A 70243-nucleotide genomic window follows, 5' to 3' on the forward strand; every position below is an offset into this window, starting at 1 on the left:
GCAAAAAAAAAAAACTTCTTCTGCAAAAAAGTTTATTCTGTAGAAGCGCTCCTTTTATAAAAGAGCTCCTTGTGCAGAAGAGCTTCTTCTGTATGAGGTTCTTCTGTATAAGAGCTTCTTCTGTAACAGTTTCTGCTGTATAGAACTTCTTCTGAAAAAGAGCTTCTTCTGTAGAAGAGCTTCATTTGTAGAAGAGCTTCTTCTGTGAAAAAGCTGATTCTTCAGAAGAGCTTCTTCCGTTGAAAAGCTTCTTTATTCGACGAGCTTCTTCTGTGGAAAAGCTTGCTTTTTTAGATCTTATTTTGCAGAGGAGTTATTCTGTATCAGAGCTTCTTCCTCATTAGAAGAACATCTTCTGTAAAAGAGGTTTCTATGTAGAAGAGCTTCTACTTTAGAAAAGCTTATTCTAAATTTGGAGGATCTGTGGAAAATCTGGAGATGTGTGCCATAAAAACTTATTTTACAATCAGAAGACCACTCTCCCCTTTCGAAGTCTTTCTGTGTTCTGAAAAACCCGAAAAGGCTTTTAGAATTTTAAAAGCTAAACGAAAATTATCTTACTCGAGAAGGCATGTGCAGATGACCTCTAGCAGGAAGAAATCTATGAGACTTTTGGAAGGCATTACACTACCAGAGAACCTATATGTCCAGAAAATTCTGGCGGCTCTTCTATATGATAAAGAACCTCTATAAAACTTATCTATAAGATCTCTATTGATGTCCTGCAATATTCAGATGGCGATTAGAAAGTATTTTTTGTCAGAAGACCTCTAACAGTTTTTGTGCGTTAATAGGGCCTTCGTAGGATCTCCTGTTAATGAAAAGAAACCTAAAGACATTTACAGGGTCCGGAATGCCTTTGGTGTGTTATAAAGCTTCAGAATACATACAGCTATATATTCGCGCTCTGGAATAACTTAAGACGACCTCTGGAAGAACTCCTATATCCAAGGGGCCTCTAGCACAATTTCAATAATAAGAAGACCACTAGAACTTATTTTTTTAAGGACCACCTCCTGCAGTGAAAGACCCATAGCACCTCTTGTGTATAGGAAAGAGTCCTCTGACAGGTCTTCATTATCTAAAAGATTTATAGAGGCCTTTTGTCGCTACGTGGTATACCTCGAAAGACTTACTGGCTCAGGAGGACCTCTTCAGAGTATTTTTTTGTTTACAAATCCTCAGGAACAACTTCAAGCTCCTGAATATTTCAGTCAGGTCTCCAATGTCTAAAATAATGTGCGTTCTATGGCTTTTGGAAATCTACTTTTTTTTTGAATACCCATATAGACCTGTTTTCTCCAGCTTTTTGTTTTCTCCAGCCTATGCAAATAAACAAAAGACTAATTACTTCGAAAAGCCTGCTTGATATGTTTGCTCTGACCTTAGGCCTTAATTTGTCGGTGGTTGATTGTTAAAGGATTTTCTGCCCAGACAAAAGAAGAAGTAAATTATTTTCTTCCTGGAAAAAGGCACACACACCATACCTTCCTTTCTACAACTGCTGCTACTCCTTTTCTCTTGACTCTGTCTTATTTGATTTCCACATTCAATTTTCTTTAAAAGCTTACGGCTGTATATTTTCATTTTTCTTTTGTTTTTGCTCATAACAACAACAACAACAACAAGGTAGCAAGCTGCCAACAATAGCTACTATCTCACAGTTTACTTTGTGCACTGTCAGCAGGCAGACAGATATAGAGCCAAAAAATGTTTTCCAGTTTTTTTGCTTTTGTTTTTCTTCTTCTCCGTCTTGGGAAAGATGTAAACATACATGGTTTTGCAACTGACACGCACACACACACATATACACAGAAGATACCCAAATACACAGAGATGATGATGTAGTCCGAGCCAAAGACAAAACGGAAAAAAGAGATATGGAAAATTTGTAAAATAAACAATGGCGTTATACAAATCGATCGATCGTTCGGTCGATCGAGCGGGTTTGTTTGTCCAAAGGCAGCAATTCAACAACTGGAAATTGAACAAAATAATGCTTGTCTTCACTTCGTTATGGACTGATGGTTGGTGCATTGATGGACCACATCGGGGGGAGGGGGATTTATTTTATTATATGGAATTTCAATTTGAATAAGTTAATAATTTTATTGGAAATTAAACATTTTGTGGGAAAATGCATGAAATTCAAACTGAATTGTAAAGACAATATGGCGAATGGCAAAGAGTATGAGTAATATTTTGCATTGTTATGTGAATTTATGTTAATCATACGCCCTTGGTAGTCATTGGATTTAATTTTATTTATTATTCGTCAGGTATTTATTGCTTTCATTGTTTAAAACAAAAATACAAATCATAAGAAAATGAATTAAAATAAAATTTATTCACAATACAAAATATGTAAAATACCAGGATTAGGGAGGCATGGCAAAAGACGCAATTCGACATTGGTTTCGAAGAAATATTTTTGGAAATTTACAAAAAATACACAAAGTGAGACTTAGAAAACCAAAGAAAGAAGACACGTGTATCGGCGATTAAAAAGTTTATATTAAAAAGTAAAAATATAGAGGGGCCAAGTTCCCACTCTTTCACACTTTTGGAAATTTTCAAATAAGGATTCCTCGAATCCAGGCATTTTAGATATATAGTATCTTTGGCAATTTTAAAGATAAATTTACGAGAAATATTTTGGCACAAAAAAAGGGGTCTTTTAGGTCCTTTTTTGAAAATATTGTTAAAAACTCTCTGTAAAGCAAATCGTAGCAAGAAAAAATATTCCACAAAATTATTTGCCATAAAATTCTACTATAGGTCCCACATGACATCAAAAGTCTAAATCTTACCCAAACGCCAGAAATTCATTCATATATTAAACACATATTTTAGGGTTATAACCGTACTTTGTGTGAGATTGTGCAAAAATCTCCAACAAAGTATCATTTCAGAAGGAAGACAAATATACTCTTCATAAAATTTCACGATAAGTCATCAAGGAAAAAAATCTCTATTTCCATTGCACATCAAAAAAAAAATAAGTCTTAAAGTCGGGCGGGGCCGACTTTATGATACCCTACACCACTTTGCTAATTTAGTAGAGCTCCGCATAATAATTAAAATTTTTTATGGAAGAATTCACACGCTATGATTATAATTATAATTATAATTTAAAGTTCAGGACTAAATATGCCGAGGCATTTGGATAAATATATATATGTGGGAGCTATAGCTATATCTGAACCGATCTTCACCAAATTTGACATACTAGCTTCTAGACTCAATTCAGCCGTAAGTACCAAACTCCATCCCATTCGGACAAATATTGGACGTTTGGTGCACAATAAAATGAAAATCGGACGAAGTTATATTTGGGAGCTATCTCCAAATCGGAACCGATCTCGACAAAATTTGGCAAAACTATTTCCGAGCTGTATTTGATATATTTCACTGAATATCGTTGTTACGTAGTGCATATTACGGCTGTGGGTAACCAATCGGATGAACAGTATATATGGGAGCTATAGCTATATCTGAACCGATCTTCACCAAATTTGACATACTAGCTTCTAGACTCAATTCAGCCGTAAGTGCCAAATTCCATCCCATTTGGACACATATTAGACGTTTGATGTACAATAAAAGGCAAATCGGACGAAGTTATATATGGGAGCTATATCCAAATCTGAACCGATCTCGATGAAATTTAGCAAATGCATTTCTGAGCTGTATTTGATATATTTCCCCAAATATCGTTGTTACGGAGTGCATACTACGGCTGTGGGTAACAAATATAACAAATCGGATGAACAGTATCTATGGGAGCTATAACTATATCTGAACCGATCTTCACCAAATTTGACATACTAGCTTCTAGACTCAATTCGGTGGTAAGTGCCAAATTCCATCCCATTTGGACAAATATTGGACGTTTGGTGCACAATAAAAGGTACATCGGACGAAGTTATATTTGGGAGCTACATCCAAATCGGAACCGATCTCGACAAAATTTGACAAAACTATTTCCGAGCTGTATTTGATATATTTCACTGAATATCGTTGTTACGGAGTGCATATTACGGCTGCGGAGGACAAAAATAACAAATCGGATGAACAATATATATGGGAGCTATAGCTATATCTGAACCGATCTTCACCAAAATTGACATACTAGCTTCTAGATTCAATTCGGTTGCAAGTGCCAAATTCCATCCCATTTGGACAAATATTAAACGTTTTATGCACAATAAAAGGTAAATCGGACGAAGTTATATTTGGGAGCTATCTCCAAATCGGAACCGATCTCGACAAAATTTGGCAAAGCTATTTCTGAGCTGTATTTAATATATTTCCCCAAATATTGTTGTTACAGAGTGCATATTACGGTTGCGGAGGACAAAAATAACAAATCGGATGAACAATACATAAGGGGAGCTATAGCTAAATCTGAACCGATTTCGATCAAATTTGGCTTACTTATTTTTAGGCCTAATTTGCTTGTATGTGCAAAATTCCATACTATTCGGGCTGATATTACACGTTTGGTGCACAATAAAAGGCAAATCGGACGAAGTTATATTTGGGAGCTATCTCCAAATCGGAACCGATCTCGATGAAATTTAGCAAATGCATTTCTGAGCTGTATTTGATATATTTCCCCAAATATTGTTGTTACAGAGTGCATATTACGGCTGCGGAGGACAAAAATAACAAATCGGATGAACAATACATAAGGGGAGCTATAGCTAAATCTGAACCGATTTCGATCAAATTTGGCATACTTATTTTCAGGCCTAATTTGGTTGTATGTCCAAAATTCCATACTATTCGGGCTGATATTACACGTTTGGTGCACAATAAAAGGTAAATCGGACGAAGTTATATTTGGGAGCTACATCCAAATCGGAAGCGATCTCGACAAAATTTGGCAAAGATATTTCTAAGCAGTATTTAATATATTTCCCCAAATATTGTTGTTACAGAGTGCATGTTACGGCTACGGAGGACAAAAATAACAAATCGGATGAACAATATATATGGGAGCTATAGCTATATCTGAACCGATCTTCACCAAATTTGACACACTAGCTTCTATACTCAATTCGGTCGTAAGTGCCAAATTCCATCCCATTCGGACAAATATTGGACGTTTGGTGCACAATAAAAGGTAAATCGGACGAAGTTATATCTGGGAGCTATATCCAAATCTGAGCAGATCTTGATAAAATTTAGCAAATGTATTTCTGAGCTGTATTTGATACATTTCCCCAAATATTGCTGTTACAGAGTGCATATTACGGCTGCGGAGGACAAAAATAACAATTCGGATGAACAATACATAAGGGGAGCTATAGCTAAATCTGAACCGATTTCGATCACATTTGGCATACTTATTTTCAGGCCTAATTCTGTTGTATGTGCAAAATTCCATGCTATTCGGGCTGATATTACACGTTTGGTGCACAATAAAAGGCAAATCGGATGAAGTTATATATGGGAGCTATATCTAAATTTTGACCGATTATCTCCAGTTTCAATAGGGTTCGTCATTGGACCAAACAAATGATTTGTGCAAAATTTCATCTGGATCGGACAATAAATGCGAACTGTACTTTGTTTACAAAAATACATGAACAGACAGACGGACAGACAGACGGACGGACGGACATTCATAAATCAACTCAGAATGTAATTCTATGCAGATCATCAAAAGGAACTATGGGTCTATCTGCTTTCCTTTTGGAGATATAGTCCAAAGGGTTCTCCAAAGAAATTTCGACAAAAAAGTGCTGCAGAAAAAAGTCCTTCCAAAAAAAGAGTTTTTAAAAATCGCAGACTTTTTAAATTAAAATAAATTAAATAAAAAACATTTGTTTTTGAAACTTGGTTCTTAAAAAAATATGCTCATAGTCCTAAGGTTTTCCACAAGAAATGTCACTAACGTAGGGCTTCAAATCTCAAAATATCTAAACTTACAAAAAACGTACATTTCCCCTACCCACCCAGCATTTCAATTTGTAAATTTTCGTAGATGAAAAACTGCAAAAATATCAAAAATAAAACAAAAAAACAAATAATTTGTAATTTATTAACCCAGAACTCAACAAAATTCCACTTCAGAAACACTCAATTTATCATCTTAACTATCCTCGTCGAATTGGGCGAATAACGGCTGGGACCCGTTTATTGTTTATATTTCCATTTCTTGTGGTTTTTAAAATTTATTTATTTATTTAAAAATATTTAATAAACTATTTCTGGATATAAGTTTTTGCAGTTGTTGCTTTTGTTTTCATATTTTCATGTGGTTTCAATACCCACCTTTGATTGTAGTTATTGCTGGTGTTGTTGTGATCACTACCACCAATAAAGTTGTCGCTGCTACTGCTGCTGTTGCTGCTGCCTGTAGCTCTGCTTCTGCCTCAGCTGACTGCGGCTGATGCTTCTGTTTCATTTATTATTTAGTAAACTTTGGGTTTCAAACTAATTTTTATTTATGCACTCTTCACACATACACTAGGACATAAATACACATGTACACACACTCTCACACAAACAAATATTGCTTATTTTCTCACAATTTGTGTTGTTGTTGTTGTTTGAATTTTCTATTCGACTTGAATTCTTTTTTGTGGTTTTGCAGGGTTTTTTCTTATTCTTATTCTTCTTCTTTGTCGTCTCAGGTAAAGTATTTTATTATTCCTTTGTACTTTGTTTCGCAAATTGTTGTTGCTGTTGTTATTGTTGTAATTCCGGAGTAGGCGGATTTCTGAAAATAAAACAAAAGTTAGAAAAAACTTGTTATTAAGTGGTATTAGTTATGAATAGTAAATTGAATGCGCAGAAATCAAAAAAAAAAATAAAAAATAACTTCGAAATTGAGGTTAGGTCGAACTTTTTCCTATAGAAAAACTAAACTCGCTAATTTTTCTATAGAAATAGAAGCAAAATTTAATAGAACATTTCAAATTGGAAATGAGGTTGATTTTTTTTCTTGAATTATCATTCAACTTCAGTGGCGAGGAAGATTTTTTTTTTCAATTTAAAAGACTGAAGAATCTTAAGCTCAGATCTATTTTAATTTTTGAGTTTGTTTTTCTATAGAAAAAAATCAATCTCGGAACAAAAAGAACAAGACTTAAAAAAAAAAGATTTATTTTTTAGACATCAAAAACTTAAAATCTGAGGCCGAATTTTTTCTAAAGAAAAAAGAGCAAGGTTAAGTTCCATTTTCATATCCTCAGCCATATGACAACGAAATAGACAAAGGGTCAAAATTTTGAATAATTATTATCATCTTATAAAATGTGATGCAAGAGTCCGAATTTCTTCAAATTACACACATCACAATATTTTTAGTAATCCAAGGTCTGGTGTGAAAATGGAGTATATCGGTCCTCTCCTTCTTGTACCTACCCCATAGAGGGTCAAAAATTTTGAATATCCATGAAGCTCACAAAAAAAGCGAAATTAACATTCGATTCTATTCAGACGTAGCCCATCTTAATATTTCTGTCCACACTAGACCAGTTCTAAAAATGGTAGAGATCGGACCATTCCTTCTGGTATCTTCCCCACAAAGGGCCAAGGTTTGAATTACCAAAATGATTACAAAATCCGAAATAAGTATCTGGTTCTCTTCATTTTTCACACATCCCAGTATTTCTACTAATACATGATCTGCTATGTAAATGAGATATATCGGTCCACTCCCTCTGGTACCTCCCCCACAAGGTTCAACCTTTTGAATATCCATTAAACTAATAAAACACGAAATTAACATTCGATTCCATTCAGACTTGGCACTTGTCAATATTTCCATCAACACAAGATCAGTTATAAAGATCGTAGAGATCGGACCATTCCTTCTGGTACCTTCCCCACAAAGGGTTAAAGTTTTGAATAACCAAAACGATTATAAAATCCGAAATAAGCATCCAATTCTCTTCATATTTCAAAGATAACAATACTTCTACTAAGACAACATCTGCTGTGAAGATGGAACATATTGGCTCAGTCCTTTTGGCACCTCTCGCACAAAGGGTCAATATTTGGAATGTCCATGAAGAGCATAAAATGCGAAATTGAAATCCGATTCCATTCAGACTTGGCACATCTCAATATTTCCAACAACACAAGATCTGTTATAAAGATCGTAGAGATCGGACCATTCCTTCTGGTACCTGCCCCACAAAGGGTTAAAGTTTTGAATAGCCAAAACGATTATAAAATCTGAAATAAGCATCGGATTCTCTTCATATTTCAAAGATACCAATATTTCTACTAAAACAAGATCCGCTGGGAAGATTTAAAATATTGGTATACTTCTTCTGGTACCTCCCCTACAAAGGTTCAACATTTTGAATATCCATGAAACTAATAAAACACGAAATAAACATCAGATTCCATTCAGACTTAACACATCTCAATATTTCCAACAACACAAGATCTGTTATAAAGATCGTAGAGATCGGACCATTTCTTCTGGTATCTGCCCCACAAAGGGTCAAAGTTTTGAATAACCGAAACGATTATAAAATCTGAAATAAGCATCGGATTCTCTTCATATTTCAAAGATACCAATATTTTTACTAAGACAAGATCTGCTGTAAAGATGGTAAGGGTTAAAAATGTTAATAACTATGAAGCTCATAAAACGCGAAATGAACATCCGATTATTTGCAAACTTGGCACATCCCAATATTCCTTTAAAGACAAAATATTTTATAAAGATGGTAAAGATCGGACCATTCCTTCTGGTACCTCCGCCACAAAGGGTTAAGGTTTCGAATAACCAAAACGATCATAAAAGCCGAGATAGGCATCCGATTCCCTTCAAATTTCACACATCCTTATATTTCTACTAACTCAAGATCCGGTGTGAAGATGGAATATATCGGTCCACTTCTTCTGGTATCTCCCCCTCAAAGGGGTTAAAAATTGTAATAACTATGAAGCTCATAAAACGCGAAATGAACATCCGATTATTTGCAAACTTGTTACATCCCTATTTTTCTACTGCCACAATGCCTGGTGAAGAACAAAGGGTTAAAACTTTAAATAACCAGCATTCTTCGATTCTCTTCAAATTTCACAAATTCCAATATTTTTATTAACACAAACTCTGGTCTAAAGATTGAATACATTAGAACACTCCTTCGGGTACCTCTCCCACAAATATGTTAAATATTTAAAATAAATTTTTTAAATTTTTAAAAAAAATATTTAAAATTTTATATATATTTTTTTAATATTTATATCTCATATAATTTACGAAACAGCGATTCTTTTAAAATTTGGTAACCTGAGATCTGATGCGAATGAAGAATTCATCTGTTCACTTCTCTTGGTATCTCCCCCAGAAAAAGGTTTCAATTTGGATTAAACATGGAAATAAATGTTAGATGCTCATCCCAATATTTTTTTTTTTTTTTTTTTTGAATTCTGCGGTCGACACACATTTCCTATTTTATTTTTAAATTTTCACATTTCTCATGACAGGTTCATTCACCTGTCGATATAGTCCAAATCTGGCATATTTATATCAGACTTAGATCAGATAAGAAATAGACAACGTTGGCCCATTCACTTGTCACCACCCCCCACTCCCCTTAACGGGTCGACAGTTTGAATAATTATAACGCAAGTCAAAATATATTTAAACAAATCAAGAGGGGTTGAGATGTATACCTGTCGGCAAAATCGACAGATACTTTTTAACTTTTTCTCTATAGAAAAAATTCAAGTGGATTTTTTTTAAAGGAAAAAAATATGACCCCAAAACCGAGGTCAGTTTTTTTTATTGAAAAAAACCCAAGATCTGAGGCCTCATTTTTTCCATAGAAAAATATCACCAGATCTGAGAACTCAGAATTGTTCTGAACAACTGATTATCTAAAATTGAGGAACTTTGTTTTATCAAATTTCGAGGTTAATCATTACAACATTAATTCTCAATAAATTTCACAATAAATAATTATGGCCATATTGTTTTAGTTGTTGTAATTGCTGTTATTCGATTTATGTAGGAGTATAAAAGGAATGTCGTTATTCTTTTTCTTGGTTTTTTGTTTTTGTTGCTTTCGGTCAAAAAATAATAACAAATGGAAGTCCATAAATTAAGACGTAAACATTCCGCCAACTAAAACGCCACTAATGAGCCATGGAGTGATTTGTGGGAGAGGGGGGTGCAGGAAAAACAAGTATATTAATTAATTTGCCACAAATTGTTGCGAAATTAAAAGAACGTCGAATAATTACGATTGCTAGCGGCAGCAGCAGCAACAACAAATAAAAGAACAACAAAAATGAGCCAGAGTTCAGCAAAATAAAAACATGGCCTCCCTCTCTCTCTCTCTCTCTCTCTCTCTGCGATCTTATTTAGTTAGTTGTGGAAGAAAAAAGAAAAAGATTCCCTACTATTTTCAAACTGGAAATGCATCTGTTTTGTTGAAGATTTCATTGTTGTTGCTGTTGTTCCATCTTGAAACAACAATGCACACACACACACCCACACATTTACACGTGTAGTTTGTGTAAAATGAAGAGAAAATTTGTTTGTGGAAAACCTTGAGAGATTAACATCAGCTGTAATAACAGACCGACTAGCCAGCCAAAAATGAAATACAAGAAAGAAAGGTAAAAATAACAGTTAGCAGAACAACAGTAAACAGAAATTGCCCATATATAGGTCTCTCTGTGTGTGTGTGTGTGTGTATGTGTCTAGGTACATACATGGAAAAATTCACAATGGAAATTGGTCAGAAACAATGACGTTATAATGGCATATGTGAACCCATGTGTGAGTGGGTGCGGGTGTGTACTATGTGTCTGAATGTCATTCACTTATAAATTCATACACCAGTTTCTCTCCAATTTCCCCCCACCACCCACATACTAACATCTTATCAATGGCACATGGATGAACAAGAATTCTTTTTATATTTTTTTTTTTCAAAGGTTTCTCAAAACTAGATGTGTTTTTTCGGCCAAGCTTCATACTCTCAATGTTGACATAAAGCTAAATTATACACAAAACTGCATGGCAGTAATTAATTAATGCATATAAGATTGAAAAAAATATATATTTTGTAACTTTTGAAACTGCATAATTGTTCAAGATTTCAAATACCCAAATTTAGGAACAGACTATGCTGAAAATTTTTTTCAGACCTGAGGAAATATTTGTTTTATATGGAAAGAATAGATGGTATTACTCTGCCATAGTTAAGTTATTTTATGATCATCTGTCAATACATGAGTTGTTGAAATTAAGTAGCTTTCTTTGAACTGAAAAATATTCGTCGGCTACAAATATTAAAACCTGACTTGACCTGTAAAAATAAAACATTATTGAAACAAATGTAAGTTTTCAGTACTCTTCTATTTGACAACAAGCCTCTCAGCTCTAAAAAAAATTCTTAGGAAAAATACTCTTAGTTCTGAGAAAAATCCCGTTACCTAAATAAGGTTATTTATAAAAAAAAGTATATTTCAAACAGAATATAAAAAATCTTGGGGTTTTTTTTTCTCTAAAAAAATTAGGCCTTGCTTGTATCTTTTTTTATAGAAAAATAGCCACCACGCAAAGGAAAATTCCCATTAAGAGAAAACTTTCTGCAAAAATGTCATAAGCTTGTTGCGAACTATTTTTACTAGTAGAAAATTGATATCTCAAAACTCGTATATAATAAATAAATAATAAAAAGGAACTGTTACTCAAACATATTTAAGATCAAGCTAATTTTTATATTTCCATGGCGAATAGATGGCGTATTATGAATATGAATTAGTACAATATGATGAAATGCGTTACGTATACGTTGCGTTTAACCGTTGCACTGTACGTAAATATAGGATAAATTTAAGGGAAATTTAAAAGGTTATTTCCAGCGAAAATTTCCTAAAGCCGAAATTTATATATTCATCAACATAAAGTAAATGATCACCATTACATGGAACCAATATCAAAATGTTGGCTTAAGTTTAAAAATATCACAAGGGGGAGGATACCTTTGAGAACTAAAAATTTATAATTTCAGCCTAATCGGCAGAAAAATACGTTAACATTATCCAAAATCCGCTACTGGAAATTCCGAGGGCCACATTAAAGTCAATTTATTAGGTAAACTTTTTGAGAAAACTTAAAAAATACACAAAATCGGAAAATAATCTATGTGGACTATAACAAAATGTAGAAATGGATTTTGGAAATTTGTTTGGGTAGTTTGTCAACTCTACCCAAAAATCCAGTAAGGAAAAGCCAAAAGTCGGACGGCTCCGACAATATGATATGCATATTTAGTAACAAAAGAATTTATTTCAAGCAGATCATAACACCTATCACCACCACATATGGCATTAGAGCAGCTATAGTTTGCCATAGAGTGCATGACATCACTTAGAGACGGATTATATTAAAAAAATATATGTCGAGTTGCACAAATTCACTCTCGAAATTCACTCCATTTGGACTGATATTAGTTAAATAATGGCTCAATAAACCTAAGATCGGAACAAGGATATATATGGGTGCTATGTTGAAATCTTAGCCGTTCTCCATAAAATCTGGCAAAGGTATTTTTGATATCAAACATCATTTAAGTCGAATGCATATTATGAATGTGAGGCACTTAAACCCACCAATTCGGATGAAGCATATATAGATGGGAGTTATAGCTATATCTGAACCGATTTTCTCCGTATTCGATGTACTTGCTTCTAGACTGGATTCGTTAGGATATGCCAAAAGTCATGTCATTTGGACTTTTATTGGCTATTTGATGCACAATTAACCCAAAATCGGTTGAGGATATATATGGCAGCTATATCCAAATCTGAACTGATCTTGATAAAATTTGGCATAGGTATTTCCGAGCTCTATAAGATATCTGGAACCAAATATCATTGTTATCGGATGCATATTACGAATTTGAGGGACTTAAAACCCCAAATCGGATGAAACCTATGTATGGGAGCTATAGCTAGGTCTGAACCAATTTTCTCCGAATTCGATGTAATTACTTCTAGACTGAATTCGGTAGGATATGCCAAAATTCATGTCATTTGGACTTTTATTGGCTATTTGATGCACAATTAACCCGAAATCGGTTGAGGATATATTTGGGAGCTATATCCAAATCTGAACCGATCTTGATAAAATTTGGCAGAGGTATTTCCGAGCTGTATCTGATATCACACATCATTCGAGTCGAATGCATATTACGAATGTGAGGCACTTAAACCTACCAATTCGGATGAAACATATATATGGGAGCTATAGCTATATCTGAACCGATTTTCATCAAATTTAATGTACTTACTTCTAGACTGAATTCGGTCGGATGTACAAAAATTCAGGTCATTTGGACTTATATTGGTAATTTGGTGCACAATTAACCCGAAATCGGTTGAGGATATATATGGGAACTATAAACAAATCCGAACCGATCTTGATAAAATTTGGCAGAGGTATTTCCGAGCTCTATAAGATATCTGGAACCAAATATCACTGTTGTCGAATACATATTATGAATGTGAGGGACTTTAACCCTAAATCGGATGAAACATATATATGGGAGTCGGATGTACCAAAATTCAGCTCATTTGGACTGACATTGTCCATTTGGTGCACAATTAACCCGAAATCGGTTGGAGATATATATGGGAGGTATACCCAAATCTGAACCGATTATCACCAATTTCAATAGGGTTTGTCCTGGGGCCAAACAAATATTGTTTGCAAAATTTCATCTCAATCGGATAATAAATGCGACCTGCATTTTGTTGACAAGAATACATGGACGGGCGGACGGACTGACATGCATAAATCGCCTCGAAGGTGACTCTTAAAAATCCCTAAAAAAAATGTGGGTCTATTTCTCTTTCTTTTCTATGTTACAAACGCATGCACATATACATAATATCCTTATGTGGTGTAGGGTATAAAAATCCCAGTTCGGAACATCAAATAACAGCAGATATTTTTTTTGCGAGCGTTGACCTTTTAACTCCATCTTCGATTTTGAAGCCGTCTTCGATTTTGAGTTAAAAAATACTTGTGCATCTGCTTTTATAACTTTATCCCAACTTCTGCGGAAGAGAGAGAAGCAACCTAAAATTGCTTTCTGGAAGAAGCCTGAAATTATCATCAAAAATTTTCATTAAACTTACCGACCCGTGATGTTTCACGGAGTTGGGGTTCGAAAATTTCAGCAATACGGTCAAAAGGACCACGTCTTGGTATACCTAGCATATTTTCTTAAATTTGTTTCTTGCATTTTATTCTTCCAATAAATATCGAGGCAGAAGACTGATATCTCAGGTTCTATAAGAGTTTCTTTGCTTCATCTGCATCCACGAGAGATTGGTACCCATTTCGGTTGCTTGTGACTGGTGGCGTATAATTAATGTTAATTAACAACGTATGATTATCAACGTTACGTATACGCCAAAATAATGGCATATTTTTATGTTCTCTCCTCTATGAGAAGACCATGGCTATTTCAATTTCTCTAAACTTCCCATTCGAAAAAAATCAGCGAAAAACTAATTACTTTCAAAATTAAATTATTTTTTTATTTTTCGAAAAAAGAAGAAAAAAATAATTAAAATATCTCCTGAACTAATTTCAGTTAAGTCTCAAGACAAGAGACGGAGAGGTGGAGGGAGTAGTAATTTTCTTCAATCATTAAAGAGAAAATTATATACTTTAGAAAACACAAGTACATACATACATACACACATATATATGTACATATGTACTTGTATTGCTATATAAGTGAAAAGTACACATGGCCGTATATCTGTGAGTGTCTCTCTGTGTCTCGGTGTGTGTGTGTGTCTGTGCGAATAATCGTGTCTCTGTGTGTGTGTGTATTTGTTGCGTAGCAGTGGGTCCGCTGATGTATGAAGTTCGTTCCCGATCGTTTAACGAATGTACAGACAAAAGTTTTCATTTTTTTACAATTCCGCAAAGCTGAAGATGGAAAATCCAATACAAGCAACAGAAAATGTATCTAAAACAATATCAAGGTTTTTCCTCGATACAATTTGAGCCCTCAGGGGGCGGTAGGCGTGGCCATAAATTAATACCTTTTCCTTGGTTTGTTTTTATTGTAGAATTCCAATTGGATGAAGAACAGTTATAACATAACGCAGGTTCATTTTTTTTTTTGATTTTTTTTCTTAAGGTTAAATTATTTTTTCAATATTTTTTCTAATTTTTAACACATTTTCACAATTAACACTAATTAATTTTTTATATCTTTTTTATTTATTTTTGGTTTTTCTTTTACTAATTTTTTTGTTAATGAATTTGGCACAAATTATTTTTCCAAACGTTAACCCGAAAAAATTGCTTTCCGTTTTTTTTGTTAATTTTTTTTTTAATTTCACCATTTAATTTCTCCCCATTTGTTTGTGGGAAAGTAGGGAGTTAGGGAACTTGAAATAAATTCTGTGAAAATCAAATGAAAATGCTTAAAATTTTCTTTTTTGTTTTCTTATTCCATTTTTTGCCTTTTTGAATTTTTTATAAGTTAACAACTCTCTGTGTACACCATTACACATCAGTCAGGACACATAAAAACACTGCGCTTTCGAGAAAATCGTATAGTTATCCGCTCGGAGGCTAAAAGCCTACTGGATTTTCATCAATACACCAGCAGAGGAATTTCCTTTTGCATGTTGGCTGTTGAACATGGAAAGCCCCCCAAAAGAAGGTGAACAAAATGAATGAATGGCAATGATGTGTTGTGTGTTGTTTTGGAGAATGGCAAAATGCAAAGGCTCTCTCTCTCTCTCTCTCTCTCTGACTCTGGCAAAACAGTGGAGACTTTAGGAATTGCTTAACTAACAAACCGTTCAATATTATGATTTATATCTAATATTTTATGGGATTTTTAAAATCGACCAAAAAACTTCAATGGACCAATTTAAAATTGGTCGGCTTTTATTTGATAGATTTTTAATGAGTATTTTAATGGGAAATAAACCTAAATTGGATAATTGTGTTGTTTGGAAAATGAATAGAGATTTTTGTGACAAAAAAATCAAATGCCACCAAAAATTAAAAGCGACCAAAAATTAAATTCGGCCAAAAATTAAATTTTGTAAATTTTTTATTATTATTCGTAAATTTATTCGCTTTTTTTGGTATGGAAATCAAACAATGTATTTTTTATCAAAAAAAAATAAATTAATTAATTAATTAATTAAAAATAATAATAAAGATTCTTCCTACCAAAAAATTAATTCCGACCAAAAAAATTTTTATGTATTTTAGTCTTTCGAAATTTCTTAACTAACTAACAGTACTATTTTATGCTTTTACCAAAAAATTATTTCCGACCAATTTTTTGTACTTATTTTTCCTATTTATCAATTTTATTGATATTTCGAACTTTTTCAAGAAATTATTGCTTGTAATTATATGAGAAAATTTAATAAATTGATTTCCGACCAAAAAATATGGTAATCTGACCAAAAACTTAATTGTACTTTAGACCAAATCCGATTTTTGTGGTATGAATAATATTATTTACCAATAGTTTTTTTTTTATTTTAATTTCTCTATAAACATTTTGCGGCCAATTTTGTATTTGGTCGAATTTATTTTGGGGGTTAAGAATTACCCATAATCACATTCTGCAAGAAAAGCAAGGAAAGGTTTCCGATCAAAAAATGCTAATCCGACCAAAAATTTAATTCTACCTTGGACCAAATCCAATTTTTGTGTTATGAATAATATTATTTACTAATAGTTTTCATTATTTTAATTTTTCTTTAAACCGGTCTTTTCCGGCCAATTTTGTATTTGGTCGAATTTAAGTTGGTATATATTTATAGAGTTTTTTCTTCTAAAGACCACAAAAGTGGGTTAAAAATTACCCATAATCACATTCTGCAAGAAAACTACGGAAAAAATTTACGTCCAAAAAAGATAAATAAAATGCGACCAAAATTCTTATTTTTTCATATTTTGATGTTTTTTAAATCTTATTTAAGAAATAACTAATATAATTCTGAAAATAATGAGGCTTTTCGAAGAAGAAAAATCCAATCTAACCAAAAATCCATTTTAAAATTGGCAAAGTTTTGATTTTCATAGCAATTTTTTTTTATTTTTTCTGGCCCAAAAAAATTAATGACCAATTTTTCAAAAATTTAAATATCGAACTAAAAAAAATAATAACTTAAGAACATTAATTTTTCAGCACAATCAAAATTTTAAAGATTGTTATTAATTTTTTTAAGAAATGTTCTACAAAAAATATCATAGTTACATAATTGGTCGATTATAAATTCTATTTTAAACAAGAAAAAATTGCGACTAAATTTTCTGAACATTTTTTCTTCTTCCATTGTTCGATTTTAAATAAATGCATTTTGGATTACATTTTCTAAAATTTTGTAGGAAGAAACCAAATATATCAAAGAGTATCTAAAATTTCATATTCCGCCGTTTTGTGTTACATATTCATTTTTTTCTAATTAATAACGATTTTAGGTATTATTTTTTCCTTTGCAATTTTTGATTTTGGTCGATTTCCCAAAAATGGCTACTCTAAGAAGCATGCAATGATTATAACAGGTGCGCTCTGTTATGATTGGAGAGCAATGTTAAAACACTCCTGGAAATGTTTGTTTTTTATACTCTCCCTCACGTATTCATACGCTCTCCCCACATAAACAAAAAACACACACAGGCAAGAAATTGTACTTTGTTGTAACATTGAGTTTGAAATGCTAACAAGTGGAGCAACAGATGAACTGAATGAAGGTGTGTTGTTGTCATTGGAAAACTGGGGAATTCGTTGCCAAAGAAATTGAGAGTGAAGGAGAGAGAGAGCAAAAACATATTGTTATTTTATATTTCGTACATGGCCTGCATTTCGAGTCGACTCTCAATGGAAAACAATATTTACACGAGGCATCAAGTGTTAGTAGGCATACTACTTACCTATATAACTTGGTTGGATGTACCTTTGGTGTTTTTGTTGTTGTTGTTGCGTTTGGAACAGTGGATTGAAATGAAACAATGTAAATTGAGTGAGGTTCTTATTATAATTAAATAGTATTTTATAAAGATGAAAGACTATTTGCAGATAAAGCAATAATGGATTGCAGAAAACTAACAGAAAATAATTATAAGGACATTGCAGATCTAGGGAATATACTACCTGTTCTGAAAGTAATAATTTTGATATTTTAGAAAATAAGTAAGAATTGAAATTCCAGACAATATTTTCTGTAAACCTTATGGAAACAAACCTCTTTAAATTATATTTAGCTGAGAAAGCTTTGAATAGAAAATTTTCAATTTTGAAGCATGTTTAAACTATTTGCGATTCTATTTCGTTTTTCTTTTTATTTATAATTTGTCTAACTTTAACTCTAGCTCTTCCAAGCATCCCTTTGGTGTTGCCCACCTAAAATTATGCTCCTCTGAAAAACAAAAAATTCGACCTCTGGCTTCATGGCAAACTTCTATAATAGTTCTACACCTCATCTCTCCCTTCTTCTTTCATTCCGCCCATCGTTCCATGCTTTTGTGTTTGGTCAACTTCTTTTTTGCTCTTGTTTTTTTATTGTAAAATTTACATGTTTGTTGCTATCTTTGCTTCTTCATATTTATTGTGTGTTCATACAAAAACACACACACTCACACGCACTTTATTGTTGGTCCATGTCAAAAATCCAACTCAGGTGGGTTTGAAGCAGGTTGATGATGAGGTTTTTGGGGGGGGGGGGGGTACCTTCATCGTTCCTCTTCTGTGAAGTTTGTTTGTTTTTTTTTTTTTTTTTTTGGACTTCTAGGTCGTGTTGTTATCTGTTTTTATGCTGTTGCTTTTCGGGTCGTGCTGTTCTTCTTATCCAGAGCGGCGCACTGATGTTTTGCCTTCTTTGTGTTAGAGAGGAAGATGAAAGAGAGGGTGGGGAGAATTGGAAGTGGGGTTGGCTGACTGTTTGATATGCTGCTGACCTTTATTTCACACAAAACATACGCAAGGTAAGAACATGGTGGGCGAGTGAATTTTGCCTCCTTTTTCATTCAAAAAAATATTTAAAAAAGGGTTGCCCTTTTCCTTTTTAAAAAAATTAAGTAAAAGATTGGTCGCTTTTACAATTAATTAATTTTTATGTAATTAAATCTTAAATTTATATTCAATAGGCATCTAGTCATACAAGGGTCATAAAAGGGTTGCCATTTTAGTCACTATAAAATTCGGTCCAATAAAAAACGGAATGGACAAAGCATAACCCTATTAACTTTTATTTTATTTTTTAAATTACTCTTTACAAGAATTTTATCCTATACCAGTTATATGTTGGTACATTGTGATGATTTTGGTCGGAATTTAAAAAATGCCCAAAATTTTCAATATCAAATGTTCAGAGAAGATTTTTGCCTAAAAATGCTATTTTTTCTGAATAAAAAAAACTAAAGTTTTCCAACCCAAACAAAAATATAAAAATATCCCAATTTCGTACAAATTTTTGGATGAAATTATAATTTTGGCGTATATTAATTTTTTCTCAATAAAATAATTTTTCGTATTTTTCTTAATTTTGGTCGAAATGAAAACATGAGGAAATTGTTTTTTCTTGATATATCCCAATTTTGTAGGAACTTTTGATTGAAATTTGAAATTTGAACAAATTTTCTGTATTTCTGACCAAATTTTTTTTTTTTTTTTACTTTTTGGTCGAAATAAAAATTGTTGGAAATTATTCTTTCTAAAAAAAAATTTAATGAAATTATAATTTTAGAGTCGAAAAATAGACTCTTTGATCAAAATGAAAATGTGAAATACTTTTTTTTCTCGAGATTTTCAAATATTCCAAGTTCGTCAAAACTTTTGGATAAAATTATACTCATTATTTCCGACCAAAATAATTTTGATATTTTTTTACTTTTTGATCGAAATGAAAATTTGAGGAAACTGTTATCTCTTCTGATATTGAAATATCCCAATTTCATATAAATTTTTCAATGAAATTATAATTTTTGTGTATTTTCTTAATTTTCGAGAAAAATAATTTTGGTCTTTTTTTACATTTTGATCGAAATTAAAATATAAGGAAATTGTCCTTTCTTCTTATATTGAAATATCACAATTTTGTAGAAATTTTTGGATGAAATTATAATTTCGGTGTATTTTTTTTTTTTTTTTTTTTTTTTGACCAAAATAATTTTGGTCTTTTTTTAATTTTTTTGGCCGAATGAACATTTGAGGAAATTGCCTTTCTCGAGGCATTCAAATATCCTAATTATAGAGAAATTTTTAAATGAAATTATAATTTTGGTGTATTTTCGACCAAAAAAATTTTAGTCCTTTTTTACTTTTTGATCGAAATTAAAATATGAGGAAATTGTTCTCTCTTCTTATATTGAAATATCACAAATTTGTAGAAATTTTTGGATGAAATTATAATTTTGGTGTATTTTTTTATTTTGGAGCAAAATAATTTTGGTCTTTTTTTATTATTTTTTTTTTGGCCGAAATGAACATTTGAGGAAATTGTCTTTCTCGATTTTGGTGTATTTTCTTTATTTTTGACCAAAATAATTTTGGTATTTTTTCTACTTTTATGTCGCAATAAAAATTTGAGGAAATTGTCCTTTTTTTAAGACATTCAATTATCCCAATTTCATAAAAATGTTTGGAAGAAATTATAATTTTATATATATTTTCATTATTTTCGACCAAAATAATTTTGGTTTTTTTCAAAATTTTTGGTCGAAATATATAAAATATGAGAAAATTGTTCTTCTTCGACACATCCAAATATCCCAATTTCGTAAAAATGTTTGCAAGAAATTATAATTTTGTATATTTTCCGACCAAAGTAATTTTGGTATTTTTTACTTTTTGGTCGAAATGAAAACTTGAAAAAAGTGTTTTGCTTTCTTGGGACATTCAAATATCCGAATTTCATGGGAATTTTGAAATGAAATTATAATTTTGGTATATTGTTTTATTATTTCCGACCAAAATAATTTTGGTATTTTTTACTTTTTGGTCGAAATGAAAATTTGGAAAAATGTTTTTCTTTCTTGAGACATTCAAATATCCGATTTTCATGGGAATTTTGGAATGAGATTATAATTTTGGTATATTTTTATTATTTCCGACCAAAATAATTTTGGTATTTTTTACTTTTTGGTCGAAATGAAAACTTGGAAAAATGCTTTTCTTTTTTGAGGCATTCAAATATCCGAATTTCTTAGGAATTTTAGTATATTTTCATTATTTCCGACCAAAATAATTTTGGTATTTTTTGACTTCCTTGGTCGAAATTGAAATTTGAAGACATATTTTTCATTCTTCAGACTTTCAAATAATTTCATAGAGATATTTAGAGTTGAATTTAAATTTTATTTTATTTTGTTGTTGCAAAATGGTCAGGCTTTTTATTTTTTTATTTTATTTTTTTTTTGGTCGGAAATTAAAAAATTAATTTTATAGTTAAAAAAAATTGGTAAGCTTTCTCATTTTTACCCTCACTGCTGTTTTTGCTGTGTTTCTCTAATGATATCTTAACGAAGATATTTTTGGTCATTTTTATATGAAGTTGTTAGTTTTCATATTTTGGTCGGAATTTAGCACAAATTTATTTTACTCTCTATACATATATTCATATATATAGTCATTATTTTCAAAAACAAAATTTAAAATATTTTATCTTCTTCTTCTCATTTGAATGAAATTTCTATTTAGTTAATTTTTGGTCGCCTTTTGAGGCGGTATTCATATATTCATTTATATAGTCATAATTTTCCAAAAAATAAAAATTAAATATTTTATTTTCTTCCCAGAAAAAAATTTTTGAATGAAATTTTAATTTAGTTAATTTTTGGTCGCCTTTTGTGAAGTAATATTTTTAAATCATATGGCCACACCGTTCCCATGTTTGTTTCTGCGTATGTTTGCTGTATGTATTTGTGTATTTTTTCGAGTGTGTTCCCTGCCTGATGGCCTGTACCTTGTTAAAACTGTTTTCTCGGTGAAAGGACTCTTACTCTTCTTCTTCGCCTTTGCACCCAGTCTTTTTTGGTTAAAGTAAAAAAAAAAAATTCTAAAAACATTTTTCTTTTCATAAAACGTGTAGCTCGAAAAAAAAACTCAGCACACGCTGTGTGCTTAGCTACCTGCTGCTTCTGCCGCTCATCCATTCATTGATTCATTCAAGCAACAACCATCCAACCATTCATTCATATCCTTTAGAAAACTTTTTAGTTTTTGACATAACAATCCAGTCTCCCCCTCCCAAAAAAAAAAAGGTTTTTGAATTTTGGTATCATTTTGTCATCATTAAAAGATTTCCAATAATGATTTCTTTTAACCAAGAAATTTTTCAATACATTGGGGGTGTGGGAATTATTTAATAAGGGGGGGGGGGGAGGCTGTGTGTGTGTGTGTCATTAGACACAGGCGGAGAAAGCACACACACACACAGTGTCACAAAGGGATAAAGGATGAGCATGGAAAGGAAAACGATTGATAGCAATTAAAGTCTATAAATCTGGGAAATTTACAATGTGGGGCTTTAGCAGAAGTGGGAGGGGGGCTATACTTAAAATAAAATTAAAGAGATCCCTTTGAGGGATGTAATCTTAAACTTTAACTTTTTTTTACAAACATCTAATACTTTTTTACACACGTATTGAAAATATGTTTACAGCCAGCTTGATTTTTGGCAAAGCAACGTTACGCATTTTTTGTTTAAAAAAATATTTAAGATTTTGAATTAAGAGATTTTTAAAACCAAAAATTCCCATTTTTTGCTTTACTGTTTAACCATAAAAATAAAAATCACCCCCAAAAATATGGCCAACATTTTGTTAAGAACCATGGCACCAACACCTGAATTATAATAGTTGGCATAAAGGCCAAAGGTCATTATATCACGACGTCTGCCGTGCAACCAAACATCGACATCAATGTGTTTGCTGTAAACAAAAAAAAAACAAATTTTTTCAAAATTCCCAAAATTATTCCAATTTCTCTAACTTACTTCTGTGGCTCATACTTCCAATAGGCCTCACCGCCCATCACGGGATTTAAATTGGCATCCAAGCTACTTGGCATTATCAATAATTCTGGGGCCTTGGGAAATTTCCCCTTTATTAGGATATTTGTCAAATACACTTCACTATTAAACTCTTCCGATTCCCACAGCTCTCCACAGCTTTCGGGCTGATCATTGCGGCAGCTATAAATGCCACAAACTTTAATGTTATTACGCTGATCCTTTTCATAGCTACGGCTACCGCTAAATACACCCATGCGATATTTATAGGTTGGAGTGTTGTTGTGAGCCTCCACGAGTTCGGATTCAAGCGAAAATTCACAGCAAAAATCTTCATGGCAAATTTTTTCAAATATCCTTTGGCCAAGTGGCAGCAACATTGAATTGAAATTCACGATTTGAGGATCCTTTAGAAGACGCATGCCATCCAAATGGCGACCAGTAGAGGAGTTTAGTTTCTCTTCCCCCCTCGTAGAGTTTTCATAATCAATCTCATAATCGAAATCCAGGGTTCCCTTCTTTGGCACACGGGCCTTGTACAGCTTTCTTTCTCCCTCGCCGGAGGTTATCATCACCGAAGCCAGGGCCCTTTTTCTGCCCGAAAAAATGCCCGTTCCAGTGCTACCAGCGCGGGGATTGCTTGCACCTGCTGCCAATAAATTTACATTATTTCCCCATGCCCAGCCCTGTTGAAGTTGAGTGGCTAAAATAAAAAACACAAAACAGATTACAAGTATTATCGCAATTGCGTTTTGGCCTCATAAACCGATGATAAAGCAGCTAAGAAACAAACAAACAGAGAACACTCATCGTACCTGCTAAAAATGGCAATTCCGAATAAAAAAGGCTGGTGAAAATCAAATCACTGATACCATAACGATGTACCAATTCCTGGGCCGGCGTATAGAAGAGCATATCAAAGCATATGAAATGGCCAAAACGCACCCCAAAATCCGTATCGAACATGCCATACTCCGGTTGCAGGGTGGTGTTTTTATTCTCCACATAAATATTGACTTTACGATAGCGTGAAATTATACGACCCTCACGGTCAAAGACCACATTTGTGTTGTAAACATTCAGGCCGTTCGTGGCACAGGGCCTGGTATCGGCCGGCGTGGCGGGGCAGTCTTCCTTTTCACTTAAATTAATAACCAAATACTTGCGGACTTGGGCTGCCGCACAAGAGAGTGCAACTAAAAACTCGGCATATTCTGTGGCATTGGGGTGGGAGCATGGGATGATCTCTTGTTTTTCGGATGGAACATAGGTTAATTGTAGGGCATTGTTCAAGGTACCCTCCGGAAATACAAGTATGTCCACATCTGCTGCCTCGTTTGAGGTAATTATCTCTAGATATGCCCTTAAGTGATCAGCTACTAAATCCGCCGATGACATGCCGGCTATTGTGGGACGGAATTCCACAACTCCAGCTGTATAGAAATTACTAGCATTTACATATTGAGCTTTCTAAAAAAAAATGAGAGATTATTATAATTATCAAAACAGACAATAGAAAACCAGCAACGCTAGGTCAGTTTTGTGCTTACGCTTTTGTTTACAATTTGTGACAACAACAACAGCAACGCTAGCCGTAGCATACGCCAGAGACTTAAACTCTTGTTCATGGATGGAGCAAAAACCTTTGACACAAGCATTTAATTTCTTTGCGACACCATCCACCACACACTTTCAACAACAGAGCAAAACTAAATCTCCAATGGGAATGGGTTATTTCTAATAACCCCAATGCACTTGAAAATAACAAATATGTGCTCTTCTCTCACATTAATACACTCTTGCTCTCTCTCTCATTTACTTAAAAACCGCCAAATCTAATCGTTTCATTGACATTCATGCAGTCATTAAAGCATTTGCTTGCATTAATCAAATTCAAAGCATACTTTGAGGCGTAACAAATCAACGAAAGGAATTTCAGTGAAAACTAATTAAAATCCATTTATTTCGGTGAAAATGGCTCAAATGAATTGAAATAAAAAACAAAAATCAACGGAAAACCTTTTTCCATCGAAAATATAATCAAGATTTTCCAAAAAAACAATTATTTTCTAAAGAAAACTTCGTATTTTCCCAGATAATGACTACATTCTCATTTATTTCCCTTTTTATTAATTTATTTACAAAGCTTTATATTTACAATCTCACATTTTTGTTATAAAACTAAGTTCAATAAAGCTGCAACAACAACACACAATACAGAAATACCAATCGACATGGCGCCATCACCTTTGCTCTCAACATGAACATCATTATCATAGTAATTGCCATAAATGGAGAAGGCCAAAAGGTTGCTGGTGGTGGTGTTCAAAGAATAACGAACCTGGATTTGATTGCTGGAATAGAAAACAAAACAACAACAAGAAAATTAGACCCTTCTTACTTTTAATTTCCATAAAACTCACCTCTTTGCAGCCACTTCAGACCACTCAAACTGGCCCACCGACACCGGCATAACATCTGCTGCCTTCAAACTATTCGGCATCAAGAGATAACCATTCGCCTTGGGGAATGTACCGGTAATGGTAACATTTTCAAACACCACATCTGTATCGAAATCGAAAATTTTACCACAATCCATGATATCCTCACCAATACAACTGAAAACAGCACAATTTTTCAAGAAATTGGTTTCGGCTGCCACTTCATTGCGCAGACCATCATAGACGCCCAGACGATAGATGTAGTGCACGGAGTTCTCTTGTAATGCCAGCGGCTGCCATTTCAAATCGAAGGAGCAACAGAAGGAGGTGTTGGCAAAGCAGAGATCTTTTTGGAGTTGCGTTCCCTGTTTCAAATCGACCAGAACACTTTCATAACTTTGCAAGTAATCACGTTTTAAAAAGATATCAGGTTTGGAGAGACGTATTGTGGGTTTCGGGACAATGGATCTTCTTTGGCGACGAGTTTGAGTTTCATATTTCGGTACCTTGGCTGTGTAGAGTTTACGCTCTCCCAGACCGGTATTCATGGTGGCAACAATTATGCCATTACGTCCATTGTAAATACCAGAACCTGTACTACCGACCGAGGGGTTTGAGGACCCAGCTGCCAGGAAATTTACATCATTGGCATAGGACCAGGCCTGATGGACTTGAACGGCTGGAATAGTGAAAGGAAAACAAGAATTAAAAAATGAAACACAAATAATATGGGACAATAACAAAAGGGTCCTTGGTGAACTGAAGAACTTTTTTTATCTGAAAAAGTGACCTCAAGGTCCTGAGAAAGGGTTCTCAGAGTCATGAGGAATTTTTTTCTATAGAAAAAAGTGTCCTCAGGGTCATGAGGAATTTTTTTCTATAGAAAAAAGTGTCCTCAGGGTCATGAGGAATTTTTTTCTATAGAAAAAAGTGTCCTCAGGGTCCTGAGGAATTTTTTTATATAGAAAAAAGTGTCCTCAGGGTCCTGATGAATTTTTTTCTATAGAAAAAAGTGTCCTCAGGGTCCTGAGGAATTTTTTTCTATAGAAAAAAGTGTCCTCAGAGTCCTGAGGAATTTTTTTCTATAGAAAAAAGTATCCTCAGGGTCCTGAGGAATTTTTTTCTATAGAAAAAAATGTCCTCAGGGTCCAGAGAAAATTTTTTCTATAGAAAAAATTTCCTCACGGTCTAGAGAAATTTTTTCTATAGAAAAAATGTCCTCACGGTCTAGAGAAATTTTTTCTATAGAAAAAAAGTGTCCTCAGGGTCCAGAGAAATTTTTTTCTATAGAAAAAAGTGTCCTCTGGGTCCTGCTCCTGGTGATTTTTTTCTGTAGAAAAGTGTGTCCTGGACACGTTTTTCAATTAAAAAAATTTATCTCAAAAAATAACCTCAGAGGTCCTTCTCAGAATTTTTTTTTTTGTTTTGTCATTTCCTGCTCGCCAACATCGTTGCAAATATTTATTACCCCATCAACTCTTGTGCAGCGTCACGTTTAGAAGCACCGCAACCGCTTTCCGATTACCTTATCACTCTCACACGCCATTGCGTGATCGATATTTACTATATTTCCCACTTGCCGATAAGATTCCGATGCAGACATAAATAATTTTCTATCTGTCTAATCTCCTTGTTGTTATTTTGTACTCACCGGTCAAGAAAGGTAGCTGCGAGAACCACATTGTGTTGAAGATAAAATCTTTGATGCCATATTTATCGACCATTTCCTGGGCCGGGGTGTAGAACAAAATATCGAAGCAAATGAAATGGCCAAAACGGACACCGAAATCTGTGTCGAACCAGCCATACTCCGGCAACAAAGTGGAATTTTTATTCTCACCATATAAATGGACTTTGCGATAACGCGATATAACCTGACCCAGACGGTCAAATACCACATTGGTGTTGTAGATATTAAGGCCGGAACTGGCACAGGGTCTGGGATCGTCCGGTACACTGGAGCATAGCTCTTTTTCGGTGAGATTTATGACCAAATAACGGGCATACTTTCGGGCGGCACAGGATAATTGCTTGAGGAAGTCATGATAGACATTCTCCACATCATCACAAGGTGCCACCAACAATTTCGTGGGATCCGGTACAAAGGTCGATTGATCGTTGCTGTTCAAAGTACTTTCGGGGAAGATAACAATATCCAAATTTTCGGCTTCCTGCTGAGCCAATATATCCAAATATCCTTGCAAGTTATCATTCAAACGTCCCGCTGATGTCAAGGCCGAGGCCGAACGAAATTCCACCACCCCGGCATTGTAATGTGAATCAGAGGGTACACTGGCCTGAAACAATCAAAACAGTAATAACAATAATAAACCAATTGAACATTGTTGGCCTTATCGTGGCGGCAATAAACGGGGTTAATAACGTGTTGTTTTCCAAAAGTCCAAACACTTGTTGTTTTGCAAATTGGTTTGTTTTTATTCGTCTCGTATTTTTTGCAGACACCCACCTGAATTGATAACCGAATTAGCAATGCCAGTCCAAAAATAACTGTGCTTTTGATCAGCATATTTCTTGTTTTCTTATAAAAATAGAACTTATTTCCTTATAGTCTAAACTCTACTACCTAACGCTACCAATACTAAAATATAATTGCCTGGTAATTGGTCAACGTTTGGAAATTTAAATCTTCCGATAGCTGACTGGCTTTCCTTTTCAGTTGGTCGGTCGATGGTTTCGTTTCGTTAATCTAATCTAAATGATTTGTAATGTCAATAACATAAATAAAGAAATTATCTTTGTTTTAGAAGAGCGGGGGAGAATAAGTGTTTCAAGAAATGAAGCATACTTTGGGGGAGTTGCATATTGTGGGAAAGTTAGAAGGCTAGAGTAGTCATTGAGAAGTCTGTGTGGCAATTAGGATTTAATCGTAAAATAAATTTAAAAAAATAATAAAAAGTGCATTTAGACGGCATAAAATTAAAGGTAGTCGGCCACACATCGAATTATGAGAAAATTTAAAAATTAAAATTAATATCTCTAAAAATGTATTCATTTAGGTCCCTTTCGAGACGAGAAATTTGCCAAAATGTTGCATTTGGGAAGCCAATTAGATACTATCACACGCTCACCACTATGTCTTGCGTTCCGCTATGGATTAAGCGGCTCATTAGGCACATTTGATGGGGACATTGGCTTAAAAAGGCCATTCTATAAAAATAAAATCAACAAAAGTTTAGCGTTATGAAAAAACATTTTGAATGGATCCACGAAATATAATCTCTAAAAGATTCATATTATGACAGAGCCTCATTTTTTAAATATGGCAAACGGTGGAGGTTCGTTCCTAAAAAAAAACTAATAAGAAATATTCTCACAAATTAATCTGAAGTGCTTGACTGACTTTGGAGGATATGTCCCCAAAACTATCTAAATCCACGTTTTTAATTTAAAAATCCACGTATTGTGGGCATGTTGCCTCCTGAAAAAAAATCTTTAAAAATCAAAGTTTTTTTGGACATGTGGCCTCCTGAAAAAAATTTTTAACAAATAAGTTTTTTGGTTCTTGAAAAAAAATTGGTTTTGGTTGAAAAAAATTTTGAATATCAACGTTTTTTAGACATGTTTCCTCCTGAAAAATCATTAAAATCCACGTTTTGGATTCTATAGCCTCCTGAAAAAATCTTTAAAAATCCAGGTTTTTAAGTTCTATAGCCTCCTGAAAAAAATCTTAAAAAATCCACGTTCTTTGAACACGTTGCCACCTGAAAAAATTATTTAAAAAATCATGTTGACACATGAAAAAAATAATTTTTTTGACAGGTTGCCTCCTGAAAAAAATTGTTAAAAAATCCAAGGTTTTGGGTTCTATAGTCTGCTGAAAAAAATTGTTTCAAAACCCACGTTTTTCAGTTCTATAGCCTCCTGAAAAAAAATCTTTAAAAAACCACGTTTTTGGGTTCTACAGCCTCCTGAAAAAAATCTTTAAAAATCCACGTTTTTGGGTCCTATAGCCTCCTGAAAATATTCTTTAAAAATTAATGATTTTTTTTTTAAAAAAATCCACGTTTTTGGGTTCTGTAGCCTCCTGAAAATTTCTTTAAAAATACAAGTTTTTGGGTTCTTTAGCCTCCTTAACATATTTTTTAAAATCCACCTTAAAACTACCTTAAAATATTTTTTAAAATCATTCCCTTATGAACTCCTTCAAGTAGTTTTTAAAAGCATTCCTTTATGACCTCCTCAAAGTATTCTTTAAAAATCCACGTTGAGATCGCCACAAAATATTCTTTAAAAATCCATGTTGAGACCGCTTCGAAGTATTCTTTAAAAGTCCACGTTATGACCGCCTCAAAATATTCTTTGAAAATTCACGTTATGCCTTCCTAAAAATATCATTCCCTTATGAACTCCTCCAAGTAGTTTTTAAAAGCATTCCTTTATGACCTCCTCAAAGTATTCTTTAAAAATCCTCACTGAGACCGCCACAAAATATTCTTTAAAAATCCATGTTGAGACCACCCCGAAGTATTCTTTAAAAATCCACGCCTCAAAATATTCTTTGAAAATTCACGTTATGCCTTCCTAAAAATATTCTTCAAAAATCCACGTTATGACCACCTTAAAATTATTCTTTAAAATCACCTCTATGACCTCCTCAAAACATTCTTTAAAAACCCACGTTATTATCGCCTCAAAATTTTCTTTGAAAATCCATGTTATGACCGCCTCAAAATATTCTTTAAAAATCCACGTTATGACAGGCTAAAAATATAATTTGAATATCACTTTTTTAAGTCCTACAGCCTCCTAAAAATATTCTTTAAAATTTTAAATTATGACCGCCTGAAAATATTCTATGAAATTTCACGTTTTGGGGTTCTATAGGCACCTAAAAATATTCTTTAAAAATCCACGTTATGCCCATCTTCAAATATTTTTTAAAATCTCCCTTATGACCTCCTCAAAGCTTATATTCCTCAAAAATCCATATTTTTGGATTCTATAGTCCGCTAATTCTCCATAAACATACTTGTTTTTAGCTCCAATGGTTTTCAAAAAATATACCTTCATGTTTCAGAAAATATCCTTAAAATGTCTACTTGTTTTGCTATTTCAACCTGAAGATATCCAAGTATTCGGTTCGATGCTCTTTTGAACATATGATTCAAAAGATTCACGTTTTAACTCCCATGGTCTTCTTAAAATATCCTTTAAGATATTTACTTTTTCAGCTCCCCTGGTCTTTTGAAAAAACCCGCATTTTCGAAAAATATCCCTTAAAATATCGTCGTTATCAGCTCCCCTGATCATATCCACGTTTTATGTTCCCATAGCCTTCTGAAAATATCCTTCTAATTATCCAAGTTTAAATCCCCGGGGGTTTTTTGAAAATATCCAATTTTCCCATTTTCTCCTGAAAGTATACACCAAAAAATTATATCAAAATAGAAAAATCTTCCAACATTTCAGCTACCTTTCATTGCCATTGCGTGTCCAGCCAGAGATCTTGATTGTTTGTACAAATCTTGTGAAACATGTCTACCTCCTTAACTGTTCCTTCCTTACGTATAGAGGTCGGAACTAGGCAATATTAGAATTTATCAACTCCACATTTGCCATTGTGTTCATTTACAGTTATGTGACTCTGGGGAGCAACTATTTAAGGCCCTTAGAATGTGCGTTTAGTTAAGTGGTTGTCTCTACGTTTTCTGTGTGTGTGTGTGTGCGTGTGCATGTGTTTATCTGTAGGAGTTGTTTGTGTTGGTGGAAGGCTGGATGAAATGTCTTGGCTTTGTTTGACATTAAGTGTTTTCATGGCGAGCAGGCGAACAAGCAAATAGATTGAGGTTGGTCAAGAGGGGATCAAATCGACACGCCTTACTGTCATTGTCACTTATCCAAGCGACAGAGAGACAAACGGACAGACGGACAATGTTAATTATATACAACTTTTGCTGCTTGTTAGCCGAAATAGCCGCTTGGCCAAGACATTCATAACGGTAATGGCTGTAGCCAAAATAAAAATACTATTGTTGTTGTTGTTATTATGCTGCTCAGTGACTCAATGCTCAATGTTTGAAGGGAGAGAAGGGGGATAGGGAGAGAGAGAGCATGTCACCATCTTGTGTTTTTATTATTTTATGGGAGCTAATCTAGATTACATTTGGAAGTCCCTCTCCCCACCTCACAAAAGAAGGAGAGTGATTTTCTGAAGTAGATTACAACTACATAAACAAATATTTTGATTGTCTTGTCTTAACGGTTCGTTATTAAGTTATAAAATTGTTTGTGTGTGAGTGTTTGTTTTAGTGTTGAAATCAGGGTATGCGAAAAATGCCACAGGAGAACACTAAGTGGCAAAAGTATTTGCGCTTACATTTTTCTATGTAAGCTCAAATACTTCTGTTGTAAAAATTCAAATTTGATTTATGAATTTCAAAATGAAAAAAATTATTAGAAGATGAAATAGGCACATAGTTAGGGTTTAATTTTCCAATGGTCTACTGAGAGAATACTTTAAAAATCCACCTTGTTTCCAAGACTCCCTAAAAGTATTCTTTAAAAATCCACATTGTTTTCAAGACTTCCTAAAAGTGTTCTTTAAAAACCCACGTTGTTTCCAAGACTCCCTAGAAGTATTCTTTAAAAATCGACGTTGTTTCCTAGACTCCCTAAAAACATTCTTAAAAAAATCCTAGTTGTTTCCAAGGCTTCCTAAAAGTATTCTTTAAAAATCGACGTTGTTTCCAAGGCTCCCTAAAAGTATTCTTCAAAAATCCACGTTGTTTCCAAGACTCCTAAAAAGTATTCTTTAAAAATCCACGTTGTTTCCAAGATTCCCTAAAAGTATTCTTTAAAAATCCAAGTTGTTTCCAAGACTCCCTAAGAGTATTCTTTAAAAATCCACGTTGTTTCCAAGACTCCATAAAAGTATTCTTTAAAAATCCTGGTTGTTTCCAAAACTCTCTAAAAGTATTCTTTAAAAATCCACGTTGTTTCCAAGACTCCCTAGAAGTATTCTTTAAAAGTTCACGTTGTTTCCAAGACTCCCTAAAAAATCCAAGTTTTTTTTCACTGGTTCCCTAAAAGTATTCATTAAAATCCACGTTTGGTTTTCAGGTCCCCCTAGAAGTATTCTCTAAAAATTTGTTCATTGATCCCCTATAAGTATTCTTTAAAAATCCACGTTTTGTTCAAGTTTTTTTTTCTCCTGAAAGTATTTTTTTAAAATCCACGTTTTGTTCATTGTTACCCTGAAAGTATACTCTAAAAATCCAACTTTTTTTCATTGGTCCCCTAAAAGTATTCTTTAAAAATCCACGTTTTTTTCATTACTCTCCTGAAAGCGTTCTTTAAAAATCCACGTTTTGTCCCCTGAAAGTATTCTTTAACAAATACACGTTTTGTTCATTAGCCACTGAAAGTATTCTTTAAAAATTTATTTTTTTTTTTCATAGGACCCCTGAAAGTATTCTTTAAAAATCTATTTTTAAAGAATACTGAAAATATTCTTTATCAAATCCACGTTGTGTTCATTGGTCCCCTGAAAATATTATTTAAAAATCCACGTTTTATTCATTGGTTCCCTGAAAATATTATTTAAAAATCCACGTTTTATTCATTGGTTCCCTGAAAGTTTATTTTAAAAATCCACGTTTTTTTCATTGGCCCCTGAAAGTATTCTGTAAAAATCCACGTTTCTGTTCATGGATCCCTGGAAGAATTCTTTAAAAATCCACGTTGTATTCATAGGTCCTCTGAAAGTATACTTCATAAATCCACCTTTTTCATTAGTTCCCTGAAAGTATACTTCAAAACTTTATTCATTGGTCCCCTGAAAGAATTCTTTAAAATTCCACGTTGTATTCATATATCCTCTGAAAGTATACTTCAAGAATCCAACTTTTTGCATTGATCCCCTGAAAGTATACCTTAAAAATCCAACTTTTAACATTAGTCCCCTGAAAGAATTCATTAAAAATCCACCTTTTTTATATTGGACCACTGAAAGTTTACTTTAAAATATCTACGTTTCGTTCTCTGGTCCCCTGAAAGTTTTCTTTAAAAAATCTGATTTTTCCTGTGGTCCCCTGAAAGTATTCTTCAAAAATACTACATTTTTTCAATAATCCCCTGAAAGTTTTATTTATGGTGACATCCGCTAACACACTTTTAAATAGCATTCCCAATGATATGAACCCCATATCCCTTTTTGGATATCCCATTAAAAGATACCCATTTGCCTTGGGGGGACACATTTGTTTATGGTTTATGTTTGTCATTCATTAGTGTCGCACGAAATCAAAATCATCTCAAAATACATCCTAGAAAATTGTGGCAAACAGATTTTGAAGATCTGACAGCAGCAAAAACAAAATCTCAACAAAATGTCTTTTTCCATTAGACGAAAAAGAAACGAAATCTCAAAAACATGAAATATAATTTATGATGTCATTTTCCATGATCCAGCAGCAGCAGCAGCAGCCTTGAAATACCTAAAGCCCAAATGCTCGTCTCTTGAAGTATGTTCTCCACTGAGTTACAAGAAACCACTGAATTATTGCCATTTATGGCAATTTCCATCAATTCAATTTAACATGAATGATATCCTTTTCGACATCGTTAAGCAATGGATGAGGAGAAGAGGGGGGAAGGGACAAGACGAAAAAAATATGAATGACGGAAATGAAAATGTTGCGTCTGAAAAGAAATCGTAATCACATCATCATTGTTTGGATAAGTGGAAAATTCAATTTGCATAAAGACAGACTCACACACCCACACACACACACACTTACACCCAAACAGACCTACGGATGGCTGGTTTCGCCTGGGTGCGCACAGCAGCGAAATGTATTCGAAAGAAACAAATTGATATACATTTTGCAACATTGACTAGGGGCGCACCCATCAAATCGTTGCAATCGTTAAACCACAACAACAATGGCATTGCCACTGCCATCGCCACCAATGCTCCTGCGATGGGTGAAAGAAAATCTGTCATCACAGCATCACCAAGAAACAGCGCTGCCGTGGTGTATCATCATTGCTGAAATGGAGTAGTGTCTCCATGCTCACAGCCAGCCAGCCATCCAGCCAGCATAACAATCCAAATGTAATTTGCCCTGTATTCAAAACTACAACAACAAAATGCACCACTACAACCGCCACCGCAACAACTTAATGGCCGTAAGCAAAATCATCATCAGCATCAGTCATAAAACGCGTGGAAATACGTTGTCATAAGCATGTAGCCCCGCTGGACGTCACAACAACAGCAGTGTCAGGGAAAATTCCCACGAGCTCAAAAGAAAAACTTATGATGCGATGGTAAGTGCATGGCAATGTCTTGTAATGCATTCCATGTTTGAAATAAATCCACCAAGAGATCTAGAAGGGAAGTGGGGAGGGGGCTGAGTTTTATAGAAGAGTGACACAAAACTATAAAATATCCATAAATTTAACTAAAATAAAGAGACCTGCTGAGACTTTCGGATGGATGGAGACGTTTGGAACCACTGAGCTCGTCTTTAAAAATAAATCCCTTAGCCCCTTTACCCACTTACCCATTCAGCTTGCCTATAAATAGAGACTCTCTGATCCACTTCAATCGTCTCTCTGAGACACTCACTTAGCCTATATTTGAGAGTCCCGAAGCCCTCCATCTGTCTATGGAGACTTCCTGAAACAACCTGAGTTCCTCCGCTCCTTTACTCATTCAGCTTGCCAATAACTAGACCCTCTGAGCCCCCCGTTCCGCCTATATATAGAACCCGTTGAGCGCTTTGGCTCGTCGATAGTTAGAAACACTCTGAGCCACTCAGCTCGTATCTGAAAAGACTCCACTAGCTAGAGAGAGAGTCTTTTGTCTCTTCGATAGATAGGGACTCTCTAAGCTACTGAAGCAAAAGGAGTCCTCCGGCTGTGTATGGAGACACAGAAAGTCTCCTTCAGCTCCAATATGAAAACTTTCTAAGTCCCTTAGCTCCTGTATACATTCAGATTGCCTTTTAATTTAAGCCACTCAGTTCGTCTATAGATGGATACTCCCTGAGCCAATCAGTAAGCCTATAGATAGATAGTTCCGGAGCCCTTCACCTGTCTATGAAGACTTTCTTAGCCTTGATATAAACTCCCGGAGATCTCTAGCTGCCTATGGGGACTTTCTTAGGATTCAGGATTCAAATATGAGGACTACCTGGCCTTCAAGACTCTATGGCCTATGAAGATTCTCTGAGCCTTCAGCTTGCCAATGGAGACTAGTTAAATTTTTAGCCCGCTTTTCCACTGATAGAAACTCTCGGAGCCCTCCAGCTACCTATGGAGACTTTGTGAGGCTTCAGCTCGAATATAAAGACTTCCTGGCCTTCAAGACTCTCTGGCCTATGAAGACTCTCTGAGCCTTCAGCTTGCTAATGGTGACTAGTTGACTAGTTGTTCATTGGAAGAGACTCCCGGAGCCCTCCAGTTGTCTATGGAGACTTTCTTAGGCCTGAGCTCGAATATGACGACTTCCTGGCCTTCAACTCGCCTTTGAATACTCTCTGAGTATTCCGCTTGCCAATGGAGTCTAGTTGAGCCTTTAGGCCGCTTGTGCAGTGATAGAGTCTCCCGGAGCCCTTCAGTTATCTATGGAGACTTTCATAGGCCTCAGCTGGTCTTCAAGTTACCTATGAAGACTCTCTGAGCCTTTAGCTTGCCAATGGATTCTAGTTGAGCCTTTAGCCCGCTTGTACATCCCTGTGCTGCTCAGTTCGTCTGTGGCGACTCGTCGCCCTCCCTGAGCCACCAGTTTCTCAATGGAGACTCGTCAAATCCATCAGCTCGTCCAGGGTAAGAATCCTCAAACTTCAACTCGTCTAGAAAAATACACCCTAAACTTTTAGCTCATCCAGGGAAAGGCCGTGAGCCATCAACTCAATTATGAAGATTCCTCTGGTATTCAGATCATCTATAGCGATTTCGCAAAAATACACTTAGATCACTTCCGATTTTTTTCTGTGGGGACCAGGTATTTTTTTTTTTTTTCTTGAATCCCATTTTTCATATGGTCTCCTTAAAGTATACTTTAAAAATCCAAGTTTTTTCTCTATTTTCAACTAAAGGTATTATTTAAAAATCAACATTTCAGTATTGTTCCCCTAAAAGTTTTTTTAAAAACCCAGGTTTTTCATGTCTCCCTCAAAGTATTCTTTAATAATTCACGTTTTTCATATGGTCCCATAAAAGCATTCCTTCTTTTCCCTGAATGTATTCTTTAAGAATCCATTTTTTTCATTAAAAATTCACAATTCTCCTTTGGTCCCCTAAAGATATTCTGTAAAATCCAGTTTTTTTCTATGGTCCCCTGAAAGTATACTTAAAAATTTCACATATTTTCTGTGGCCCCTGAAAGTATTCTTTAAAAGTCCCTGTTTTTTATGGTCTCCTAAAAATATTCTTTAAAAATTGAAATGTATACCCCTAAAAGTATTCTATAAAAATTCCACATTTTTTAGATCTTATATAGCCGTCTATCATCCACTGAAATATTTCAATTTCTTAAAATATCTCAAATATTTCCCCCATTAATCCTCTCCTCTTCTATCTTTCTTGGCCCAACTCTTCCTCCCCAGGAAACTATTTCCTGCCACCTAATGCAATATGGGCACGATTTGTTGTTGCTTACATCACAGATTTCCTCACCGAACTACAAATTTCATATTTATCCTCTTCATGGATTTGTGGCAGTACAAATGGTTGGAAATTTGTTTACGACACTAACCGCCAGCAACAGTCGTTATTCAAGTGAACACACACACACACATACACTCACACCCAGACATACATATGTTTGCTGAGACCACCAAAATAAATATATAAATGTACTTCATACTTACCTGGCTTTGTGTGTGGCGTCTTTCCTTCCCCCCTTTCCCCACTTCCCTCTTTCACAACTTTGCTGCTGAAATCTATTGCTCGCACACACCCAAATGAATAATGGATAATGATGTGACTGTAGTTCTTTCTGGGTACATGGAATTTGCATTTGCAGTTGCTGTGTGAACAAGGGGAGAGGGGATCACAGGATGAGCTCTCAAGGTTTGTGCAACAAACTTTGTGCACTTGGATTTTCCTGTTTTGGTGTCCTCCAAAAAAAGTGAGAATAAGAAAAGGAACTAAATAAGGAATGAAGGAAAAAAACAACCAAGAAACCCCCAAGAGCTCAAACGCCTGCCGAACTTTTTCATCCTTTTTGCCATTCCAAGTAGTAGTCTTGTGAGTATATTTCCTTGTAATGCCAGTATTAAATTTGCATTACTCCAGCTGGCATTTGCTTATCTGTGCCACCTCTAAGTGGCATGAAGGATGGATTTTATGAAGAAATAATTTCCATATGAACTTATTCGACTCGACTTATTTATGGCAGCAGGCGAAGAAGTGAAAATGAAAAAGAAAAACAAAATTTCATGGCAATGCAAGTGGAAAATTCTTTAACAATATATCATAGATATGCTCCAAAATATTAATATGAGATTGAAAAATACAAGAATTTTCAATGGAATTACCTTTGAAATTTGGCGAATTGTAAGGAAATGAAGAAATAATTAGCTGATGAAGGGGGCGTATGGGTGACGTCAATATGTATACGCATTGTGGGACAATGTAAAAGAAATCAGGGAGAAGTAAAATCAATCTTAAATTTGATTTTCAAAATAGTCCGAATCCCCAACTAAATGACTCCCACAAAAAAAAATCTCATTGCTGAGAATGAGGGCTTGATTTTGTTCTTTTTTTATGGTCTCTTAAGAGGGGTCGTATGATGAATTTTTATATGTATTTAAATTAAGTATACGCCATACCTTATACCATTTGAGTGTGTGCATTTCTTTTCCTAACTATTTTCTCTAATATGGAAAATATTCACCACTATCAAAACCTAAAATCTCCTAGAGTTTATTACCTTCGGTTTTTTGCTGTATTGGCCATAAAATTTAGAGAAAAGGTCAATACTCAATCAATCTTTTTTTTCCTTTGTTATTTTGTGAATTTTGATGACTTACTTGGGGGCAAATAGGCTCACATCACCAACCAAGTGAATGGTTTTTATGGTCTCCTTTGGAAAATGTAATATTAAACGAGAGGCAAAAAAGAGGAGAAGAAAGGTTAATAGCGGAAGTTTTAAAACATAAATAATATTTAGAGTAGTCGGCTAAACAAATTGGATCATTTCAATTTTATTTGTAATGGGGAAGGGAGGATTCTGGCTCGTGTTATGTTATTTATTTCAAGAAGGAAATAAAAACTATCAAGATTATATCTTACTGTGAGTTTTTCTTCTTTTTGGGAGAAATTACAGTGGTTTCGTAAAAAATTCGAGAGGGAATAAAAAAAACATTTTCAATACTTGTACTAAAAAATTTCAGAAAATACTTTAAGGTTTTAAAAAAACAAAAAAAATTTAACAAGATGCCAAAATATATGCAAAAAATTTTAATCGGAAATTAAAGATAAAAAACAAAGGGTAAAAATTGTCCTTTTGGATTTTTTTTTGAATATTGCCTTTTCCTAATATTCAATAATATATATTACTTTACAAAACTATATACAGGGTGAAATAAAAAAACTGCAACTAAGTCAAACGCCATAATTTTTAATTTTTTTTTTTAATTTTATTGAATGACTTCCAAAAATGTCGGAAATAGCCACAAATTTTAGAATAAGTTTAGATTTGTTCGAATTGGTCACCTTTGGCACGAATTACGGCCAATGAAACCGTCACACGCTGCCCGAATGTTGATCTGCGGTATTTTAGTCCATTCCCGGCAGCGGTTGCTTGAGGTGATCGTCACTTTGGTATTTTTAGTGGCAACCTTGCTTTCCAAAATTCTCCGGACGTATCCGGAGATTTTGGTGGCCATTTTGCGCTGGAAATTAAGCGAGGAACCTCATTTTGTAACCATTCTTGGGTAGCGCGTGCTGAGTGTGATGGTGCTGAGTCATGTTGAAATGTCCAAGGTCTGCGGCCAAAATGTTGTGCGTGCCCAAGGCTTTAATACAAGGCGATAATATTCGAAATTTATTCTGATGCCATGGTCGATTAATGCGAGTGGAGAGCGACCACCGGCTGTTATGGCGGCCACACCGTCACCATGGCCGGCGCTTGACTTCTGGTGGCCAACCGAAGGTGTACATTTTCGGCTGACCTCTTTGGCAAGAACAACGAATGTTTTCTCATCGGAGAAAACCAAATTCGGCAGTTCACCACTTTCGGGCAAGCGAAGCAACTCCTTGCTCTTTTGAGTCTATTTTCTTTCTGTTGCGATATAAGTTCTTGCACTTTTTGGAATTTCAATGGCTTTACCCCGAGCTCATTCTTCAATATTTACCGAATGGAATATTGCGATATGTTCAGCTCACGATTAAGTCGCTTCTTTACTTTTCGAACCACTTGGGTTTTCCAGCCACAAGTTTTTCTGGAATTTTTTACTGTAAACAATATAATGAGCTGTCACTGGAACAATTTTAGCAGCTGTCGGACGAGTGGCTTAGAAATAACAGCAGTCTAAAGTTGGTTGCAGTTTTTTCATCTCACCCTGTATTTAGTAAAATCTGGTATTTGGTGAAAAGATATTACTTGAAATCTGAAATTCGGTATTAGGGTCGCGGTTCATGTGTAGCCCGGACAAATGGAGATGTTTCGGAAATGTGTACTATAATTATACGAAAAGTACTATTTGGTACTAAATTTTATATTGGGTAAATGAATAGAGCTGGAATTTCGAAATTTGATAATGAGGTCCCTCTTGATATTTGGAATTGAGATCTGGAGGTATTTTTGGAAACGTGTACTACAATTGTACGAAAAGTACTAAATAGAACTATATGTGGAACAATTTGGTATTGGGTAAACAGATAGTGAATAGAAATGATAGAAAACTGACGTTTGACATTAGGGTCGTTGATCATGTATAGCCGGGAAATATGTGGAGGTGGTTTCGTTAGTGTGTATTATAATTGTACAAAAAGTACTAAATGCTGGTATTGGTATTGGTTACGATAAAATTCTGAAATTTGATATTTCAATTACTGATGGTATCTGTGTTTGAGATTTGGCAGTGGTTGGGAAATGTGTCCTATATTTGTTCGAAGAGTACTAAGTGGTACTAAATTTAGTACTGGGTGAAGGGATAGGGCTGAAATCCACAATTTTAATATTGAGGTTATTTTAGTATATGGAATTGATAGGGAGGTGGTTTTGGAGATGTGTACTGCAATTGTACGAAAAGTACTAAATGGTACTGAATTTGGCATTAAGGTAAGGTATATAGCTGAAATCCTGAAATTTGATATAGATGTCACTGTCCGTGTAATAAAATGAAAGTGGTTGTGGAAATATATCCTATTTTTATACGAAAAGTACTAAATGGTACTAAAATTGAAATTGGGTGAAAGTATAGACCTGGTATTCCGAAATTTCATATGAAGGCATCTCTTGGTATCTAAAGTTGTTTTTGGAAATGTGTACTACTAAATGAAAATGTGGTACTGAATTTGGTATAGAGTAAAGAAATAGAGCTAACATCCTGAAATTTGATTTTGAGATGAGATACGAAAAGTACTTAATAGTACCAAATTTGGTATTGGGTGAAGTACTAGAGCTGAAATCCTGAAATTAGATATGGATGTCACTGTTGGTGTCTGTGGTTGAGATAAGGAGCTGGATTTGCATTCATGTGCTATTTTTGTACTAAATGGTACTAAATTTGATAATGGGGGAATTTCAAGACCTCAAATTTGATATCCGAGGTCTTTGTTAGTATTAGGAATTGAGATATGGAAGTGTTTTTGGAAATAAGTACTATAATTTTACGAAAAGTACTAAGTGGTACTAAATTTGGTATTGACTGAAGGAATAGAGCCGAAATCCCGAAATTTGATTTTCAGGTCTCAATTGATGATGGTTTTTCCAAATGTGTACTATAATTATTCGAAAAGTATTAAATGGTACTAATTTTGGATCACTGCTGGTGTCTAGGATGGAGAGATGTAGATTGTTTCAGATATGCGTATCTAATGTTACAAAATTTGGTATTGGGTAAAGCTATTGGTCAGCTGGAATTCTGAAATTGTACATTGAGCTCACTGTCGGTTTTTAGGGATTACGCATGGAGATGTTGATAAAGTTTTGGATAGAAAAAAATAATTTGGGTCCACCGGTTCGTATGATTAATATGAACTTATCCATGATGGGAGCGTATACTTATTTTTCTCTCACTAAATCAAGTATACGCACACTCTCCCCCTCCCTCTCCTCTGTCAATGACGATGCTGGCCGACAATTGTCTTCCACTTCACATTAAAAATGTTTTGTACATTTTTATATGTTTTCAAGACAAATGTTTGTTGTGTGCGAATTTTATGACTCAACTTATTCAAAACTTGCCGCCGCTACCACCATGAATTCCCGTTAAAACGAGAAACCAAATAAATTGGTCTGCTGAGTTATTATTTTTGTGACCTCATTTAAAAATAAAAATTCCCACAACAAAATGGCAAACTTTTTTATGATCGGCAATGATTACTGACTGGCAATTATTTTCACAATGAAAGGTGCCTTTTCGAGATTATCATAATAAAGTTTGTTTTTGATTTACTTTCTTTATGGGCCACATCCCCAACGTCCGCCATTGGCCTGGGGGAGCAGGTGAATGTTGATTTGATGACCTGAAAGGGAGAAGAAGCAGGAGGAGAAAAAATTGTGCATAAAATAGCCATTACAACAATATGCCATTCGAAGACCAGAAAAGGTTATAACAATAAGGATCGACAAATTAACACACACACCAAGAGAGAGAGAGAGAGGAAACGAACAAAACAAATGTAACAATGTATTAATCGAAATTAACAAATTTTATGTGGACCACGAACGACGAAGGAACAGGAGAGGACAACAAAACACATATGGCACCTGGTAATGCCTTTGGCCATTATGCCCAAGAAATTGGCAAAAAAAAAACAAAAACGTGAACATTTTTGGCAAATGTAATGATGGTGCTGCCAGGTCACGTTTTAGCAGCAACTTTATTTGCATACCAGTCACACCTATTAACATATGGAAATAAATTCGTCCTTTCCCCTTTATTGGGGGTTTGGATGGAACTGAAATTTGTATTCTATGCCATTTCAGTTTTTCGTTTCTCTTTGTTTGCCCAGCATAGGCCAAAAACCGTTGTCTTCGTCTGTCAGGATGTAAGTTTATGCCTGGCTGCCTTTGCAAGGCTGGATTTGTGTTGGGGAGTAAGAGAGAGAGAGAGAGAGAGAGACAGAAACAGAGGGAGAGAGCGGCAGCAACGGAACTCAACAAAACGACAAAAGCATCTGCCTTAGACGTGCAAAATCGCATTTAAAGGACCTTAACGGAAATTAAATTTCTTTTAACAACCCCTCCCCCCCCCCTCTGAGACAGTATGGTGTAATGGAAAAGAAATCCTTTTTCTTTTTGTTTACTCCACTTGTTGCCCCTTGAAGGGTTCACAATGATTTCTTGAGTATTTCCATTTCGATTTTTTTTGCCGAAATAAACAAATATTTTGCCATCCAATTCCAATTTACAAAACTGATAGCAAATAGTATCGATTATTTCCTAATTTTATACAAATTTAGGAAACCGGAAACCTCTTCACTCGCATAATAAATGATTTCCTTGGAATGGATGCCTTAAGACTTTGGGGCATTTGAGTTGGCCGGAATAATTTCTGGTCATTTTATATTTTCTGCCTCATTTTCACAAAATCATTGGCAATTTCCTTGAGGACCAAATGGATTAGAGGTCTTTGGTCGTTCTGGCCTTCAACGGTGAACGGGAGAAAACGAGATTGGAAAATTAAAGACAAATATAAATAGAGGTATCATCTAAATGTAGATTGATTTTTAGAAATAAATCGAGCATCTAATGAAGACATAATTTTTTGGAAAGTTTTGAAATATTTTTCGATTTTTACAGAAAAAATAAGCCATTATTGTTTTTGTACATTAAAAATAATACAGGTTGATGGGCGATTTATTATATTTCAAAATATTTGCTATCTATGGGAAAGGTACTAAAAGAACTGGATCGAAATACCCAAACTTTATTATAGATTTGGCTTGGATAAAATTTTAGTATCAAATTTTTATAAAATAAGTAAAAAAACAAGTAAATTAATTTCGGTCGGGCCGAACTTTCAATACCCTCCACCTTTGGGTAAGGTATAAAAGTATCTGAATATGTTTGAATTCAGATACTTTTATAAAAAAAAATCTATTTTTAATTACAAGTACCAGTAAGACCCTTTGGATAATGTTGTTAAACTTTTCAAAAAAAAACCCTAAAGTGGCTGAGCCCGTTATATGGGATCCATACCAAAACGGGAACCTATATAGGCCATTTTATACTTCAAGGATTGTCATCTACCAAATCTTCTCAAATGCCGAATTTGAAACAATATCGTCGGTAAATATGACTAGGATTATCAAAATACCGAGTAGCGATGGGTATCGTTATATGTGCGCTATAGAAAAACGTGGACCTAAATTTTCAATGTTCTGCCACCGAAACGAGAACCCTTTATGACCCACAAATACCAATTTTTAGACAAATCCGTGAAAAATGTGGCAAAAATCATGAAAATACCGAATATCAGGAGGTAGCGTTAAATGTGGGCTATACAAAAACCTGCACCTGCACATTATGACCTACAAATACCAATTTCTAGACAAATCCGTGAAAAAGTGTGGGAAAAATCATCAAAATACCGAATAGCGGGAGATACTGTTATATTGGGGGCTATACATAAACGTGGACCCATACCTACAATGTTTCGCCACCGGAGCTAAATTCCATTATGATCCACAAATACAAATTTTTAGACAAATCTGTGGAAAAATGTGGAAAAAATCATTTAAATAATGAATATCGTACCTCCCGATTATATGGGGGATATACAAAAACATAGACCTATGCATACAATGTTTCGTCACTGAAACTACAACCCATTATGACCACCAAATACCAATTTTTAGACAAAATCCGTGAAAAAAATGTGCCGGAAATCATCAGAATACCGAATATTGGGAGGTACTGTTATATGGGACCTATTCCAAAACGTGGACCTATACATACAATGTTTCGCCACCGAAGCTAGAATCCATTATGTCCTACAAATACCAGTTTTTAGACAAATCCTTGAAAAAATTTGCCAAAAACCATCAAAATATCGAATATTGGGAGGTACCGTTATATGGCGGCTATACCTAAACGTGGACCGATATATCTCATTTTCAATACCAATTATCCTAGACACAATAGAAATTGTACTGCCAAATTTTGAAGCTCTACGTCAAATTATGTGGGATGTATCGAGATTTCAACAGACAGACAGAAGGACGGACGTCGTTAAATCGACGAAGAATTTTGTGCTGATTATTGATATATACTTTATGGGGTCTACGACGAATATTTAGGGATGTTACAAACGGATTGACAAAGTTAATATACCCTCCTTTTTAAGGTGGAGGGTATAAAAATATTGGAATTTCAATCTAATTTTTTTTATTTTTTTTTTTTTGACATTTTATTTATTTATTTATTTTTTATTTTTTTTTTTTTTTTTTTTTTTGATATTTTTATATATTTTTTATTTTTTTTTATTTATTTATTTGTTTTTTTTTTTTTTGATATTTTTATTTATTTATTTTTTTTTTAATTTTTTATTAATATGACCATTTGCGAAAATATCTGTCTCATTGATATTTATTTTGTTCAGCTGTAATAAAAAAATTTAAAAAAAAATGAAACTGTTCAAACATCCAGAAATTTTTCAATTCAATTTTTGCCTCCTCAACGGCCATTTAAAGCCGTAGCAAATTATATCCCAACTCACAGGAGAATACGCAACGAAAAAATCCCTTGGCCACTATACGTTTCCAAACCTCGAAATGTTTTTTTTTTTTTTTTTTGTTTTTCATTTTCTGTTTTTGCTCCACATTTTTTATTCACCAGAGTTATGAAGCGAATGAACGAACATCCGCATCCGTTTAAAGTGTTGTTTGCTTTAAAAAAAATATTCGCTTGTTGCTGATAACCAGCAACCAAGTGGTGGAGTGCAGTGCGAATTTTTTATATGAATGTGTGTCTGTGTTTGTTTTTTTTTTTTTAATATGGACGTTGTTATCCAGGCACCATCAGGCATCAAAATGAACAGAATATGAATAAAACAGAAAGGACAACAAGAAATAGGCCTACAACTCATACACACACACACAAACGCACACAATCTACTCTGCTTCAGCACATGGCCTACCATTTGTTCACAACGCATCGTGGTAGGCAGCATTTAAAACGAGATATACAAGTGCTCGACACCAGCAGCAGTGGCGGCGGCGGCAGCAGCGTTAACGAATGAACAACATATCACAGGCTCGGCGACCTAGTTTATTTTGATAGTATTTCCTTCGTGTCATATTCGTAACTTCACATGTAACTCAATATGAGGGTATGACTCTGTGTGTGTGTTTCTTTTTATAAAAACACACACGCACACCAACATATTTCATGATGGGCCATTTTAATAAAACAAAAAAAACTACTTGAAAAGCATCACTTCAACCCCGCAACCTGCCCAGCATCCTGCAGGACCAAGACCATTCTTCTATATGTAAAATACCTGTTGGAAAATTCGCAATTTAAACTTCAAAATTTATTATCTCATTCAAAAACCTTTTGGAGACTTGGGCTCTCTCTCACAAACACTCTCTCTCTCTCATTGTCTTTTTAATTAAATCACCAATGCCATGCAAGGCGCAGGCCTTGGAAAAGCTACAAGTTATTCATAGTTGCTTTTGTTGTCTTACCTTGTTTCTTTTATTTTTGCAAAGAAGCAACAGTCTAACAATTACTCTCCCTCTCTCTCTCAGAGAGGAAATGAACCCGATAATGATGATGATGTCCTTATCAGACTGCTCATTGGTGGCGTCGTTTATATGTGATTTGTTTCTTCGTCTTTTGCCTCCACTTCCTCCTTCTTCATCGTCTTCTGCTGACATCAAGTGGCCACCAAAATATGTTGTTGTTGGTATTGTTGCTGCTATTTCTGCTGTTACTGTTGGTATGATTATGATGATGCTGTTGCTGCTCCGTCTAGTAACCTACCCGTTGCACATTAATTATTGATGATAGTTGGAGAAAAAAGAGAAGCAACAAAAAAAACAACAACTTTTCATTCCGCTATGAAGCAACAATAACATTGCAATTGTTGTTATTCGTTTGCCTCGCTCAACAACTCGCATGGTTTTGAAAAGTAAGGTTAACATTGATTTCCAGTTTAAATAGAACAATGATAATAGTTGAGGAGGCTTTAATAGGGTGTTTCATGGACACCCTCATGGCGCAATAATAAGGTGTTACATAGATCAGATCATGGTAGAAGAATACAGGTAGTGGCATCGACATAACTGCTGGGACAATGATTTGTCAAACCAATTTAGAATTGAATATTTTGAATGAAAAATTATTAAAATTTGTAAAAATTGTTGAAAAATGCATATCATTACAACCTCCGATTTGCGTCGTATAACATATAAAAATCTACTATTTTTGAAAAGACATTTTCAAAATTTTGACATATCAATGTTCGCAAGCGTTGATGCATGGATCAGACGAAATGTCAAAATTTGTTTATTGTGATTCCAATAACAATAAGTGTTTTGTTAAGTCATCTAAATGATCGGAGTCAGTAACTATTAATTGTGCCAGGGACACCTTATTCCATAAATGAGAATATTAATATAACCACTCTCTGGACTGTCAATTCGTTCATAAAAACTCTCTTGACTGCCTGCTTGTATTTGTCGAACTTCTAGACTATGAAGTATCCGAGGCTCCAGCTCATCTAAAATGACTCTGCGAGCTTTCAAATCGACCCTAAATAAAGTCTCCCTAAAACTTGACTACAAAGACCTAAGAACTCAATTTGCCTATAAAACTTCAACTGGCCCAATAACACTCTCCGACTCTCTATCTAACCTCGGATCTTTCGCCACCTCTGTAACGAGGTGCTTGTATTTGTCGAACTTGTTGACTATAAAGTATCCGAGGCTCAGGTCATCTAAAATGACTCTGTGTGCTTTCAAATCGTCCCTAAATAAAGTCTTCCTAAAACTTGACTACAAAGTCTCCTAAGAACTCAATCTGCCTAAAAAATTCTCTTAGCCTTCAACTGGTCCAATATGAATCTGCGACCCTCTATCTCACCTCTGAGCCTTCGCCACCTCTGTAACAAATTTTCTGAGTTTTCAGGTCAACTTTACTAGTATGATTTAAAAGTTCCAAAATTATAATTATACCTGTTGAACTCATGAATTCCCAAGTAGTTTAACCATTAGTATGGTAACCCTATGAATTTTGTATGTATACGGCAACATTGTCTTTCATGTTTTTCTAGAAGTTTCTGAGCTTTTTGTACCCTCCACCTTGAAAAGGTGGGTATATTTACGTTGTCAATCCGTTTGTAACATCCACAAATATTCCTTAAAATTCTAAGTCGATTTAAAGATGTCCGTCTGTCTGTCTGCCTTTTGAAATCACGATACAGCCCACATTATTTGACGTGGAGCTTAAAAATATGACACAACAATTTGTATTGTGTCTAGTATGGTTGGTATGGAAAATGAGATATATCGGTCGACGATTTGGTATAGCCACCATATAAAGGTACCTCCCGATATTCGGTATTTTAATGATTTTTGCCACATTTTTTTTCACGAATGTGTCCAAAAATTGGTATTTGTAGGTCATAATGGATTCCAGCTTCGGTGGCGAAACATTCTACGTATAGGTCCACGTTGTTTTATAGCCCCCATATAACGGTACCTCCCGATATTCGGTATTTTGATTATTTTTGCCACGTTCCTCTTCTACATCTGACCTCGTATAAGTCTATTAGATCCTTTAACTTGTTTATGAAAATTAAAATATACGCGCCATTCTCCTCTTTAAATTGCCTCTAGAGGCCTTCAGAGTTTTTATTTTGACTATAGAATCATAGAACCCATTTTAATATATCTGAGTTGTCAGCTCAATTAAAAATAGTTTCTGATCCTTCCTTTAATCTATGAAGACTCTCTTAGCTCCATTATATTCCCTAGTTGCATATATTTCAACTATTTGAGGTTATCTAAAAAAACCCTTTAGTATGTCAATAATATCCCCTTCAATGTAAAAAATCTCAATTTAAATTTATTTTAAACCCCTCCATCCTAATACAAACTTTTATCTACCTTTAAATGCTGTTGAATTAAAACTCGGCGCACACACACATTCACAGGTTATTTGGCCATACATTGTGTCAAGGTACAAGGATAAATATGTACAATTTATTAACACGTGAATTTCGAAACGTTTTACCAGGCTAAATTCACACATCTACACAAAAAAGAATTCCACAATCACTTGTTTTGAAACCTTGTAGAGCACAGAGCTCTGATGGATGGACACGAGGTAAAGGTATTATCGTTGTCGTATAGTAATTACTCTATTAATATTTTAGGAGTAGTGCAACAATAATGGGCAAAAGGAAGACAAAATTGACTCCACTTAGAAAAGTTGAAGCCACACCACTTGTAGGGGAAGTTGTATTATGTGGCTTGTAAGCCTGGCCAGACATCGCTGTCATCACAGGCTCATCTAGATTGTGGGTATTCTGCACATAATTATAATAGTTAGCCCATATGCCAAATGTCAAGAGATCCTGTTGAGGCGAAGTCAATACCATTTCAATACGGATTGTATTGTTGCTGCGAAAAGAAAACAAATATTATTAAATTAAAAATTATATATTTTAGTATATCTTACCCCTCCACTTCCAACCACTCATAATTATCTACACTCAATGGCATCATTACAGCATTCACGGTACTGGGCATGATGGCACGTCTACTTGCCTTTGCGAAGTTACCAGTTATATTAATTCTATTAAAATAATATTTATTTCCCACAACAACATTTTCGGGGAATATATGGCCACAGGTATACAACTCCGAACCCGTGCACGTAATCAAAGCACACACACTTTGATTGCTGTTATCAATGCGTTGGAAAGTTGTTTCATTACCACTAAAGGCAGCCAATCTATAACGATAGGCCTCATGTTGAGCGGAGTCCTGTATGAACTTGCGCTCCACATCAAAGTGGCAACAGAAATTGTTGTGACACACGGATTCTTTGGTATTGGTAAAGTTTTCCTCTAACAATTTGGTGGCAAAAATATCCACATTATAATCTCGTAGCAACGACATTTTCGTAAAACGTGGTGTCTCCAATTGAGGCGTGAATAAAGGTTTAACAACCGTCGGCAATTGATAGCTGTTGCGTGCATTACGTTTGGGTACCTTGGCTGTTAGCAGTTTTAATGTTGGTTCTTCGTGTATTGTAGCTGTTAGGCGACCCAGACGACCTGCATAGATACCCGAACCGGTATTTTGTCCCTGGGGATAACTGGCATCGGCAGCCAAAAGGTTAACATTGTTGGCAAAGGCCCAACCTTCTTGGAGTTGAACGGCTGCAAGGAAATTAAAAGTAGACAAATGAAATCGATTTGAAATTTTACAAAAACATTCTCCTATATTTTCGGAAAAAATATATTTCTACAGTCCAGATCGAAGATCTTTAATTTAATAAATAAATGAATTGATATCTACTCACATAAAAAGTCACCCAGAATGTATTTTTTCAACTAAATGCCATTTTGCCTTCATGCTAAGTCTCATACATGATAGAGGAGTAGAGGTAGTCGCATCGACGCAGCTGCTGAGACAATGAACTGTTAAACCAGTTTTGGAATGAAAAATTATTGAAATTTGTAAAAATTGTTGAAAAATTATATCAAAACAACAAATCTCGACATATCAATGTTCCTAAGCCTTGATGCATCTACCTGTATTCTTCTACCATATTCTCATACCAATTTATTCCTACATTTTATAAAAAGTATCAGGATAATGTAACCCTCTTATAAGTTATGACGATTGTCATCTTAATAGACTCGTCTATTTTCTCTATATCTTCTATCAAATTTCCATTGTATGCAGCCACCTTCCGATAATCTCTAAAGATGTCCAACCACCTTTCATTCAAAGAGTCACATCTAATCATAATTTTGTCTTATACTTCTATTTTTCATTTTCTGCTTGATATCCCATATGTATCTCCAGTTATAAGTAAAGCTGCGTATAAAAATTCCTTTCCAATCGACCCTTTTCTATTCACACCTCTTCCACCACTTACCTGTTAAAAATGGCAATTCCGAAAACCAATATGTTGGATATATAATATCCGTTATATTCAAACGATCAATTAAAACCTTGGCAGGATTATAGAACAGCATATCGAAACATATGAAATGTCCAAAGGTTACACCGAAATCGGTGGTAAATGTTGCCAATTCCGGTTCCGCCAAAACATTCGTCGAACGCCATTCGTAGCGATATAAATGTGTTTTACGATAACGCGATATGACACGACCCTGACGATCCAATACTACATTGGTGTTGTAGATTTCCACACCATTGTTGCAATTCGCCTGCATTGAATTACACTTAACCTTTTCAACTAAATTTAGAACGACATAAAGATTACGACTGCGAGCGGCACACGAAAGTTCGGTTAGAAACCAATCATAATTGGCCAATTCACAGGGTACAATTTTATCATTGGGATCTGGAACATATGTCAACATATCCATGTTATTCAGAACATATTCGGGGAAAACTAAAATGTCCAGATTTTGTGTTGCATCCGATTCGATAATGGATTTCATGCGTTCCATGTTGTCTTTGACCTTTGCCTTGGGCGATCCCTGCATGGCAGGAGGAAATTCCACAACACCAGCATTGTATGTGGGATCCGAGGGCAGGGATATCTGTTAAATAGAAATATATAAACAAAATTAGTCCTTTTTTTTTTTGATTATTTTAAATTCCAAAATGTTATCCTTACCTGTTGTGATCCTTTTATTGCTGTTACAGCTATAAGGTATGCCAATAAAATCCGTTCCATTCTGTCCTGCAGTCTTGAATATACTACCATGTCGATGTGATATTTGTTAGCACAATACTTTTGCTTTCGAAATTTGAACTTCGTTATAATTCCAGATTAAATAAAATAATAAAAAATTATCTTTATAGGCTGTTAACATCAATATTTAAATGCATGATTTTCCTTTCTTATTCACCCCCCATTAGGTTTGAGACCATCCCATAAACGAAGAATTATTGCGGAATTTCAAAAGATTGAAATGATCTTCGTAAAGACGACTCTTATCTTAAATGAATTGCATATAGAACGTGCCTTATTTATATACAAATTATGATGGAAAAAGCAACAACAAAACAAAATAGATAAACCCGTATTCGAAAATTTCTAAGTAGAATTTGTTGTATCTTCTTCACAAAAATAATAGGATGGTAACAATTTTTCAGATTAGAAAAATAGTTGATTGTATTTTAGAGTTAAAATTGAATTTCCAATAATTTATATATTATAATAAATATCAAATTACTGTTTTTATGACTAAAAATATATAATTTTGTCTATGCGGATCTTTAATAAATTCATCCATCTATTCTTCCAATTTGACTTACAAGCGAATACCCTGATCTACAACTGATTCAACTTTCGTCTATGAGGATAGACTTTGATCATCTATTTGTAAGGACCCCACATACTGGCCTGAAAATAACCCCTTTACTGCTGTCAAAAATTATCTGGAATCTGCCTCATATTGCGATCTACAAATAATAATTTTGTGTGATCTAAAATATTATTTTCAAGTATTTAAAAAAGCAATGAAGTTATTCCTTTTAAGGTCTATGTAGTATAGCCATATACCAATAGCCTGTGAATGTGACATAAAGTTATATTTACAAATTAAAGTTATAATTCTCCATTTTGGTAGTCTGTCTATAGCCTTTGATAAGTAATGTACACACCCCATTAAATGCAACCATCATGAAATGATAGTACATATCAAAAAACTTGTTTTTAATAATAAACAAATACATGTAATAAAAAGTCATTATCAACAAGTAAAACTGAAACATATACGGAAAACTAATACTACTGATGATGATACTGGCTAGAGAGGAACCTTCACAGGGTGAATGCCAAATTGTTAGTACGTGTTTTACCATGTCTTCTCTAATTTTTTGTTGCTGTTTGTTTGTAACCGGAAAACAAGCAACAGTTTTGTATTATTTCCGCTTAAATGATTGCTTGTCTTCCGGCTATTTTCTGCACACACATACATACATATACACTCTTGCGCACACAGCAGCAAACATTTACTATGTGAAACACTGACGATACTGCTGCTACAAATATAAAAACAAATCCTTGTTGTTAAAGAACACCAGCTGCAATGTCACTAGCCTTCGCAACATATCACACTATTTTTTTATACTCCTCTTTCCTTCCTTCTTCCCACCCGACAATCAAAGAAATTTATCTATAATATTATAGTCACGTAAATGTAATTTTCTCGCATGAGTTTTAGGTTGTTTTTGCGACAGGATGCCAATGATAATTGGAGCATATGTAGTACAATTTTAAGTAATGCTCAAATCAAATGGTGTTCCCCTAAACGGAAATATGAAAACAACTATGTACAACTAGCTATCGAAGCAATGGGAATACAAACACTTCTACAACACTGAGACCATTTCAATTGATCAATTTCAAAAATTTGATTTTTTAGGCCATTTAAATTTTAACAGCTTTTAGCTGTTTTTAATTGAAAGGAAATATCCGTGCCACCTTGAACTTTTGATTGAATGTTACATTTTTTTATTGAAGAAAATAGTTTGTATTTCATTTTTCAATTAGTGTCAAATATGCAATAGCACATACTCAAATAACTTAAACTAATAAAAAATACAATTAAAATGTAATTTCTTCTTACTTTTTTTGGAGAGAGTGATATAAAATACAAAAATAAAATAAAAACTAAGAAATTATTCTGTTATTGCTGCATCATTTAAATCATTTTCTACTTCCTCTAGCACCTCTTGGGCAGCTTTGGCAACATCCTCGGATACATCTTCGGCAGCGGCTAAGGCCGCAGCCGCTTCTCTGGCCTTTTCATATTTGTTGACCTCTGAAAGTAGCACAAAAAATTAGTAACCCGCTTTATCCAACAGCCATTTTACAACAACATACCAAATTTACTAATATCAGCACCAAGTAAACGTAAAATATGCAAGGTTTCACTGCTATCTACATAGGCACGTAAACTAGAGGTTCCACGCCAGCCAACAATGTGCAAGGTAAAGCGTTCATCGCTATACTTCAAAATGCAGCTACCCACACCTAGAAGAAAACCAACAAAGTTTTGAAAATAACTCAAAAAATTAATAAAAATACTCCAACTTACTTAGCTCTTTACACCTTTGCTGGGTGGCCTCTTTCAGCTCCAAGGTCGAGGGAGGTTTTGTGGGATCTGTACAATTCAATTGTAAAATTAAATCCTCCTTTTCCACCACAATACGACGACTGGATCCGACAAAGGCATTTGTTGTTTGCAGACCCTCCTGAGCCAAACGGAATGGATGTTGGGTATGGCGATTTTCACAGCGTACAAACGATTTGACGCCTGTATTGATGATCTTTATATTGTCTTCATTGAGTAATACCAAGTCACGAATCAATTCCGAACAATAGTAAATATTTTTCTTTTTCTCTGTGATACAACGGGTTAACAGACAACGGCTGTTGAATGAGTCATCCAATTCATAGAATTTCTTGATTTCCAACCAATCGGCATCGTTTTCTTCAAAGAAAACATAGGGATCTTCTTTGTAGCCATGAAGACGTCTACGTTTACGTTGGGGACCCCAGGGTACGGATTTTTCCTCAATTGGTTTTCCCTCAGCATCAACTTTTACTTCGGGCTTTGGTTTTTCCAACAAGTCTTTAACGTCATTTTTCTCAAAAGGTAATTGGGCTTTTTTCTGTAGAACGGCTACGAAAAATCCACCAGAGTTTTGAAGGTGAGGTAAGACACGAATACTAAAAAAATGATACCATACATAAATACAACAACCACAAGGATACCATTTCCTGCAACTCACCATTTCTCTAAACCATATTTCTCAATATCGGGCAATGGGAACATGTTGGGTCTAATTATGGTGTGATATTTTTCAGGAACTTCCTCAAAGTTATTGTAGGTTTCATCAACATCTTTGGAAGCCAATTTCCATTTGGTCATACCAGGTATATATTTTAATCCAGGCACTAAGTGTGAAGCGTCTACTATTTCTAAAGCTCCATTGGAATCGGCAATAATACGTTGCAACACAGCCTCATTTTCAATGGGATTCAAGGAACAGGTGGAGTACACCAAACGACCACCAACCTCCAACATTTCGGCGCCACGTCTGGTGATACAATACTGTACTCTAAAAACATGCAAAGGTTTATTTTAAATTACCAACTGATATCAAAAAACAAAATTACCCATGCAAATTATATGCTTGTCCCAAATTCCATTTTCCCCAAATATCAGGGTTCTTACGCAGGGTTCCATCTCCGGAACAAGGAACATCACAGAGGATTTTGTCAAATTTCAAAATAGATTTGGTGCCATCACTTGTGGATTGCTGGAAAGATAATAATTTGCAAAGAACTACTACAAAATAGCATGCTTCCAACTTACCAACAAATTAGGGAAGAATGCACTGTCATGATTGGTAACAACAAAGCAAGGCGAATTCAAACGCTTGGCCTGATGCACCAACATATAGCAGCGATTATTGTCCACATCATTAGCCAAAACAAAGCCAGGTGGGATTTTATATTTTTCGGGCTCAGCATGCAAGGCCTCAATCAATTGAGCAGTCTTTGAGCCAGGTGCGGCACACATATCCAATACCTTATCTGTGGGCTTTACATCCAAGACTAGTGGGGGAATCATAGATACAGCCTCTTGGCGACTGATGGCACCCGCATTTGTCTCATTAATAAGGAAATTGTGCAAGCGATACAGCGGTTCCGACCTTCTAATGTCTTTGCGGGTCAAATCCAACTGATATGCCATACCATTTGGATACCAAGGTAAACATAATGGCTTTTCAACCTCTTCCACTGATTTTCCTCGCAACTCAGCCACACCTTTCAAGTATTCCGTGAAGAAATCTTTTTCAATTATGTCCAGCAAAGCCTTGGCTTCACCCTTGAATCCCGTCACGCGGAATGTTGCCGGTAAATTGTCACGAATGGAGGCCAAAAACTGTTGCCACTCTTGTTCGTCGGCACATATATTTTGCATGTGATAATACTTTAGGAAGGCTTCATTGTCACGCACAATTTCCTCATATGGTCCTTGGGGACGTGTGTCTTTTCCTTGCTATAAACGGAAATAATGCAACGTTAAGAGTGGACATAAACAATGATGTTCCCACAAAACTATACTTACATTTTCACGCCTTTGACGTTTTTTGGCAGCAAAAGGATTAGCTTTACCTTTACGACCCATATCTAAATTATTTTTCTTATTTTTCACACAAAAAACAAAACCAAAAGACACAAATGACAGGCTGTTTTCCTCCAAAAACCGAATTCACACGTGTGGCGGGATAGGGTTTTGAAGGTCGACTTTCATCCAAAGACTTGTTGCAGTTTCACAGCATTCAGCTTACAATCGATTTCTATATCCCTAAGGCAGCCAGTCAATTTGTAGAGCCCTTCCTTAACGTTTTTGTTTTGATTGCTTATCTTTATTTATCGTTCTCTTTGTTGTTTTCTTCTTCAAAACTAGTTAAATTTTTTTTCAGTGAACCATTTCATTGAACACTTTATTCCTCGAAAGCGGAGTCCATTGCAAAGCCCAAGAAATAAACAAATTTCCAAGAAATGAAACAGAAAACGGATATTGACGAGGATGTCTCATCCATATGCGAGTCTACGGTAGGTTTAAATCCATAATTGTTGTTTTGAAATCAACTTAATCCAATTCCCACTTTAGGCCTCCTTGACGGAAGGCTGTAGACTTTCTGTGCGAATGCACAAGACAGACGATTGGCCACTGGCCGAGATAGTTAGCATAAAGGAACACGATGGAAAGCGACAGTTTTATGTTCATTATGTGGATTGTAAGTATAAATGAATATATATATCCAACATCTGCTACTAAAGGTACTTTCCTCCAGTTAACAAACGTTTGGATGAATGGGTAACTGAGGAAGATCTGGATACACGAAAGGTGCAATTTCCCAGACGTGATGGCACCCAGACAGGAGCCAGTACTGGGGTAACAACACCGAAAAAATTGCTTTCGGTGACTGGTAGTGCATCGCGACCAACTTCCCCACAACCTGGAGCTGGTGAAGTGGTTAATGGTAATGCGGTTCTAGCAGCTGCTTTGCAAAAGAAAATTAACCGCAAACGAAAGGTTGATAAAGTCGGTATGCTCCCTCATAAAGTTGCTTCCTGTGTTGCTAATTTTATATTAATTGCAGATTATACCAACGCCTTTGCCACCAGCCCCTACAGTAGTTCCCGAAAGTACACCGGCAGCGACAGCAGTTGTGGTGCCAGTCAACGAAGAGGTCTCTCAAGATGGCAAAAGTGCCACACCACGCCAATCCGGCAGTATGGTCAGCATACATCAGGACGATGTAGTGACACGTATGAAAAACATAGAAATGATAGAACTGGGCAAACATCGTATCAAACCTTGGTACTTCTCACCTTATCCCCAGGAAATTTGCCAAATGCCCTGCATCTACATCTGCGAATTTTGCTTGAAATATCGCAAAAGTCGAAAATGCCTAGAACGACACTTAGTAAAGTGCAATCTTCGTCACCCGCCTGGCAACGAAATATATCGCAAGAATACGATATCTTTCTTTGAAATCGATGGACGCAAAAACAAGGTTTATGCCCAGAATTTATGTTTACTAGCCAAACTTTTCCTTGATCACAAGACTTTGTACTATGACACAGATCCCTTTCTGTTCTACGTAATGACAGAGTACGATAGTAGGGGTTTCCACATAGTTGGCTACTTCTCCAAGGAAAAAGAAAGCACAGAAGATTACAATGTTGCTTGTATTCTCACAATGCCACCGTATCAACGCAAGGGATATGGAAAGTTGTTGATTGAATTTAGTTATGAATTATCCAAATTTGAGGGAAAGACGGGATCTCCGGAGAAACCACTTTCCGATTTAGGTCTACTTTCGTACCGGTCTTACTGGGCCCAAACAATACTGGAGATATTTATTAGTCAAAAGCCAAACAGTGATGGGGAGAAACCCACAATAACAATTAAGTAAGTCGGCGCAATAATCGTATGAATACCTTTAAACGAAAATTTTCTATATTTCAGTGATATTTGTGAGGTGACTTCAATTAAAAAGGAAGATGTCATATCCACATTACAAAATCTCAACCTGATCAACTATTATAAGGGCCAATACATTGTCTGCATAAATCGTGAAACCATTGATCAACATAAAAAAGCCATGGAAAAACGCAAAATCCGTATTGATTCAAAATGCCTGCACTGGACACCCAAAGACTGGTCGAAACGTTCAAAGTGGTAAATGTCTGAAGTCATCTTTAAACTTCTTCTCAACTCCCTCTACCACAAACTCCTTTTTTAAACCCCCCCATCATTTTTTCTTCCAACTCATTTACATATTTCATTTCATTGATTTATATTTCTTTCATTCTCTTCATTGTTTGTAGAAAGAATATCAGCGCATTCCCCCTAACATAATCCTGGCTGGCAATCGAAAAAACAGACAGTTCTCTAACACGCAATCTAACCGCTTTCTGGTAGAGAAATAAAAAAAAGTAGAAATTAACTCAAAGTTGTTTTAATTTTCGATTTCATGCATTCTAAACAAGTTAGAGAAATTCTCCATATCTAGTTCTTCGGTGAAAAGATCCAAACTTTGATTTGTTCCATTGTCAATGGCCGCTTCCGTTGACTCAATGGAAGATTGTATGGCCTTTGTGGCCACCTTTAAATCGTTCATTTCCATACGCAATTGCTTAAGATTTTCATGTTTATTTCCGGATGATAATAACTTCTTGAACTTTTCCAATTCATTTTTATCTATATAATCTGTGGCACTGCCACTGTTTAATTTATCCTTTATGTTGGTTGCATCCTCCATGGCTTTGGCAAGATCCATATTATCTGCCAAGCTATGTCCCTTCAGCACACGACGAGTGGCAGCCTTTTTGAGGAGTTCCACATAGCGCGAATACATGTGGGTATATTCTTGACGTCTTTTCTGATAGATTTTGTAGGCCTCTTCGATTTTTTGCATTGCAGCAGCTTCATTCTCGGTTTTGCGTTTCAACGCTTCCAAATACAACAGCATATTAATATCATCTAGGTTGTGATGCTGCTGAGCCGCTGTAGCAGATGCCGACGTTAGGCTGGAATTTGGTTTGCTTTTGGTGGGTGTTGATGGGGTAGCAAAGGACATTTTAGCAAAAGATATCGAGCCTTCGTTGAGCAATTGAAAATAAATGAAAATTGCGGGGCAAATGGCGCAACTGTTTTTATTGTGAATTGTCAACACAGGGAACTATGCATGCAGAAGCTACTTGCTGTGAAAAAGTTAACTTTAGTTGTTTCTAATTAGTAAACAACGTAACGTACACATACATCAGCCGACGTTACTAATCATGTAGTCATGTCAACCTTGCGTGGATAGGTGCAAACTGAAATTATAAAAAATTATCTCCATCAGGTTGTCATATTCAATTAATCATTCTACGGCCCACTTAGGTTTTTTCTGTGGGCCATTTTATTGCATTCGATATTCCAAAAAAAATTATGGAAATGAATTTAATTTCATTAATCATTTCCGTAGAAAATATATCGAATGTGAGAGCTGAGTCAAGGTTATGATGTACAGAATTCCTAAAGCCATAACCGTATTTATTCCCAGCCAATCTATACCAAGACATCTAATACAAATCACATATATGCTAATATTAATAAAATTAAATGTATTTTAGCAAATTTAAATTGGATAAAAAATGAAATACAATAAAAATGAAAAATCCAACAAATTTGTCAGACAAATGGATATGAACTACACATAGGTATACAATAGATAGATAAATAAATAATAAAAATGTATCTCCACGCTTTTAGAATTCACCAAAGTCGGGTAAATCATCCATCATTGAGGGTGGCAAGTCCATTAATGAGGGCGGAGGCATCTGGTGTTCAGGCTTCATATCTTTTTCTAGACCACACTCCCATTTGGACCAGCCGAAATCAAGAAGATCCTCACAACCAGAATCATCTGAATCACAATATTTTAAGTTCTCATTTTTGTCACATACTTCCTCCTCTTCGGTATCGCCATATGCACTTTGTATAAGATTGTCAATCATGGAATCATCAAAAATATTTTCGTACCATATTTGACGATCACCTGCAATAACAATTAAAAACAAAATTAGAGCTACCGACATTTTGAAAATCAAATTGACTTGCCTTTGTGGGGCTTAGCACAACAGCTGGGAGCAAAATCAAAATAGTCCAACAATTCTATCTCAGCTTCATCACATTGTTTGGATTTTACTTTGGGAGTTTGCTTTAGAGACTTGATTGGTTGCTTTTGAATTGTTGGACGAAGCTCGGTACATTTCTGGGGCTTGTTAATACGCACTTCGTCAAATTTCAAAGACTTGGGTTGCAATTGATTGTGTATGACATTTTTTAGCTCACCAAATGCTTGCTTCTTAATAGTATGCTTGCGAGCATTGTCCATAATATTTTTGGAGGCATGGAAAGTATCTGAAATAGAAATATCTTACTTTATTATTTGTTCACAATTTTATTAATTTACTTACTTTGGTTTTCATTATTTATTTGAAAATCGGTCTTGTAGTTCGCCATTTTGTGTATTTGCGCCAATCAATTTCTTCTTCAACAGCAATTGAAAATGTCCCGCTTCGATGAAATGATTTCTGTGCTGTGACTGAATAGGGGTTCGTAGATCGATCATGGAACTTTTTACATTCACCATGAATTGGTAACTTGGAAACATGGAACTACAGCTCTGTTCCTCTACATACCTGACACTTGAAGTTTGGAAAATTTTTGCTTAAATTAGGAGAGCAGACTTCTAAAAATATATTAAGAATAAGAATATATTAACTGTTGGGGAATAAGTATTAGACTTTTCTTCCTTCAAATACATAAATGTGTCATGCAACAATTGGTTTTATTTTTTTAACATTTTATGAAATTAAGAAAAATAAAGAATAAATGGAATACCAAGTTCACACATAATCAATTTCAAACTAGGCATTCTATTTTTAACCAAAATGGAAAATATACGAATAGTAAAAAGTATTCAAACATGTTTTGAAAGAGAAAATGCGTTCCAAAAGAGGTTAAAGCATTTGGGTGCTTTATAATTGTAACCTTGCAATTATTGAACCAGTATACATGGTATATATTAAAATTCTTTCATATTGTGTGCTGTTTTCATGTGTAGAATTTTTTTGACAATACGTGTAAATCAGATGTCCTGATAGATAGGTAGTACATTTTGTTATGATGGAAAATTTTTTCTGAATATTATTACCCAGTCCAGTACCTGCAAAAATCTACTATTTTGGTAATTTTCTTAGATATTATAAAGGGAAAATCGGCTATCATGCAGATCTGGAACAGGCCATATATTTATTCGTTGCTTTTTTTATTTTCCAAGTTTCAGAAATAGTTTTACGTTTCTTTTTTAAAGGACCAAAAGAGTAAGATACGAATTTGTATTGTATGATAACAAAGCTTTAAACAGTTATTTTTAACTTATTTTTATATAATATATTTTTACACAATTTCCGAGAGATTCCTATTTTAAAATATTTTTATTATATTAATTGAGAATGTTGTCTGTGTGATTGTTATACATACACCTTGCGTATTGTGCCAAGGTGTCTAATGTCACATATACAAAAGCTACCAACTGTGAAAGTATGCACTTCGCATTGATATCTCTTCAGAATAAGAAGAAGAGCAACGTTGTCAATTTCTTTTTGCAATACCATTGATTTTGCTTAACTCGTGGCGTAGAAATTTGGTGATTTTTTTGTGTAAATTTGATTAATAACAATAAGGTTTGTTGTTAAAATATAGTGCAAACTGTGAAAATGTCGCTAATGTATTTGTTTTTACACAAAATTTCAATAGATGCCTGCACCTGACATTAAATCTTCTTGGGCTGATGAGGTTGAGTTGGATTACGGCGGTCTGCCACCACCTACCGAAGTGATAGAGAATGGCTTCAAGTACGTCACAGAGTATAAATACAACAAGGATGACAAGAAAACTAAGGTAGTACGCACATATAAAATCACCAAGGAAGTCGTACCCAAGACAGTGGCCAAGAGACGTACTTGGGCGAAATTTGGCGAATCCAAGAACGACAAACCCGGACCCAATTCTCAAACCACAATGGTGGCTGAAGAAATCTTTATGCAAATTCTCAACACCAAGGAGGAAGAAAAGGCCAATGACAATTTGTTGGATCTGACCAAAAATATTGCCAAGTGTCGTATTTGTAACGGTGAGCATTGGTCCGTCAATTGTCCCTACAAGGGTACGTCCATGGACACGAATCTTATGGAGAAGAAGGCCTCGGCTGCCGCTGCTGCTGCCACGGAAGCACCCAAACCCGGCAAGTATGTACCTCCATTCCTTAAGGACAGCCAAAAAGGTGGTATGGGTGGTATTCGTGGCCGTGATGATACCGCTGCCATTCGTATTTCCAATTTGTCCGAGTCCATGACCGAACAGGATTTGGAAGAACTTATCAAGAGAATTGGCCAGCATACCAAGATGTATTTGGCACGCGACAAAAACACCGGCCTCTGCAAAGGTTTCGCCTATGTTCATTTCCGCCAACGTAAAGATGCCGCTGCTGCCATCGAAATTCTTAATGGTCATGGTTATGATCATTTGATCCTTAGCGCTGAATGGTCGAAACCCCAAAATAACTGATACACCATTAAAGATTCCACAACAAGTAGCACTTACAACAACAGTAAACAAAATTGAAGGAAAGAAGAGAAGAGAGGAAGTGAAGTAATTAATTTTTTATATATCTAAACAAGATTTTTGTCTTCTAATTTATAGCGACCAAAAGAAAACAAAATTGAGAAATGTTAAATAGTAGTCATTTTCGTTTTCCACATTTGGTTGTCGTAATAAATTATGAATATACTAATAGCATTTTATTAGCTAGGGTTACAATAAAAACTGGTAACCATTTAAAATTTTGCATTTGAAGTTTATTTTTTAGCGCTGAACAAATGTTTGTGTGTTATGTATACTTTGGAATATAGGACTATAAATATTCTAATATTGGGAATCTATTATTAACAATTCGTGTTCTCTATTAATTACAAGTTGATAAAAAAAAGCAGAAGATAGTTGTGGAAAATAACACAATTATTCTTTTAACTTAAAATTTTTAAGATCTACACAGAGAACTAAAAAAATGGACATCGTAGGAGTGTTTTCTGCCTGAATTTAAGATATGAGAGTACTTAACATCTTAATTTTATAGAAAAGTGCAAAAGGATGCCTTTTCTAAGTAAGTTGAGGCCAATGTCCTCATGCAGCATTCATTTAAATGGTATTTTTTATAGAATCCATAAAAATTATGTGTAAAATAGGGAAAGGGAGAGGGTGTTATCATATTTTTATAACGATCTATCTTAATAATACATATGAAGGATCGTCTATTTATTAAAGCTTAACGGATTTTTTCGTCTCCATGAAACCTATAGGAAGACTTGAGTTGCATTATTTTTTCTAGGTCTTCTATACCTACATGTAAAATGTCTTCTGTTTTCGAAGCCCTGTAGAACGTATTGTTTTTTACAAGACTTGTAAAACTTTATTCAATTTAGATTTGTAAAAGATAACCTTTTTCGAAAATATAGTCTCTTATAAACAGATCTGATAAAAGTTTCCTGTTTTTTTTGAATGTCTGGAAAATCCCCATCCTTTGCGAAAGAGGCTTCCTTTCCAGATGAAGAATTCCCCACTTCGGAGTGGAGACCTTAGACTTAAAGTAGGAAGAAGGTTATGAGTGGAAGAGATTTCGTTTATAATATTATCCTGAAACTCACAAGTGTGGATATAATATAATATAGTTTTTAATCTCTGCATTTTATACCCAGGCCGCCTTAAAATATGCCACATAATTTCTTAATTTCATTAATAGCCCATGAAATTCTTATGGGATCGAAATTTTTTTCTTCTTATGACATTTTCTTTGTTAGAATGTGATAATAACCTGTATTTTCCATTCGATGGGTCGTTTATAATGGGATTATTAGATACCCAATTATATCATCTTCAAATTTAATTCCATTCACCTGGAATGATATGACTTTCCTTTGACAATATAAGATTGTGTTTTAAAAAGTTTAACCTGAAATAGATGTAGACAAATTAATCAAAGCCGGTTGGCACACAGAACCACAGAATGCAAATAACATTAGATAAAGCCAGTGGAAAGGAGACACAGCATTTAATTAATTTAAGTTGTTGAGTTATCAGTTTGCAGTCATATGCAAACAGAATAATTTACCCCATTAGACACTTTTATATTAGCTTAATGGTTGGTAATTTTTTAACATGTTTCACACATAATTTCTCTATGCGAATATGTGTATTATTTTATATATGTAACTGTTCATATGAAATAAATTTAAATGTACACGGTTTCAGTTGAACTGTTATCAGTTTTCAGTGATTTGCAAACAGAATAATTTGCCGTTTTAGACACTTTTATAGCTTAATAGTTTGCGATTTTATTTTAGCATGTTTTTCATTTTCATTTATTACGCGAATATGTAACAGCTCATATAAAATAAATTGGATTGTGCACGGTTTAAGTTTTCTTGTTATCAGTTTTCAGTGATTAGCAAACAGAATAATTTGCCGCTTAAGACACTTTTATAATACCTTAATAGTTGGTAATTTTTTAACATGTTTTACACATAATTTCTCTATGCGAACGAATATGTGTATTATTTTATATATGTAACTGCTGATATAAAATAAATTTAAATGTGCACAGTTTATATTTTCCTGTTATCAGTTTTCAGTGATTAGCAGCAATTATTTTTCTGCGATTAACATCGCCGTCGAGAAAATCATTCGCCTTCGTTGTCTGCTCAGACCCCCTCAATCGACCATTATGCCACACACTCTTCCGCAGTCAGACGGATTTCGTTTTATTGCCCATTTGTATTGACCATTCTCTTGTGCCCTCTTATTCGTATCGTTTGGATCGCTTTTTCAAAAAGACGTTAGTCGTTTTTTGTATTTCGTTCGTGGAGGTTGTGCGTTTCCGCCGAAAATACATGTATACTGTCGAAGTTTTCCGGTTAAAACGTTGAAAAGAAAATAAATATCTATTTAAGAAAATATTTTTTAATGTGTGTGCGTGTTTGCACTGTGGATAAGGGGGAAAACTAAAGAAAAGTCAATTGAAAGTGCTCCCGTGTAGTGGGTACGATACGGTTGGTGGTGTGCCGGCATAGGGGTCTTAATCAAAAAGCCCAACAACAACACCGACAAAAGAAGAGATTCAAAAGCGAGTGTATGAAAAAAGTTTTTGTTTCATTAATTCAAATTGCATACACACCAATTTATGCAGACGTTCTATACGCGTGTGTGTCTATGTGCGTTGTTTAATGCATAATGGATCTATGATGGGATCCCATCTATGAACGGACCTGCAAGTGCGTGACAGAGCCATTGAAAAAAACAACAAAATCTAAAAAGTGGGAGCAAAGTGCGTATAAATGTGTGTGCATCGAATGAAAGAAAAACAAATCCACAACAAAAGCAACAACAAAAATAAACAAAAAAGTTATCAATGAATATAAAATAAAAGAATAAATGAATGTGGTGCATGAGAAGAAACAAAAGACCAAAACCCCAACAACGTACGTCGCTCGTTTGTTCACATTCGCGCTCGCCCATCCATTGTTGACAGCGTGGAATGTTTAATAATAAGCAGCAGCAGCAGCAGCAAAAGCAAGCTTGCTCCAACACCAACGTCATATTAAGAGCAGAGCACTGTGTAAGGGAAGGTTGGGAGGAGAGGCAGAGAGGGAGCCACAACACCTCTTAAAACACAACTGACAAGACAAGTTAACTTAAAACAACAGCAGCAACAATAAACAAACACCCAGAACTCACTCGGTCTTGGCTGTAATAAAAACAACAACAACAGCGATTGTCGTATTACAGAACTGTGACAATGACCAGCTGATTGCCTGATTTTTTTTTCGTTTTTTTTTTATTAATTCTTATAATTATCTCCAATATTAATCGAAATATGCAAAGTATTGAATAAAATACCGGCAATGAGTGGGAATTTGTTATTGTTGTCGATTTTAAGCTTAGATTCAATTTTAAATAATTGTCTCAGTGTTGCCGTTTTTTAGCTTGCCCAAGTGGAAATTCGCTGCCGAAAAATTTTCCAAAAGTTAGTCGGTCTTCATAAAGGAGAAGAAGGATCAGGAGAGTCCCTAAAGGCTATTTGAAATCGCATAGGGACTTTTTAGACATGGGTTAGATGAGTTAATATCTTTAAAGATGAGCTGACAGGCCTTTGAAGCAGATTCAGGCAAGTTAAGGCACTTGTGCATTCAATGAGCGTAGTTCTCTCCACACATACAATAAGAACCATTGAAAGAGAGAGAGAGTAACAAAATTGGGAGAACACAAAAGAGCGACTATATGCTTTAAAGCCTTGCTGTTACCCAGTGAGTTTTCACAAATGCCACTGAGCTTATGTGCCTATCAAGAAAATCATTTTAACTGAGTTATTGTTTGGGGAACTTTTAAAGCTCAAGAGTCCTTTTAAGCTTCTGAAGTAGCTGCAGAGCCTATATAATTAAACCTTTGGAAGTTAGTCCGTAAATCATAATGAAGCCTCGCTGAGCTTCAGCTCGTATTTAGAGGTGATTTAAATCCGATAAAGCTCCTAAAAATGCCCTTAGATATCAGCTCGTCCACATAGACCCCTTGAGCTTTTAGTGCGTCTATAAAGGCTGTCGAAGCTTTCATCAGGTATATCGAGTCTTCTGAATTCAGATAAACATTTTAATATTTATTGTTTCAGGAAGAACTTCAAAGGAGATTTATCTCCAGATGTTTTAAAGTAGGTGTACATAGCTTCTAATTTTTCGTCTACGCTCTGAGCTCTTCAATAAAATCACCTCGTCTATAACGACATAATCAAAATGCACCATCTGGACGATCAGCTCTTCAATAACATTCGTTGTTACGGTAGTTTCTTCCTAAAGACTTCGTAAGCTTTCAGCTGGCCATATAGGATCCTTTAGCTTTCTGCATCCCCTTAGCTTTCAGTTGGTATATAAAGACTCCCTGATAGTTAAGCTCGCCAATTAACGTTCTTGGTTTCCGCTTCTCTACCAGAACTCCTGCCTTCGGCTCGTCAAAAAGACTCTGAGCTTCCATCTCGTTTATAAAGACTCGTCTATGAAACTTGAGTTTTTATCTCAACTATAGAGACTCATTCGCCTTTAAAGACTCCCTGAGCCTTCTGTAAAAGCGAGGTGACAGCTCAGCTTGTCTTAGCATGAACGGGGCTCTGGTGGTCTCCATGTAAGTTCTAGATCTCTAATAGAACTCAGGCAACTTCTACAGACATTCTGTCGGGTCAAGGAGTATTTGTAGAGTTTCTGGGCAGCCAGGGATGAAATGAAGTCCATGAAAAGCTCAGCAAAGCTTATACAATAAGCTGAACGTTTACGAAGCCTTTGAAGGGAAATTGAAAGATTTGGTAGCCTCTATAGTACGACTTATGAGATTGGATTTAGTTTCAAAGAGTTGAAGGTTTAAAGGATCGTTATATGCTAACTAAAGCATTCATAGACGACAGGAAGCTCATGTTGTAGTTAAAGGACTTCCAACGCTTCAGATTTTGTCGAAATGTCATCCATGGAGGGAATACCACGAAATGGTATGTTACGAGCCACCTACAGTGACGTCTCAGTCAATACCTATATCGGTAGAGGATGGGATTCTTAATTTCAGGGTCGTGTGATCGGGCTCAAGGTTGGGCACCATATTGCGACGTCTCACAAGGTAGAGGATGAAATTCTTAATTTCAAGTTTGTGGGATTGCGCCCCACGGTAGACTCCCTGAGCTTCCTATAAAGGCTTGGAGCTTCCATCTCATCTTGAAATACTCATTGAGCTCCCATATCGTTTATAGATTCCCTGAGCTTCCAACACGCCTATAAAGACCCATAGAGCTTTCATATCGTATTTAAGCTTTAATTGAGTTTTCATTCGTCTATAAAACTTTGACTTTAAAACCAACCATAAAACCGTTATAGAAATTTTGAGACTTCCTCTTATATCTTCCTCAAAACAGGTCCCTTAAATCCCAAACTTTGACAATCAATTGATTTTTGATCGAAAAACGTGGCAGCTTTAATAATTTGTTTGCTTTAATTGCCGCAACATGTGTTGTGAGAAGAGGAGTGCTGACCGATTAACAAAAGGTTAATTTATAATCAGTTTCCTTTGGAATTTTCAATTCACAGCTGATAGTCGAACTTTTTTGTGTATGGGTTTGTGTGTGTCAGTATTTGCCAGGAGAGTGAAGTCCCCCAGCAAACGAAGAAACAGACAACGAATCTGGAATAAACAGGTTTGTGGGTTATCTCATCAAAGGTAAAAATCTTAATATAACGTGGAGGACTAAGGATGGGGAGAAATTTGGAAGCTTTTTGAGGAATATGGGTTACCGCGTTCAAGATTTCGAATATATTTTGGTAAGATATTTTCTAGGTGACTTACCTGCAATGCCATATTTTTCTCAGAGATATTTTCAGAGGAATGTTAACAAAAACCTTCTTCTTCGAAAGTCCTCTCTTAGCAGTCATATTCCCAAGAAAGTCAGCCATGTTTGCTCTCGTGACTCACATGAAGCAAAATACCCTCATTACTCTTCCAGATTCTCAAAACTTTCCTGCTCATTCTTAATCACTTCCAGGGAAATTGACATATCTTTGAAATTCGAAAGCAGTGTCTTCGAAGTGGGTTGCTGAAATAATTCAATTACCAAAAGTATTTTTAAATAAATATTTGTTAAAAATAAACGCTGATCGATTGGCGTTTTTTTCCTTTCTGGTTATCAGCAATCAAAACAAATGTGTGTTGGGAAAAAAAGAACAACCGAACTCAGTTTTTATGAGCCATGCAGAATTCTTTATAAGGGGACAATTAGCTAAGCACAATTCCAGGAATTGGACAATTAATTATGTTGCTGATGGGAAATTAAACCTAGAATTTAAAAAAAAAAAAAAAAAAAAACAATTTATAACAGATTTGAGATTTGAAATTAAAACAACGGCAGGCGTAATGGGCTTTTTAATAACCTGCACGCTCCAGCCACAATTGGATGCCGACCAAGAAATTGTTTTATTTCTCCCTCACTCCCACCCTCACAACTTAGAATCATAGATCGCAAAGATATCGAAATATTTGATCTGAATCGACTCTTTTAAGTTAATTTATTTATTCTTAAATATTCAACAGATGTTTGTTGATATTTTTATTTACCAAACAGAAGAATGTACGCTCACACACAATACGCTATAGTTTTGTGTGGAATTTGCTTTGTTTTGGTGGAACACCCTACCCTACCCTCCACTTCACACACTTGCCCAGAAAACTTTGTCTAAGGCATCAATAAATTTTACTTTTAATGGTATTTGGTATGATTTGTTTTCATTTGAATGGCTCATCAGGGCAATCGTTTTGGTCAAATTCGACCAAAGAATTACTTAGCAGCAGACCCTTAGAAGATCTTCGATTGGATCTATCCAAAGAAGGCTCAGGGAGTCTTTGGAAAGCTTTGGTATTTTAAAAGACCTTATGTAGTCTTTCTAGACCGGCTGAGGGCTCTCAGGGAGTCTTCATTATAGACGAGCTAAAGCGGATCAGCGAGTTTTTCAATAGATGATTTGGAAGTCTATTTCTATAGGCGAACTGAAGCGGCTCTCACGGACTCTATTTCCAAAGACGAGCTGAAACGGATCTCTCAGGGAGTCTATTTCCATAGACGAACTGAAGGGAGTCTATTCCCATAGACGAGCTGGAGCTGCTCTCAGGGAGTATATTTCTATAGACGAGCTGGATGCGCTCTCAGGAAGTCTATTTCCATAGGCGAGCTCTCTCAGGGAGTTTTTCCATAAATGAACGGAAGTCTCTCAGGTTGTTAATTTCCATAGACGAGCTGAAGCGGCTCTCTCAGCGAGTCTATTTCCATAGGCGAGCTGAAGCGGCTCTCTCAGGGAGTCTATTTCCATAGGCGAGCTGAAGCGGCTCTCTCAGGGAGTCTATTTCCATAGGCGAGCTGAAGCGGCTCTCTCAGGGAGTCTATTTCCATAGGCGAGCTGAAGCGGCTCTTTCAGGGAGTCTATTTCCATAGGCGAGCTGAAGCGGCTCTTTCAGGGAGTCTATTTCCATAGAGGAGCTGAAACGGTTCTCAGGGAGTCCCTTTCCATAGACGAGCTAAAGCGGTTCTCAGGGAGTCCATTTCCATAGCTTCCTTTGGAATTTTCAATTCACAGCTGGTAGTCGAACTTTTTGTGTATGGGTGTGTGTGTGTGTTTGGCAGGAGAGTGAAGTCCCCCAAGCAAACGAAAAAACAGACAACGAATCTGGAATAAACAGGTTTGAGGGTTATCTCATCAAAGGTAAAAAATCTGAAGCGGCTCTCCA

At 35.1% G+C, this 70243-nt stretch overlaps 9 protein-coding genes across 14 annotated transcripts in view; 3 read left to right on the top strand and 6 right to left on the bottom strand.

The window, feature by feature from the left end:
• Positions 1-22258: 22258 nt before the first annotated feature.
• LOC101892041 (vanin-like protein 1) lies at positions 22259-24705 on the bottom strand. 2 transcript variants are annotated; one of them, XM_005179927.4, is made up of 4 exons: positions 24549-24705; positions 23814-24468; positions 22984-23701; positions 22259-22918 (listed from the first exon to the last, which is right to left on the bottom strand). In XM_005179927.4, exons 1-4 carry the CDS (start codon positions 24654-24656, stop codon positions 22756-22758), a joined length of 1644 nt encoding a protein of 547 aa, XP_005179984.2. In that variant the 5' UTR covers positions 24657-24705; the 3' UTR covers positions 22259-22755. The 2 variants fall into 2 exon arrangements, with proteins under 2 accessions (XP_005179984.2, XP_058978426.1); XM_059122443.1 differs by having other exon boundaries at positions 24561-24643.
• Positions 24706-25126: 421 nt separating this feature from the next.
• Positions 25127-28061, bottom strand: LOC101893349 (vanin-like protein 1). The gene is made up of 4 exons (XM_005179934.4): positions 27907-28061; positions 27091-27736; positions 25422-26118; positions 25127-25352 (listed from the first exon to the last, which is right to left on the bottom strand). Exons 1-4 carry the CDS (start codon positions 27964-27966, stop codon positions 25172-25174), a joined length of 1584 nt encoding a protein of 527 aa, XP_005179991.2. The 5' UTR covers positions 27967-28061; the 3' UTR covers positions 25127-25171.
• Positions 28062-48734: 20673 nt separating this feature from the next.
• Positions 48735-51527, bottom strand: LOC101892216 (vanin-like protein 2). The gene is made up of 4 exons (XM_005179928.4): positions 51415-51527; positions 50704-51337; positions 49273-49978; positions 48735-49214 (listed from the first exon to the last, which is right to left on the bottom strand). The coding sequence occupies exons 1-4, from the start codon at positions 51502-51504 to the stop codon at positions 48956-48958; spliced, it is 1689 nt and encodes a 562-aa protein (XP_005179985.3). The 5' UTR covers positions 51505-51527; the 3' UTR covers positions 48735-48955.
• Positions 51528-53236: 1709 nt separating this feature from the next.
• On the bottom strand, positions 53237-56063 carry LOC101892384 (tRNA (cytosine(34)-C(5))-methyltransferase). Its single transcript, XM_005179929.4, has 7 exons — positions 55889-56063; positions 55130-55819; positions 54931-55073; positions 54543-54872; positions 53846-54480; positions 53632-53781; positions 53237-53569 (listed from the first exon to the last, which is right to left on the bottom strand). The coding sequence occupies exons 1-7, from the start codon at positions 55946-55948 to the stop codon at positions 53427-53429; spliced, it is 2151 nt and encodes a 716-aa protein (XP_005179986.2). The 5' UTR covers positions 55949-56063; the 3' UTR covers positions 53237-53426.
• Positions 56064-56197: 134 nt separating this feature from the next.
• Positions 56198-58283, top strand: LOC101893518 (histone acetyltransferase Tip60). 3 transcript variants are annotated; one of them, XM_005179935.4, is made up of 6 exons: positions 56205-56379; positions 56438-56564; positions 56622-56872; positions 56931-57745; positions 57803-58015; positions 58165-58283. In XM_005179935.4, coding segments are annotated over exons 1-6 (1461 nt in total). In that variant the 5' UTR covers positions 56205-56325; the 3' UTR covers positions 58166-58283. The 3 variants fall into 3 exon arrangements, with proteins under 3 accessions (XP_058978333.1, XP_011291044.2, XP_005179992.2); XM_059122350.1 differs by lacking the exon at positions 58165-58283 and having other exon boundaries at positions 56198-56379; positions 56622-56863; positions 57803-58019; XM_011292742.3 differs by lacking the exon at positions 58165-58283 and having other exon boundaries at positions 56202-56379; positions 57803-58019.
• Positions 58280-58998, bottom strand: LOC101893687 (uncharacterized). Its single transcript, XM_005179936.4, has one exon. The coding sequence runs from the start codon at positions 58914-58916 to the stop codon at positions 58296-58298; it is 621 nt and encodes a 206-aa protein (XP_005179993.3). The 5' UTR covers positions 58917-58998; the 3' UTR covers positions 58280-58295.
• Positions 58999-59420: 422 nt separating this feature from the next.
• LOC105261590 (uncharacterized) lies at positions 59421-60447 on the bottom strand. The gene is made up of 3 exons (XM_011292743.3): positions 60301-60447; positions 59942-60244; positions 59421-59879 (listed from the first exon to the last, which is right to left on the bottom strand). Exons 1-3 carry the CDS (start codon positions 60344-60346, stop codon positions 59590-59592), a joined length of 639 nt encoding a protein of 212 aa, XP_011291045.2. The 5' UTR covers positions 60347-60447; the 3' UTR covers positions 59421-59589.
• Positions 60448-61423: 976 nt separating this feature from the next.
• Positions 61424-62730, top strand: LOC101892555 (eukaryotic translation initiation factor 3 subunit G-1). Its single transcript, XM_005179930.4, has 2 exons — positions 61424-61572; positions 61646-62730. The coding sequence occupies exon 2, from the start codon at positions 61646-61648 to the stop codon at positions 62453-62455; it is 810 nt and encodes a 269-aa protein (XP_005179987.1). The 5' UTR covers positions 61424-61572; the 3' UTR covers positions 62456-62730.
• A 1956-nt stretch (positions 62731-64686) lies between these two features.
• The window catches only part of LOC101893851 (high affinity cGMP-specific 3',5'-cyclic phosphodiesterase 9A), a 259215-nt gene continuing 253658 nt past the window's right edge, over positions 64687-70243 (top strand). The window contains exon 1 of one of the 3 annotated variants that reach the window (XM_059122351.1): positions 64687-65558. The gene's annotated coding sequence lies outside the window, so the exon portion shown is untranslated. The remainder of the gene's footprint in view (positions 65559-70243) is intronic. The other 2 variants (XM_059122352.1, XM_059122353.1) reach the window with 2 other exon arrangements.

The sequence above is a fragment of the Musca domestica genome, unplaced genomic scaffold (genome assembly GCF_030504385.1).
Source record: "Musca domestica strain aabys unplaced genomic scaffold, Musca_domestica.polishedcontigs.V.1.1 20, whole genome shotgun sequence".
NCBI lineage: Eukaryota > Metazoa > Arthropoda > Insecta > Diptera > Muscidae > Musca > Musca domestica.

Excerpts from the sequence above, each read along its gene's own strand:
- LOC101892041 (XM_005179927.4), bottom strand. The coding sequence starts at position 24,656 with ATGCTTGTGTCAAAGGTTTTTGCTCCATCCATGAACAAGAGTTTAAGT. Across the intron at positions 24,469-24,548 it reads CACAAATTGTAAACAAAAGC|AAAGCTCAATATGTAAATGC; the intron begins GTAAGCACAAAA and ends ATTTTTTTTTAG. Across the intron at positions 23,702-23,813 it reads GGAATTGCCATTTTTAGCAG|CCACTCAACTTCAACAGGGC; the intron begins GTACGATGAGTG and ends TTTTTATTTTAG.
- LOC101893349 (XM_005179934.4), bottom strand. The coding sequence starts at position 27,966 with ATGCTGATCAAAAGCACAGTTATTTTTGGACTGGCATTGCTAATTCGG. Across the intron at positions 27,737-27,906 it reads TAATTCGGTTATCAATTCAG|GCCAGTGTACCCTCTGATTC; the intron begins GTGGGTGTCTGC and ends TGATTGTTTCAG. Across the intron at positions 26,119-27,090 it reads GCAGCTACCTTTCTTGACCG|CCGTTCAAGTCCATCAGGCC; the intron begins GTGAGTACAAAA and ends TCACTATTCCAG.
- LOC101892216 (XM_005179928.4), bottom strand. The coding sequence starts at position 51,504 with ATGGTAGTATATTCAAGACTGCAGGACAGAATGGAACGGATTTTATTG. Across the intron at positions 51,338-51,414 it reads CAATAAAAGGATCACAACAG|ATATCCCTGCCCTCGGATCC; the intron begins GTAAGGATAACA and ends TCTATTTAACAG. Across the intron at positions 49,215-49,272 it reads GAGTGGTTGGAAGTGGAGGG|CAACAATACAATCCGTATTG; the intron begins GTAAGATATACT and ends TTCTTTTCGCAG.
- LOC101892384 (XM_005179929.4), bottom strand. The coding sequence starts at position 55,948 with ATGGGTCGTAAAGGTAAAGCTAATCCTTTTGCTGCCAAAAAACGTCAA. Across the intron at positions 55,074-55,129 it reads CATTCTTCCCTAATTTGTTG|CAATCCACAAGTGATGGCAC; the intron begins GTAAGTTGGAAG and ends TTATCTTTCCAG. Across the intron at positions 54,481-54,542 it reads AAATATGGTTTAGAGAAATG|TATTCGTGTCTTACCTCACC; the intron begins GTGAGTTGCAGG and ends TCATTTTTTTAG.
- LOC101893518 (XM_011292742.3), top strand. The coding sequence starts at position 56,326 with ATGAAACAGAAAACGGATATTGACGAGGATGTCTCATCCATATGCGAG. Across the intron at positions 56,873-56,930 it reads GCAAACGAAAGGTTGATAAA|ATTATACCAACGCCTTTGCC; the intron begins GTCGGTATGCTC and ends TATTAATTGCAG. Across the intron at positions 57,746-57,802 it reads AAACCCACAATAACAATTAA|TGATATTTGTGAGGTGACTT; the intron begins GTAAGTCGGCGC and ends TCTATATTTCAG.
- LOC101893687 (XM_005179936.4), bottom strand. The coding sequence starts at position 58,916 with ATGTCCTTTGCTACCCCATCAACACCCACCAAAAGCAAACCAAATTCC.
- LOC105261590 (XM_011292743.3), bottom strand. The coding sequence starts at position 60,346 with ATGGCGAACTACAAGACCGATTTTCAAATAAATAATGAAAACCAAA. Across the intron at positions 60,245-60,300 it reads AATAAATAATGAAAACCAAA|ATACTTTCCATGCCTCCAAA; the intron begins GTAAGTAAATTA and ends TTTCTATTTCAG. Across the intron at positions 59,880-59,941 it reads TTGTGCTAAGCCCCACAAAG|GTGATCGTCAAATATGGTAC; the intron begins GCAAGTCAATTT and ends TTGTTATTGCAG.
- LOC101892555 (XM_005179930.4), top strand. The coding sequence starts at position 61,646 with ATGCCTGCACCTGACATTAAATCTTCTTGGGCTGATGAGGTTGAGTTG.